The 72,089-nt window shown below is 37.9% G+C and overlaps 1 protein-coding gene across 1 annotated transcript; it reads left to right on the forward strand.

Annotated features, from left to right (window-relative positions):
* Positions 1 to 32,523: 32,523 nt before the first annotated feature.
* On the forward strand, positions 32,524 to 34,787 carry LOC111776926 (probable WRKY transcription factor 13). Its single transcript, XM_023656340.1, has 4 exons — positions 32,524 to 32,934; positions 33,017 to 33,217; positions 33,429 to 33,596; positions 34,484 to 34,787. The coding sequence occupies exons 1-4, from the start codon at positions 32,645 to 32,647 to the stop codon at positions 34,485 to 34,487; spliced, it is 663 nt and encodes a 220-aa protein (XP_023512108.1). The 5' UTR covers positions 32,524 to 32,644; the 3' UTR covers positions 34,488 to 34,787.
* The last annotated feature ends 37,302 nt before the right edge of the window (positions 34,788 to 72,089 follow it).

Here is a 72,089-nt window from a genome sequence, read left to right on the forward strand (position 1 = left end):
TAGGGTCTGACCAAGTTTTAAATGGAACTAAGTAAACTAAACAAAGGAAAAAAAAAGAGCAAAATTGTCATTTTTCCAATTTTTTACAAAATTCTTGAATTTTTAATTAATTATGGAGAATGAATCTTAAGGGTCCAAAAACGAAGAAGTTACCAAAATAAGGTAAGGAATGTTTAGAAAATGTTTGGTTTTTTTTTCAAAATAAAATATTTAAATATAAGAAAATTACCAAAATACCCCCAAAGTTCACGAAAATTACAAAAAGCTCTTACATCAAATCTTTTAGTCCAAATTCTATTCCAAAAGTTGTCGGCTGCGAAAATCTTTTGCATCGGGCTGAAATTTGGATACGATCGAAAAGACTAAATACCCTTTAGATACAAAGTGTTAAGGATATTTAGTAATAAATTATAGTTTACCATATATATTATATTTGATATTTTATTATAAGGCAAATATTAGATATTTGCCTTATTACCGTNCTCGCTGGATTTGGTTGTGCTTCAGAAAAATCTTCTATCGTTGAGCACCTGACGATCTTTTGTCATAATGCTCTCCCTGCTGACGTCTTATGCCAACTTGGTATCAGAGTCATTTTGATTTAGCAACCCGGATCCTTTCTTTTCAATGGCTTTTGAAATCTTCTATTGTTTTTCTCCACCACCAGTGCTGTCTTTGACGCCGCAGGGGCAGTCGTCATGGCTGCCACATGTAGAGCCGAATGATTACTCTTCGGCTCCACCCTTTTGACCTCCAAATCATCATTCGTCATACTTTGTACATACAACCTCACCTTTTCCAAACATAGCCTCTTTCATTTTCTTCCAAATTTTCCTTTCATCCTGCATCCTTCATCCTTCACAGAAACCCTAATCTTAGGATCTTCATTAGAGTTCTCTTCGGAAATATACAGAATCTCGATAAGTCCATCGACCTTATGCAGAGATTTACCTTTGGAATCTGGGCGCCGCACTGGCCTCTTCGCCAACCAAGTTGCCGCCGCCCTTCTCGCCAAAATTGGCTCCTTCGTCCAATGTGGCGACTCTTTCGGCTTCAACATTGTCTTTGTCTCTTGCTCTAGGTTTCCCCTTCTACTTCTTGGGGTTAGACATATTCTCACTAGAGCCAAGGTAGCATCATTGCTAAGCGACAATCTCTCTTCATGGGTTAGACATATTCTCGTCGAAGCCAAGGCAGCATCGCCGTTGAGCGGTGATCCATCCGCAATTTTCGATGGCCAAGAAAGTGTTTCTCTACGCCTCCTCTGAACCAGGTTGTTGACATCTTCATGAAAAGTATTTCTTAACCTCTGAATTTTTCAGATTCAAGCTTCACGTTCGTTAAAATCCGACGCTCAGCTTGTGGTGGGGTGTTAAGGATATTTAGTAATAAATTATAGTTTACAATATATATTATATTTGATATTTTATTATAAGGCAGATATTAGATATTTGCCTTATTACCATAGGTATCTTTCCATTTATTGTTATTTCCATTTATTACTATTTCCATATCCTTGGAATTTATTTGATTATAAATAAGATAACTTTTACACCATTTAGGTGTGGTGGATTAATCAAACATTCACACAAAGGCTGGAACTTAAAGTTGTAATAGGCAGTACCTTTTTCGGGTACATATTTTTTAAGACACTTAGAAAATTCAAGATAAAATGGAAGCTTGGATTATAAATAAGAGACTTTGGGCAACCATTTGAAACAAGAATCTAACCTTGAGTGTTCCTAAATAGTATGAATTGAGCATTTAGATTACGGGTATAGTGCTCTAAGGTTCCTCTCAAATTTGAGATCTATGGTACACCATTTGATCTCAAACGAGTTTTGAGATTACCCACAACTTTCATGAAGAAATTGAGAGTAAAAAATTACCTAAAATCAATACCCCAAATTTGAGCTCCATAGCCAAAACTAAGAGGATTGTTGAATTTTAAATTCAAACTCTCCACAATACCCATAAATTCAAATTTTAAAACACAAAATTGGTACAAAAAATGTTCATAGGAATGTTAACTACATTTGTACAAGAAATTAATTGGAATCGAGGCTAAGAAATATATCAAATCAGAGAGGTTCTTTTGTGTTGTTGGAATCTAGAAAAAAATGGTGAACCAGATAACTTCTAACGATAATAACTTTTGCTCGGTTGTCCAAAATTAATGATGTTTATCACAGCATCTTCATAGAAAACAAGATTTAAAATTTTCGTGAAGAAATCAAGTTGATTCGAGGTTTGGTTAGAGTTGCACAAGAGCAAAACTAAAGGTAGATGATAAAGAAAATCATCATTTCGAGCAACCTCAAGGAAGAAGAGGAAACCCCAAGTCAATGGTCAATCATTGACCAATAAAAGTTAAAGGTCAACCTATTTTGACATTTCTACTATTTTGACCTATTTAACTCTCTTATAGATCGACTCTCATGAATTTCCTTTTTTGTTCGTGAGAATAGACTCTTTATGGGTTCTACATGAGAAAATTTGAAGAAATTCGGATACTGAAAGCTCAAGAACCGTGAACCCAAATCAAAGGCTTAACATATCTTATTAAGCCCTTTTGGACCTAACCAAGAACTATGGGTAAAATGATCAAAATGTCCCTAGGATTTTCGTTAAGATGTTTCATAGTCCAAACAACCCCAATTAACTTAAGGTTGTAAGTAAGACCTATATATAAAGACAAGAAAATTAGGGTTAGGTTGCACTAGATGTTAGTATTGATAGTGTCAAATAGGACTTGTGCTTCACGTTCAATATCTAGAGTAATCTTTAAAAAAACGTTGCGCATCCAATTGGATTTTAACACTGTTTTTCACCAACAAACAGACGAACAGACTGAACGTCTATGTCAAATATTAGAAGAGAAATTATGTGTTTGTGAGTTAAACTTCTCAAGCAGTTGAGATCCTAAGTTGTACCTCATGGAATTCACTTATAATAATAGTTTTCAAACAATCATTGACATGACAACATTTGAGGCTCTGTATGGGAACCATGCAGGTCCCCAGTGCATTAGGATGGAGGGGTGAATGCGAGCTCTTGGGACAAAAGTTAGTTCTATCTTCCAATGAGGTCGTACGAGAGATCAGACAAAGATGCGTACAACCTAGAGTAGACAAAAAAGTTACACTCATGTAAGACGTAGGAACCTAGAGTTTGTAGTAGGTGACAAAGTAGTTTGAAGGTGGTACCGATGAAAGGTGCATTGAGGTTCAGGCGTAAAAACAGGTTAAACCCGTGTATCATCAGAACCTTCAAAATTCTAGATTGGATTGAATAAGTGGGGTATCAATTGAGTTTGTCATCCTTTTTTCTACCATGCATAACTTGTTTCACGTGTCTATGCGTCGTAAGTAAAATCCATGTGATTAACAATGAGCTTTTGCATTTATATGAGAGTTTGAGGGGAAAAAATCCATACAAATTTTACCACTAGAAGTAAAGGCCTCACTAGAAAAATAATATAACAGTATAACAAATCCCGCCAAATCTTGTTGGAGATAAAACCTCTGACGAACTTTTAAGTTATATTGGAGATGAAACAGGTAGGAAAGAAAGAGCAATATACTCGACGACATGAAAATGTGAGGACGAAATAATAGAACAGTATCACAAGTTATTTCAAGTGTAAGGTACTTTCAGGAACCAAAGTTATTTTTAGATTCGTATATTATCATAGTAAAAAAAGAAGCACAGAACTTTCGCCGAGTCACTGGAACTGTTTAGATCACGAAGCGGCTCCCAAATTTTCAAGCCACTCCGTTGTGTGATCACCTCTCTCATTTGGCTCCAAAGTTTGTATGTAGAGAGAGGGAGGACACTTTAGAGAGAGAGAACACAACAACGAGAGAGAGGAAGAATCCACCCAAGGAAGCCCAGTTGAAATACCTCCGAGAACTCATCACATAATACACTCTCGCACGGTGGAGGAAATGGGTGGCAACACCAAGTACTCAAGACGGTAATATCTTGATCTGTTCAGAGGGGAATTTCATTCTAGTTTGGTGGCTCGACGGCTGTAAAACAGTTTATCCGACTAGGTTGGACTATTTGGAATCGTTTCTTACACTTTCGACTCTTTACGAGTATTTTTTAATATTATTTAATATTATTAGCATTGGAGGTGAATATGACTCCTATTTTCTCAATTTAAATTACTTTGAGGTGAAAGTTTGAATTATTCGATACCTTTGGGTAAGTTTAGCTATTTAGTGTATTATAATCTACTATCGTAGGTCCACATAGGTTAAATCAAATGTTGAGGAGTATATTTAGGCCAACTCTAGAATAATTAGTGACTCTGGTTTAGGTCAATCAAGTACGTCGCACCACTATTGGTTTGGTTGGTTGAATTATTTAAAGTATGAACAATGCGTGTTCTTGTGGCCCTTGCACGTTCTATGCCTTGTGATTGTTTAATGTTTGATTATTATGTTGTTGCTATGATGTGAGTATGTTATGTTATGTTGTAATTATGAGATATGTCATGTTATGGAATATTTATTGAGGTTTATGCCCTAAAGCCTCTTAATTTATTATTTAACTTTTAATAATCATTTTTATTATTTTATTTACAACTATATTATCCATGGTATGAAAATCCAAGATTATTAACTAATCTTAAACATCGTGGTGTTGAAATCCAAAAGAATTATGTTCAAGTAATAACCTAAGGATAAAAGAATTATGTTCAACTAATAACCTAAAGGGTTTATAGTATATAGATAAGGTTGGTGCCTTATTCTGGTAACACTATTGATACAACATTTTGTAATTACTCCAAATGATTTGATTCAAATTTTACACAAGTGAGTCAGGGCATCCTATGCCATGAGTTTACATGAGATTAGACCCAAAAATATTTAATCTCTCCTTATAAATCCGTTAATTGAGAAGATTAATATTTCACATGTGACTTGATCTTAATCTTAAATGAGTTATAAACTCTTGGGTGTGAGGGCTTGTCCTTTGATTTTCATGGGTGAGAATGACTCTTGTAACCAATTCAATATGCATGCCATTTTGTGGACTTACCAAATAGGTAGGTGGGAACATAATATCATGAGATGAAATTCTCTCATTTCCATGTAAGGAAAGTTGGGTCTCATCCTTTCATTGGCCCCAAAGGGACTTGACTTATGATTGGATCATAAACAAATTGTTCATTAGAGAAATAACATTTTTTCACGTGAAATATGTAATTATACGGATAAACATACTTTTGACACACATATAATTATGAACAACTCATAAGATTGACTTGTTTGTAATGATTATATCAATTGATATAACTTGTTTTTCCGTGCATAAGAGTCCAACTCTAGGTCTATGGTGTACACCATAACACTGTGTGTGCTCCCTTCCCTCGGTGGTATACCAAAAACTGAGTGTACAATAGTTGAAAGCCAAGTTCAGGGGGTATGTATATGAGCTCGCCTGAGGTTTATATGCGCATACGTGGGTCATGTGTAGAGAAGTACTACACATCCAATTCTGCAAAGACTGAAAGTAGAGATCAAGACCATGTGATGATATTTTATGAAATGATAGGTCCCGGACATGATTGCATGTGATTGTATTTCCTAACCCCAGTAGTGCGTTTACTTACTGAGTATTTCTTAAAATACTCAAATAATGTGTTACTCTTATTTGTTATGTAAAAGTAAAGAACCTTTGCACGGATGATGATATCACAGTGACGACCGTGAGACTAAAGTTAGGGTAAATGAATTCATGTTGTTTGAAGACCTTAGGTTAGATCGCTTGATTGTTTTATTCTCTTTCTTATTTATTTAAAACTTCATGTCGTTTATTTTCTACTATATTGTTTTAAATATTTTATTATGAATGTTTAAGTTCATGACATCGTTTATGAAATATTTTAAATGAATGTTTCCGTACTTAAGAGTCATGTTATGCATGTAGTAGAAACTTTATTATGGCATAAAAATAGGGTTGTTAGACATCCTATCCTCTCTCGGTTCATTCATGTACCCCTTCTTTACTCGAGTGTCACATGTCCACCAACTTCCACCTTGATTTGTTCTGTTTGTATGACTATTCAAAACAATCATGTCTAGGGCTGCTAGACCTGAATCACCTCATGTAATTTGGAGGGATGTGACTAGTCATTAATTCTTTCTACCCTAAACTTGAATAATTATTTGGCGAAATTATGTCTAGGTCTGTCATACCTGAATCACCTCAAAATGTACCATAGGAGGTTGCAACTAATTACCAATTCTTCCTACTTTGAGTTATATGCTATTTGAACCGTTGTGTTGTCTTTCTTGCTTGTAGTGTTGTCTTTCTTGCTTATAGCCTATAACATTGCTTTCAAACTCTCTTTCAAAAATCTATCATCCCTCATTTTCTAAAACGTTCTTCTCAAAAAGGGGTCAGAGATTTGAGCAGACGTTGCTCAGACATATGCGATGTAAATTGGAATTGGCTTGACATACTCAACGTTGGAAGTGAGTGTCGTAGAATCGCAAAGTTCGCTGCCAAGAAAAGTGTGATTCTGACAAGTGGTATGAGAGCTTTGTTAGCTCCTTGACACATTAAGACCGAAATAATATCGATGAAAAAATCGACACCTACATCACAAGTCGACCAGCTAACCTTGATAGAAGAGAGAATGTTGTTCCTAAAAGAAGTTCTCGAACTGGTCGCTTCCTGGAAGGACGAGTGACAATATTGAATAAAAAATTCAAGGAAATCGAAGCAATCGATATCCATCTAGATGGATTATCGATCAAAGAATTGATATTTAGAGTTGACCCATTAGAATAAAGAGTTTTTCGAATGAGTAGCTTAGAATGTGTTGGTAACCTCGAAAGCTCTGTCGCACACATGGAAGGACATGTCGAAGAGCAAAACGGTTCGCAAAAGACCATGATGAATTTGTTCAACAAAATGGTTGATGAATTCATAACAACGATTGATGCCATCAGAGGAGAGATGACTGAGATGTACACTTGAGTGAGTCTAACAATGAGGACTTTAGAGAATCACACCCTAGACCAAACTCATGTTGGGCTTAACAAACTGATGATTCCCAAACGGAACTGGGATGCCAAGAAATTAGAGAACTTTATCTTTAACGTAGAACAATACTTCAAAGCTACAAGAACTTGTTCCCAAGATCTGAAAGTTACGTTAGCCACAATGCATCTAGTTGGCATGCAAAACTCTAGTGGTGCTCAGAGGGGAACGATAACGAAAATGAATGATGCACCATTGTTTCATGGAAAGACCTCACTAAAGAGTTGAGGACTCATTTTTTTCCCGAAAATGTTGAATCTATAGGAAGATGGAAACTTCAAGAACTAAGACACATTGAAGGCATAAGAGACTATGTTAAACAACTCTCAGCTTTAATGTTAAGACATTAGGGATATGTTGGAGAAGGACAAAGTATTCTGCTTTTTCGAAGGATTGAACCCTGAGCTAGAAAAAAATTATGCGAAAAAAAGGTTCAAGACCTCGTCGTTGCACTCGTTTCCGTAGAGAGACTCCTAGACTTTAGGGCGAAGCTAGATTCTAAAGAAAGAGTTCACCAATCCCAAGCTTTGGTGGAAAACCGTATAAGCCACTAGGTCAGGGAAATGAAGGTCTTAGTAGGCATAACTGAGGGAACGATTGACTAAATGGGGGAACAGATAGACCTCCTCAGAGTACAAACGCTAGGTCATCTCGAGGGCCCTACTCTCAAAGGAACTATCTAATGATGCCTTTACAATGTCTGTTGTGTAAAGGTCCCCATAGGCTGTCCTATTACCCTTACTGGGCATCCCTCGGTGCCCTCCAAATCTCCATACAAGAGAGAAATGACACAAGAGTCAATTTAAAAACAAAACAAAAAACAAAAACNAAAAAAAAAAAAAAAAAAAAAAAAAAAAAAAAAAAAAAAAAAAGTGGGAAGACTAAGATAACCTCAGGATGGGTGCACTAAAATTTCAATCAGGCATCCAAAAGAAGGTCAACCCAAAGGAAGTAACAGAGAAGGGCCGGTTAGATAAATCTCTAAGGAAGTAACAGAGAAGGGCCGGTTAGATAAATCCCTAGGTTGAAAATCGATCCTAGTTTTTAGTAACTATCTTCTAGGTAACTATTTTTCTGTTAAATCCACACAATGGAAGTGAGTGGGAAGTCCACGAGTGGGAGCGTTTTTATTAAGTTGCCCACTTCTCTCCATTTTTAGGATGTAATTTGTTATTTAAATATCACAACTAATGAGAAATAAGATATCGGGTCTTCAGCGAAATAGTGTCTTTTTTTTCTATTATTTTCTTCTTTCAAGATTTTTCCTTCGACTTTTTCCTCGTCAACGATTTCCTCCTCCGTCAAAACAACAATAGTTTCTCTGGTCAAAACAATAGGGCCTAATGTTCGTAGACAAGAAAATAAACTTGCGATCCAGCAAGAGCACCTTGATAGACTCAGGCACGACTCATAATTTCATCGCTGACTAAGAAGCTAGAAGATTGAGGCCCATAGTAAAAAAGAACCCTTGAAAAATGAAAGCTAAACCCTAATTTCGAGGCCCTACGTATCGTTGGAGTTTCTAAAAGAGTTCCATTGAAACTAGGGGCTTGGTCAAGAAAAATGGACTTGATAGTAGTTGGCAAGGATGACTTGGATATGGTATTTGGAATGGACTTTCTCTTAGAGCACAAAGTCATCCCAATACCATTAACGAAGTGTATAGTGATCCCCGCATGCATCAAGCAACCAGACAATTCTCAAAATGATTTCCACCTTACAACTGAAAAGAGGGTCCGCGCTAGAGGAGCCCACATTTATGGTTATACCTTTGGGGTCAAACCTCCAGCGAAGCTAGGAATGTTCTGGACAGTTATGCTAACATAATGCGAGAGAGCTTGCCAAAAATATTGCCACCTCATCATGGTATTGATCACGAAATTGAACTTCTCCCTAGGGTCAAACCTCCAGCGAATAATGCAAACTGGATGGCTCCCCTAGAGCTAGTCGAACTAAGGAAGCAACTGGCTGCATAATTTAACCACCTCGTAAAGGCGCCCTACGGGGCCCTCGTACTATTTCAGAAGAAGAAGGATGGGATGTACGTCTGTGCATAGACTACAAAGCTTTGAACAAGGTTACAATACGAAACAAATATCCCTTGTCGATAGTATCTGAACTGTTTGACTAGCTTTACCATCAAGGTACTACCAAATACGCATAACTGAGGGAGATGAACGCATGACAACGTGTGTAATGAGCTATAGGGCTTTTGAATTTCTAGTAATGTCTTCCAACCTGATGAATGCCTCAGCTACGTTCTGAACGCTAATGAACCAGGTTTTTCATGAGTATCTGGATCAATTTGTCATTGTATACCATGATGACCTAGTTCTATAAGTGAACACTAGAGGAACACAAGATACAAATAATAGTGTTTAACAAGCTAGATAAAATAAATTATATGTTAAGAAAGAGAAATGTGTCTTCGTACAAACATGCATCACCTTCCCTCGGCACGTCATCAGGTGTGGATAAATCAGTATGAATAGCAATAAGATAAAAGCTATCCAAAATTGGAAAATATCCACTTTAGTTTTCGATGTGTGATCCTTTCTAGGATTGGCGAACTACTATAAGCAGTTCATCGAAGGGTTTTCACGACGAGCCACAAGATCACCCTTGGTCATGGTCAAATGAATGTTAAAAGGCCTTCGAAGATCTGAAGGCAATCATGACGAGGGGCCCTATCCTCGGTTTGGTCGATGTCTCTAAGCCCTTTAAAATAGAAACGAATGCATTTGACTTTTCTCTTGGGGGTATCTTTATCCAAGAAGGTAACCCTATCGCTTATGAAAGTCAGAAGCTCAATGATGTAGATAGAAGATACATTGTCCAAAAAAAAAAAAAAAAAAAGTTTGTTGTCGTCCATGCCTTAGAGTCTTTAGACAATATCTTTTGGGATTCCACTTTGTGGTGAAGACAGATAACATTGCTATTTACCATTTTTTTTACCAACCAAAGTTGACGTCAATACAAGCCCAGTGGCAAAAATCATTAGCTGAGTTCAACTTTAGGTTCGAACATAAAAAAAGAAAAAAGTAATCAAGCACCCATCATGCTAAGTTGGCGGGGCAAACATGTGACTGTAAGCTTATAAACTTGACTTAGTATAATAAGCCACTAACTTATGGAGCAACTAAAACGCATTGATAGTAATTGTCAAATTGAGGACCAAGTTTTATGCTTTAATTAGGAAGATCCTTAGTGGTTCTTAACTTGGGGAGAAAGTTTAGGGAGCTAGTTAGTATTTTCTCTACTGTAATCATGAGATGTATGCTTTTTCAGACAACAACAAAGAGAATTGAAAAGCTAAGTGCTTGAGGTTACTTGTTCCAATGGATATCTCTCCTCAATTTGTCCTTTTTTCTCCTTTTATTTGTTTTGACATATTTCGATCGTGAGCCATTTCCAACTATGACCCTATGCATGTTAGCCCATATTTATTCAATTAAGATCTATGGTTCGATGCACGACATCATCAGGAAACATTTGTATAAAAACCCTTCGACCAAAGCTGTTGTTGATCTAGCCAAAGCCGGGAAGACTAGACAGTTTTGGGTCGAGGGAGACCTATTGGCAAAAGAAAATATATTGTATATCCCAAGAACAGGATAACTGAGGAAGAAGCCAATCCAAGAATGTCATGATACTTTATGGACCGGACAACCTGGGTGGCAATGAACTTTTGCCTTTGTTAAGAAAGAGTACTTTTGGCCAAACATACGTGATGACATAATGCAGTATACAAAGACATGTCTCATCTTCCAACAGGAAAAAGTCAAGAAGGTCAAGATCTCAAGACTCCTTGAACCCTTACCAGTGCCGAGAAGACTTTGGGAAAGTGAGTCATTGAACTTCATAACACACCTCTCGAAAAAGTAGACGAATATGAAGCCAACTTGGTTATTATAGATCGATTTCAGAATACACCATGTTCATTCTCACCCCCAAAATATGATCAGCTAAGTTAACAACCCAACTGTTATTCAAACATATTGTGTAGTTGTGGGGCATTCCATCATGCATCGTTAGTGACTGAGACAGTATATTTATTGGAACATTCTAGACCGAGCTATTCACATTCCTAGAGACAACTTTAAATATCTCCTCGAGCTACCACCTTCAAACCAACGTACAAACATAATGGTTCAAATGCTTGCTCAAAAGAATTGGGTATAACTGGTGTAGCCCGCCTCATATCATTGATCATTCATATGTAGGGAAGAACCCTCAAGTCCAAAAATTTACAAGAGAATAGAAGCAAACAACAAATATAACCCGAGCTTATTTGGAGAAAAATTCCAAACACATGAAAATGTGGGCGGACAGGAATCATCGTCTCTTGCAATTTCAAGTAGGAGATCAAGTCCTCATCAAATTGTTGCCTGAAAAAAATTAGATTCCGCAGTTAAAAGGAATAGAGACTTGTTAAAAAATACAAATGACCAGTAGAATTTTTTAAAAAGATTGGGGTTACATCTTATAGAGTCGCGTTGCCTACATAGATGAAAATTCACTTCGTAATTCATGTGAGTAACCTAAAGTCTTACCGCCCAGATCCAAGTGGCAACCCTCTAAACTCCATCACTAGTCGAATGGAAGGGCCTCCCTAGGAAGAAACAAGCTGGCAAGGCGTTGAATACCTAGACTCCGCCACAATCCACATCGTAGAGTTCAAAATAGCTGGTTGATAGGGACGTCAACTAATTAGGTGGGGGAGGATATCACGGTCATGCTCGTTCAGGGCGTATTGTCCATGGTCGCATGCCCATGCCACGTCAAACTCTTTATTTTGATTTCATGTTCCATTGTCTTACTATTGTATTTTTTGCTTGCATGACTATACAACAAAATAATGTCTAGGCCTACTAGACCTTAATCGCCTCAAAATGTACTATAGGGAGATGCGACTAGTCGTCAATTCTTCCTACCTGAAATTTGTATGTCTGTTCAGCGAGATCATGTCTAGGTCTGCAAGAACTAAATCACCTCAAAATGTACTATAGTTTGATGTGACTAATCATCAAATCTTCCTACCCAAAGTTATATGTTATCTAAGTCGTTGTGTTGCCTTTCTCACATATAACCTATAACATTGCTTTCAAAACCTTTGTTCCTTATTGCTTTCAAACTCTCTATAAAAAATCTCTCTGCCTCCATTTTCTAAAACTTTCTTCCTAAAACGAGGCTAGAGGTTTGAACATACGTTGCTCGGACGTAGACGAAGATGTACCTTGTTTGTACATATAGTTCCTTTCAATCCTTTTAAAGGGGCCAAAGGTTTGAACATACGTTGCTCAGTCATAGGCGAAGATACATCTTGTTGGTACAGATAGTACCTTTCATTCCTTTTAAGTTTTTCTTAGTCATCTTATCCTCAAGATCACTCTCATTCGGATGTGATCTCGTTTCATTCAAGTATCCCTTCTTTACTTGATTATCATATCCCCACCAGCTTTCGCTTTGGTTTGTCCTGTTGAAATAAAATTCGCTCTGTTGAAATTAACAATCCGCTCTGATACTAACTTGTAGAAAATAGACGCTCACTCAGAAACCAACTTGTTTAAATAACTCTCACGAAACTGTGGAGGAGGTGTCGAGAGGGGAGAGACAAGGGGACAAAAGAAATTCTGAAAAGCTCTTTTGTATAACACTCTACACTTTCCTTTCTGTCTCTTGATCTTGCTCTCTACCTCTTGCCTTTTACCATCAAAACTAATACATTTACAGGTTTCTAAGATCTAAAATTAGATCCCATAACCCATTATCGACTAAAGTGATTCTTCACCCTTCATTTTTTCTTTAGCCTCACCTCACTTTACCCTTCATTTTTTCTTTAGCCTCACCCATTCCAAAAGACTCACTAAATTTAACAAAATCAAAAACTATCCTTTTTTTTTTTCATTTAAGTTTATTCCCAATAAAACTCCCTCATCAACTTAAATGCTCATGCGTCGGTCATGCTAATCATCTTCTTGTATTTGTCGAAAAGTACTTTCAGTAGCGGTTTTGTAAAGATGTCCACAACTTGATCCTGACTTGCCACATGCAGCAATTCCAGGTTTCCTTCCTTCACATGGTCTTGAATAAAATGAAATCGAACTTTAATGTGTTTGCTTCTTTCATGGTTTACTGGGTTCTTGGTCAACTCAATTGTTGATTTGTTNCATTTTCTGACTCCTTCATCTTCATGCTCTCCAACTTGCCACGTAGAGTCTGGAGACGCACTTGCTTGACTCGGTTGGTTCCTTTGAACACTTTTTCTAAAGTGTCTCACACTTCTTTTGAAGTGGTTGCCCTTGCAATCTTCTCAAAGTCCGACTCGTCAACAGCCCGGAACAACATGTATAATGNCCTTTCTTATCCTTCAGGTGTAGCAGGCGGTCCTTTAGGAATATCGAGTAACCTATCTCTGTGAGTTGCCCCATACTCAATATGTTGGTCTTGAGGTCTGGTACGTAATAAACTTCTTGAATTGACCCCATTACACCATCCTTTTGCATGAAATGTATCGTACCTCGGCCTTTGACCTCCACCTTTGACGCATCTCCAAATGACACATGACCATCTTGAATCTTTTGCATTGCTTTGAATAGGTGCTCATGACCGCACATATGGTTGCTTGCCCCTGAGTCGAGGTACCACAGAGTGTCGTTGTTGATGTTCTCTTCATCTTGAGCCATCAAGAGAAGACCTTCATCTGTTACGTCTTCCACGGCTAGGTTGGTTGTTCCTTCCACCCTTTTCCCAGCTCGACAAGCTTTTGCAACGTGCTCTATTCTGCCACAATTGTAACATTTGTCGGAGTTACAATTATTTGCATAGTGGCCATATTTTTGACATTTGTAACACTGAACGTTGGAATTATATCCTTGACCGCATCCTTGATTGCATCCTCTTCCACGCCAATTTGCTTGGCTCAACAGTTTTTTCTTCTTATAGTTTCCTTCGTAACTGTTGCCTTGACCACCTCGACCATTCCCGCGACTTCCACGACCTCTACTTTGAACATTTTGTGAATAGAGTACCTTTTCATCCTTTATTGATGCTTTGGTCTGAAGCGCTTGATCGAGTGTCTCCTTCTTCTTTTTCTTATGTTGCTCATGTGCCTCGAGAGAACCAGCAAGCTCATCGATCGTGAACGTCGCTAGGTCCTTCGACTCTTCTATGGCACATACAACATTCTCGAAGTTGTCTGTTAACGACCTCAAGATATTCTCCACAACCCGCATCTCATGTAATATTCTCCGTTTCGATTTAGTTGATTTGTCACAGTCTGTACGCGCGTAATGTAGTCAGATACATTTTCTGACTCCTTCATCTTCATGCTCTCCAACTTGCCACGTAGAGTCTGGAGACGCACTTGCTTGACTCGGTTGGTTCCTTTGAACACTTTTTCTAAAGTGTCTCACACTTCTTTTGAAGTGGTTGCCCTTGCAATCTTCTCAAAGTCCGACTCGTCAACAGCCCGGAACAACATGTATAATGCTACCTTATCCTTTGATCGTAATTCTTTTAGCGCCTTGTTTTGCGCCGCCGTATAACCCGTGGTATCCTTCGGTTCTTCGAAACCTTTTTCGACCACCTCCCATGCGTCTTGAGAACCGAGAAGAGCTTTCATTTGGATGCTCCAATTCTCGTAGTTCGTCTTCGTCAATCGTGGTAGCGGCATTTGTCCTATCATGTTCGCCATCAGCTCTGATACCAATTTGTTGAAATAAAATTCGCTCTATTGAAATTAACAATCCGCTATGATACTAACTTGTAGAAAATAGACGCTCGCTTTGAAACCAACTTGTTTAAATAACTCTCACAAAGCTTGGAAGGAGGTGTTGAAAGAAGAGAGACAAGGGGACAAAAGAAATTCTGATAAGCTCTTTTCTATTACACTGTACACTTTGCTTTCTGTCTCTTGCTCTTGCTCTCTACCTCTTGCCTTTTACCATGAAAACGAATCAATCCATGGGGTTTCTAAGATCTAAAATTAGCTATCCCATAACCCATTCTCTCGTGTTATTCTCGGCCCTCTATTTTTTTTTTCTTTGGCATTTTTCCTTACTACTCACATTTCAAAACCTTCCTAAATTTAACAAAATAAAAAACTACCTTCTTTTCTATTTTATTTTTTCATTTAAGTTTATTCCCTAGNGTCGTTGTTGATGTTCTCTTCATCTTGAGCCATCAAGAGAAGACCTTCATCTGTTACGTCTTCCACGGCTAGGTTGGTTGTTCCTTCCACCCTTTTCCCAGCTCGACAAGCTTTTGCAACGTGCTCTATTCTGCCACAATTGTAACATTTGTCGGAGTTACAATTATTTGCATAGTGGCCATATTTTTGACATTTGTAACACTGAACGTTGGAATTATATCCTTGACCGCATCCTTGATTGCATCCTCTTCCACGCCAATTAGCTTGGCTCAACAGTTTTTTCTTCTTATAGTTTCCTTCGTAACTGTTGCCTTGACCACCTCGACCATTCCCGCGACTTCCACGACCTCTACTTTGAACATTTTGTGAATAGAGTACCTTTTCATCCTTTATTGATGCTTTGGTCTGAAGCGCTTGATCGAGTGTCTCCTTCTTCTTTTTCTTATGTTGCTCATGTGCCTCGAGAGAACCAGCAAGCTCATCGATCGTGAACGTCGCTAGGTCCTTCGACTCTTCTATGGCACATACAACATTCTCGAAGTTGTCTGTTAACGACCTCAAGATATTCTCCACAACCCGCATCTCATGTAATATTCTCCGTTTCGATTTAGTTGATTTGTCACAGTCTGTACGCGCGTAATGTAGTCAGATACATTTTCTGACTCCTTCATCTTCATGCTCTCCAACTTGCCACGTAGAGTCTGGAGACGCACTTGCTTGACTCGGTTGGTTCCTTTGAACACTTTTTCTAAAGTGTCTCACACTTCTTTTGAAGTGGTTGCCCTTGCAATCTTCTCAAAGTCCGACTCGTCAACAGCCCGGAACAACATGTATAATGCTACCTTATCCTTTGATCGTAATTCTTTTAGCGCCTTGTTTTGCGCCGCCGTATAACCCGTGGTATCCTTCGGTTCTTCGAAACCTTTTTCGACCACCTCCCATGCGTCTTGAGAACCGAGAAGAGCTTTCATTTGGATGCTCCAATTCTCGTAGTTCGTCTTCGTCAATCGTGGTAGCGGCATTTGTCCTATCATGTTCGCCATCAGCTCTGATACCAATTTGTTGAAATAAAATTCGCTCTATTGAAATTAACAATCCGCTATGATACTAACTTGTAGAAAATAGACGCTCGCTTTGAAACCAACTTGTTTAAATAACTCTCACAAAGCTTGGAAGGAGGTGTTGAAAGAAGAGAGACAAGGGGACAAAAGAAATTCTGATAAGCTCTTTTCTATTACACTGTACACTTTGCTTTCTGTCTCTTGCTCTTGCTCTCTACCTCTTGCCTTTTACCATGAAAACGAATCAATCCATGGGGTTTCTAAGATCTAAAATTAGCTATCCCATAACCCATTCTCTCGTGTTATTCTCGGCCCTCTATTTTTTTTTTCTTTGGCATTTTTCCTTACTACTCACATTTCAAAACCTTCCTAAATTTAACAAAATAAAAAACTACCTTCTTTTCTATTTTATTTTTTCATTTAAGTTTATTCCCTAGAGGTATCACTCTGATACCATTTGTAATGACTCAGGTGGAGGATTTGGATCAAGATTCAAAATCTATTTTTAGCACTGATGACCGACATTCCCTTGCATCACCTACGACATGGTCACATTACCACCCCTCCCTTCTAAGAGTGAACATTATTTCCACATACTAATATGATTTATTTCAACATGCTTCATCCTCACTCAATTGCTTCCCAAGAAAATTTCTAAGGGGTCACCCAACATTGAATTTCTTCAAGGAAAACACGTTNCCTTGACCACCTCGACCATTCCCGCGACTTCCACGACCTCTACTTTGAACATTTTGTGAATAGAGTACCTTTTCATCCTTTATTGATGCTTTGGTCTGAAGCGCTTGATCGAGTGTCTCCTTCTTCTTTTTCTTATGTTGCTCATGTGCCTCGAGAGAACCAGCAAGCTCATCGATCGTGAACGTCGCTAGGTCCTTCGACTCTTCTATGGCACATACAACATTCTCGAAGTTGTCTGTTAACGACCTCAAGATATTCTCCACAACCCGCATCTCATGTAATATTCTCCGTTTCGATTTAGTTGATTTGTCACAGTCTGTACGCGCGTAATGTAGTCAGATACATTTTCTGACTCCTTCATCTTCATGCTCTCCAACTTGCCACGTAGAGTCTGGAGACGCACTTGCTTGACTCGGTTGGTTCCTTTGAACACTTTTTCTAAAGTGTCTCACACTTCTTTTGAAGTGGTTGCCCTTGCAATCTTCTCAAAGTCCGACTCGTCAACAGCCCGGAACAACATGTATAATGCTACCTTATCCTTTGATCGTAATTCTTTTAGCGCCTTGTTTTGCGCCGCCGTATAACCCGTGGTATCCTTCGGTTCTTCGAAACCTTTTTCGACCACCTCCCATGCGTCTTGAGAACCGAGAAGAGCTTTCATTTGGATGCTCCAATTCTCGTAGTTCGTCTTCGTCAATCGTGGTAGCGGCATTTGTCCTATCATGTTCGCCATCAGCTCTGATACCAATTTGTTGAAATAAAATTCGCTCTATTGAAATTAACAATCCGCTATGATACTAACTTGTAGAAAATAGACGCTCGCTTTGAAACCAACTTGTTTAAATAACTCTCACAAAGCTTGGAAGGAGGTGTTGAAAGAAGAGAGACAAGGGGACAAAAGAAATTCTGATAAGCTCTTTTCTATTACACTGTACACTTTGCTTTCTGTCTCTTGCTCTTGCTCTCTACCTCTTGCCTTTTACCATGAAAACGAATCAATCCATGGGGTTTCTAAGATCTAAAATTAGCTATCCCATAACCCATTCTCTCGTGTTATTCTCGGCCCTCTATTTTTTTTTTCTTTGGCATTTTTCCTTACTACTCACATTTCAAAACCTTCCTAAATTTAACAAAATAAAAAACTACCTTCTTTTCTATTTTATTTTTTCATTTAAGTTTATTCCCTAGAGGTATCACTCTGATACCATTTGTAATGACTCAGGTGGAGGATTTGGATCAAGATTCAAAATCTATTTTTAGCACTGATGACCGACATTCCCTTGCATCACCTACGACATGGTCACATTACCACCCCTCCCTTCTAAGAGTGAACATTATTTCCACATACTAATATGATTTATTTCAACATGCTTCATCCTCACTCAATTGCTTCCCAAGAAAATTTCTAAGGGGTCACCCAACATTGAATTTCTTCAAGGAAAACACGTTTAATTTTGAATTTCCTATAATTGAGCCATCGAAAAAGAAAGTGCACCTTATTGGAATAACTTTCAATTCTTTTAAGTCTTTTTAAGTCATCCTATCTTCAAGATTGCTCTCATTCAAATTTGGTCTCGATTCATTCATGTACCCCTCCTTTACTCGAGTGTCACATGCCCACCAACTTCTGCTTTAGTTCGTATTTGAACCACATTTTACTAAGAGAGGTACCACTTTGATACCATTTGTAATGTCTCATCTCTAAAATTTGGTTAGATGGAGCAATCGAAGCGAGGGTGTGCACGAGTTGTAGGGCTTTAAGGATCGAGATAGATCAATGTCTTGTAATTCTTAAAACTTATTTTTTAGGAACTCAGTTGTCTGTATTTTTTATTTTGTCATTTTTCATCTTGTAAATTGGTTCCCCGTTGTACTCTAATTGGTTTAGCTACGGTTTATCAAAAGTTGCAAACTATTGAATATTTTTGAAGTATTCCACATTAGTTATGGTTTCTAAGTGCAAATTAGGATGAATTTAAAACCTAAATTTCAATTAAATTCATCCTCATTTGCACACGGGTCTCTCAAATGAATGATAGATGATGAATTTAACTGATTTCTAAGTGCAAATTAGGATGAATTTAATTGAAATTCATCTCGAAAGAATGATGGATGATTAAAGTATGTATATAAATTATAATCAAGGTAAAATGGAATAACGTATGTAATATTTAGATGAATTGTTTGTTGTATATGATCTTATTTTATTCTTATATGAATGCTAACCATGATATTAAAAATGAACATATGTCATCCACATGATCCGAACATCTCATGAATAGATAAGTGCTGGTTATGGTTTTTAAATGATATATTTATGTTATTAATATGAATGATGAGAATGTTTATGAAAGGAAGTTCCTGACGTTGATTCATATTAAAGCTAATGCTTTATTCTTATGGAAAATGTGCTACTTACCTATATAACATTTAGTGTAGGTCAGGGCATATGAAAGTAATATCACTTACGTACGAAAGTGACATGTACCCGACAAGACCCAATAATTACGATAGTAGCATGAGTTTAATAGGTTTTAAGTATACAAAAGTGGTGCACATAAAACTATGATAGTAGCATGAGTTTAATGGGTTTTAAGTATACGAAAGTGGTGCACATAAAACTTTAAAACTAAAAACCCAAGTAGCTTAAGGTAGGAAAGTGGTAGGAAAGTGGTGCAGTTTTATTTGTATGAAAAGTGATACACATCCTAAGTAGCCTAAGGTAATAGTTTTAGGTTCCATTACGGGCCAATTAGTAGGTAAACACTCAACCTTTCAAAAATGTTTTCTTTATAAAGAAAATAAAGACATCTTAAAGAATTGACGGTGATTGAAATCGTTAAAAATCTGAGTCGATGTTTAAAGAAGTTTGGTCATTACACCAATTCAGAGAACGACACTCACTCTCACGCGCTCAATCATTATGTTAAAACTTGACTTAGTATCAATCACTAAGAGACTAAAATGAAAATGAAATAAAATAGCAATATGGGCTCTAATGGCCAAATTGTAAATGACATAGAAACCTACCAAGTACATCAAAGTAGAGGTAAGAATAATTCAGCATCACCATCAAGATTGTGTCGTGCGTTTTGATTACTTTTTAGACAAAGGTTGGATTCTTGGAGCTCCATTCTAGTCTAAGATTCATATCATTTTTAGGAAAATTCAAAAGTAAAATAATGAGGTCTTAGACTCGCAATGAGCAATATCGTAAAATATGCTCGTTTGGACTCATATAGGATAAGAGTGTATAGATCATGCATGAATAAGTCCAAAATGAAAATTTGAATCATGTCAATATTTTTAAACCTATAACAACTCAAGTCCACCACTAGCAAATATTGTCTATTTTGGCTCGTTACATATCGTTGTCAGCCTCTCAATTTTAAAACGCGTTTGCTAAGGAGAGGTTTCTACACTCTTATAAAGAATGTTTCGTCCCTTCTTCAACTGATGTGGGATCTCACAACCCACCTCTTGGTAGTCCACTTTGTTTCGTTACGTATCACCGTTAGCTTTACAGCTTTAAAACGTTTCTGCTATGGAGAGGTTTCCATACTCTTATAAGAAATACTTTATTTCTTTCTCCAACCGATGTGAGATCTCACAATCCACCCCTTTGGGGCCCAACGTCCTCTGTGGCACACCGTGCGAGGTCTGGTTTTGATAGTATTGGTAACAGTCCAAGTCCACCACTAGTCAATATTGTCCGTTTTGGTCCGTTACGTATCGTTATCAGCTCACGGTTTTAATGCATCTGCTAGGGAGATGTTTTCACACTTTTATAAAGAATGTTTTGTTCCTATTTTCTAACCAAAATGGAATCTCACAAAATCGGAAAAGAGTTTTGATTTATATCCAATACAAATGGTTATTTCTTCCTATCTTTTAAAATCATCAAATTTTCATTAATAGATAAAAAATTCTCAATAAAACCTATTGAATTTTGTTTAAAAAAATAGAAGAATTTTTAACTTGGGTGGGTGAATATTTATGTTGTGGTGAAAAAACAGTGATGAAGTAAAAATGTGGGAGGTGGGGGAAGGCATCGGACACGACAGTAGAATTTGAGAACATGAATGGCGATGGAAGACCGACAGTTTGGTCAGAATAGGAGCACGCATGTCAGCTCCAAAAACACACCCTGTCCTTTTCACTGAACAGTCCCTTTCAAACCATCAAACTAAATATTCTCTTATCATCCTCTCTTCCTTCTATTTAGGTTAAAAAAATTTAGTCTCTACTCATAAGCTTTCAATTGAAATTTGAAATTGAAATACTTGTTCTTTTCGTATAAAGAAAACAAAAGAACATGGGAGACTTAATACAATGCGAAAAAATGCGAAAAAATACAGAAAAATTAAGATTTCGATTCGGATCTATCAGTCTTCTATAATTTTCGATGCTAAAACGTTCTTACTATCAACCTCAAATTTAATTTCCATCTGAAAAAAAAAAAAGTCGTATAAATGACTACAAAGATACTCACTTAGAATGTTTGTAGGTATCTAAATTGGCCATAACTTATAATTAAATACCGCATAACTTGATTGTTGGTTCTCTCATGTTCTGAGATTATCTGGGCTCTAATAGTCTAGCTCCTATAGTTTTTCATAGTCTCATGCAATCAGATCTCTCAATGAGTGTGATATTGGATGATCACTCGATTATTTGCAGCAGCACATCTTCTCTTCAAGATTTGTACAGGATCCTAGGGTAAGTTGATTAGTTCTTTACTATTTCTCATGTCGTATATCTACGTATAATAATATGTAACGTGCAATCTCATTCCAGTTCCAACTACTAATCTATTGGAACATTGAATGTTTGTCAATCAATTATAGGTTCGTTTCTAGAAATTAATTGGTGACTCTCTAAATAAGTCTCATGTTGTCATGCTAATTTGGGATGGAGCGAGTTTCGAGCTTGATAACTATTGTATACCCGTGTGGTCCCTCATCCTCTATAGGTAGGTTTACAACTAAGAAAATTTATGGAATTTCGTGCATGTTTCCACACATATATTTCTTTGGCACATAATCTACTCTAAAAAACATACAATCACATGTTCAATAGATGAATCCTAGCGTTTCAGTTCAATAAGAACAAACACAACGATTGGTTAAGGAAAAGCGGGTTAATTAAATCAAGAGAAAGTCGTAAGTTATGGTTCGTTGTCTTAGTCATGCATATTTTTATCCTAATAGGAATTTAGGAATATAATTTTACGAAATGAAATTCACTCATTCTCATCTAAGATAAGTACATGAATAGTTTGTTAAGTGCTAATTTTGAGACTTAACAATGAGATCCATTCTCTCACTGTCTTGAAAAAACTTAATTTGTAATTGAATTATAAATAAATTATTCACTTGAATTTTTTTGTGTTACTCAAATATTTTGAGGCTATACATAATTTAGGAATATTTTGTTAATTTAGGTTAAAATTTATATATAAAAACTTAATAGAATGTTTTTAATTTATTTAGATTTTGACTTGGACATTGGTATCCGAGATATAAAATAATGGGTATAAAATAGTATTTAAATTAAAAAGTTATTTATAGAAAATGAAATAAAATAAGTCAAATCATCAGTTTATTAAAAAATTAAAAAAAAAAAGTCAAATCACATGATTTATGACAGATTTAATAATGAGATGGGAAGGAGTGGCATGGGATGTTTCTGCAAAGCCTGGATATATCTCTCTCAACTGCTTGCAATCATTTCCTTCTATTCATTTCAATTTCACCTCAATTTCATCAAATTTCTTATTCTTTTCTTTTTTATTCTTCTTTTCCACCCTTTTTCTCCATGTCTAGATTTGGATCAACATTTAAAATTGGTTCGTCACTTGAAAGCTCTAGCATCCTCCTTTACTAATGATCGTGTTACTTACTCTTTCCTTCTAAGAGTGAAGACGGTAACAACCCTATCTTTCTAATGAAATATAATGTGTGCTACATGCATGACACGATTCTATGGTCTTCAAGCGTCGCCTCTGTCTACCGGAGTGCCTTGTCCTTACTTAAAATGTAAGAGTAGTACATGACTGAAGTATTTTAGAAAATAATTAGTAAGTGACCCTACTATTGGGTCGTGAAATGCAAACGCATACAACATGGTGAGACCTATCATTTAAAACAACATAGCATGACCTTGAGTTCTTTCCGGTCTGGGCAGGGTTGGATATGTGGTACTTCCTCTCATATAGCCTACACATGCACACATGGACCCACCAAGTGGGCTCGTGTATGTATTCCCTAGGCCTGGCTTCATCGGGCCAAACGCGCTGACGTGCCGCCAGACACCATGAAGGAAAAGACCCGCATGATATCATGGCGAACATAAATATGAAGATACACATTCGTATTAACATAACATTATGAGGAAATATCCTGATGCATGTGAACGCACAATTATGCATGAGGTCTCATGCTTTCCACCATGACATACTAAATGATGCAAGACAACCTTCATTCTTTCATAACATATTAAATCCAGTAATTATGCTTACACAATTGTTATACATCATTTCATACTATAACATAACTTCTAAGACATGACATAGGAAGGTGGTGCATCATAGATTTTCTTATTTCAAAACATATCATGACATGTCACAATATAACATAGCTTATCGTTACATAGCATGACATTTCGTTTATACCACAATATTATTTGGCATATCTTATAACATAGTATAACATAACATCACATATCAAATCATATCAAACAAATGACAAGTGCAGGAGCTACTGGGCATGTGTCATCATACATAAAATAATTCTTCCAACCAAAACGATAGGGAAGCCACTTACTTGGTCTACCTAGATCGGAGTTATTAATTATTTTTTGTACCAACCTAAATATGCTCCTCAAAGTCCAATTCAACCTCAGAACCATCTTCTGATAATATCAATTAAAACTAAATGATTGCCAAGATCAACTACCTTATAGTCCAATTAATGAGGATAAAAAAATATCAAAACATATCTACTTTGTAATAACCCAAAAATTAGAAGAAAAAAAAAGAGAAATGAGATTATCCCACATTGCTTGAGTTGAGAAGTGGGGAGTTGCCTCCACTATGAAAGGGAGGTCTCTCACTTCATTTTATCATCCCACTTGAACGGTTCAAAGCCAGTCGGAGAATACACTTTCTGACGACTCAAGATTGGCATTTTGACTCATCTGGCTTGGGTTTGATATGCTCGGGCCCTTTAAGGTTAGTATGACTACCTTTTAGCTAGTTTAAATTTTTGGAGTCTAGTTTAAATTATTTTATGCCAAATTAGGTGAGCCAATTCCCGTAGTAGAATGTCAATTTATAGTTGTGGAACTCTTTCAGTAAAATTAAATTTCAGAGAGTAGTGTTAAGTTAGCATCAAGGGGTCGAAGTAGCTTCGGCCTAGGCCAACCAAGTAAGTGATCTTACTATCAGCTCGGTCGGAAGACGTATTTTATGTATGATGACACGTGCCCAGTGACTCTTGCCCGTGTCATTTATGGTTTATATTATATGATGATATGACTATATTATATGATGATGAGATTATGATACATGATAACATGACTATGTTATATAATGATGCTATATTATGTTATATGATGTTATACAATGATGTTACATAATGACGTTATATGATGATGATGATGTATGAAGATGACGATGTAAGATGTATGATGATGAGATGACTTAATATGACATTATTCCATATTAAGATGATGTGCATGTATTACATGTCATGATGCATTATAACGATGATTTTCCTAAGACACAAGCTAGTTATTGTTAATGATGATAAACATATGAAGGCCAATGCTTATTAAGGGGATGATCACTCGGTTTATTCACTCATACATAACTTATAAATGCAAATCCAAAATAAATGCATTGAAAATTCCTAAGACACATCTATATGGTGTTTTTTGTTCGAGGGGAGGATTGTTGGGATTAGTCCTACATTGACTAATTAAGGGGATGATCATGAGCTTATAGGTAAGGAATACATCGGTTGAGATTTATGCCCTAAAAGAGTTCATTATCTTCGACATATTTGGTACGAGTCCTTTTGGGAAAACCAAAAGTAAAAACCATGAGAGTTTATGCTCAAAGTGGATAATATCATACCACTGTAGAGGGTCGAGATTTCTAACACGGCCCCTTGTGTAGGTTGGTATGGATTTGATTGATCTAAAGAGGCCATCTATCTCATAGGCAGGGCTAGTGTCTTCAGGTGTTGTGCAGGGAACGGTACACTGATGGACTAAATTCTGTGCACATCCGCTGTCTATGATTGTATTACATCATTCTCTATGCTGTCCTTCCTCTAATCAAGTGTCAAGAGCAGAAGGAGAGGTAAAGAATTGTACCAATGGGAGCTTGAAGGTCTATTTTTGCATCTCCCTGACCCCTTGCTTGTGTTTGAATGACGGGCAAAACAATAATGAATGGATATTTTGTACGTGTAGCGGTCGATGATAGTAAGCAAGCAATTTAGCTTAATCCATGCAAGTCGATTTGTGATTCGTTCCAAGTCTATCTCATTGACTTAAGAATCTAAAAGTAATTTTCAAATAAAAAACAAAATATCATGAAAAATGCTACCTATATGCAACGACCTAATCTCCCCTCGAATTCAATATTTGGAGTATTCTCCACTTTATTGTACACTAGCCCACAAGTCCGTCTCATCCATAAGTGTTAGTTATAGGAAGTCGGAATATTGATAACCCTCAAATTGAAAATAAAGAAGTGAGCTTTCACATCTTTATGAAATGAAGAAATCTCCAAATAAACGACAGATTTGAACAGGTCTCGATTCGATGAAGACTTTCCTCTCGGTAAGCTTTATAGTGGACCAGCCTTGTCGACAGGGAGGGATGTCTTGGTATAAGAGACAAAGAAAACGGTTTATGCCGAGAAACTCGAGCCACCTTTTTCTTTAGTCACGTAAGTTCATCCTAATCTCCATCGAGATTACTACCTTTGCATTGTCCTATCACGGTAAAAAAAGAAAAAGTTATTTAATAAAAAAGAAAAACTACTACAAAAGTGGCATGCTTATACGTCTCATTCTATAGTAAGTCTACATCTAGAGAGACTCCATAATTGTTCGTACTATAAGTTGAAACAAAAAGTTTGAAAAGTGTGGTAAGAAATTCTATGTTTTGGTCCCAACTTGGAGTTTTGTTCTTGGTTGTTTTGTTTTGTTGGTTTGTTCTTCGAATTTTTACCATTTTCAGCTATGTTCTTTAAGTTTTTCTCATCATTATTGTCAAGTCCTTTTCTTCAATATAATTACTTAAAGAATTCTTTAGCATTTGTCTCTATTCCTCTCATTCTTTTGGTTGCTTTCAAGTTGTTTTCAAGAATGTTAAATGACTTCTTCTTGGAACGTTGCAAAATCACATTAAAATATTTTTACAATTCAATTTTCTACGATAATTACGATGTTAAGTTTTTGAAAATAACGGTGATATCTCATATCGGTTGTAGAGAGAAACGAAACATTCCTTAGAAAGGTGTGGAAACCTTTTCCTAACAGGCACGTTTTAAAAACCGTGTGAGACTGACAACGATATGTTGGTAATATCTGCTGGCGGTGAGTTTGGGTTGTTGACAATATCTATCCATGTGGGGTCTTACAATCCACCCCTTTAAAAAATTGTAAACGCCTCTAGTAGGGAGATGTTTCCACACTATTATAAGAAATGTTTCGTTCTCCTCTCCAACCCATGTGGGATCTTACAATCCACCCCCCTTGGGAGTCGAGCATCCTTGTTAACACACCGCCCAGTGTCTGGCTCTAATATTATTTATAATAGTCCAAACCCACCGTTAACAGATATTGTCCACTTTGGCACGTTAGATATCGTCGTCAACCTCACGATTTTAAAACGCGTCTACTAGGGAGAGGTTTCCACACCCTTATAAAGAATGTTTCATTCCCCTCTCTAACCGATGTGAGATCTTACACAAATGGTATCAAAGTCAGACACTGGACGGTGTGCTAGTGATAACATTGGGTTCCGAAAGGGGAAGATTGTAGATTATGAGATCCCACATCGATTATAGAGGGGATAAAAAAAATCTCTCCCTACATACGCGTTTTAAAAGCTATAAGGCTGATGACAATACGTAACAGGCCGAAACGAACAATATCGACTATATTCTATATTTATAATCACAAAAAAACATAGAACAATAAAGTGAGAGAACATGAAATTACTTATTACATTATATAAACAAAAAGGCCATAGGGGGGAATGAATGAGTTGAAGGATTAAATTATGATTGGGTACCTAATTATGAAAATTCACTCAAAATAATAAAGAAAAAAGAAAAGTAAAAAGGGAAGGAATAGTTAGAAAAATGATAAAATAAGATAATGGGCATCTATGAGCAAAGACAAAAAGGGAAATGATTTGTGTTCTAAGGGCTTTGGTATTAGGGATTATTATTACTATGCCCCTTTATGGTACGTAAACTATGTGACATCATTGCCTCGTGAGCTTGGCGCAAGCCTCCCTCCCCCTCCTCAAAACCCTAATCACTCTTACTCTTGTCCGTTCTCGAGTCTACGTATTCGTACGAATATTTTTACCGTTTACCATGTTCGGGTTATGAGCTTGTTTCATACAATCTTGCCTCATTTTAGTTGACAAGATACTCGTTTTTTTGTTTGTGGTGTTTGTGGATTGAGTTGGATCGAGTCGGAACATTTTTAGATTCAACCTAATTGTTCGGGCCGTAAATTTTACCATCTAAATAATCCTTATTAAATACTGAACCCTAACCATTCCAATCATAAAATGTTTTGAGTTGAGTTTGTTCGCGTTGGTTATTCGATTTTTTTATAATAAAATATTAGTTCATAAAACATCTATTTACTTATTTTCAAACCATAACCCAATCTAGTTTGAGGGAAACTCATCAACAAACCTTAAATCCAATCCAGTCAAGTTTATCATTCAATCCAAATTGTTCGATTGAGTTTGGTTGATCGAGTTTCTCGGGTCATCTAAATTTTTAAACGCCCATACTTTTCATTTTTTTAAAACTGTACTTATACTTGGTTAAATTGTCATTTTAGTCTATATCATTTATATAATCTCTTGAAACATCTTTTTTTTGTTGAAATCAATAAAAAAAAAAAAAAATGAACGGCTAACGTTCAACCTAACCATGAACTAACCTAATTTACTTGAACTAAATCCAACCCAAGTAAGTTCATAATCTAACGTAAACCATACCGGTTGGGTTGACTTTATCGAGTTTTTTTTAACATCTCTACTTTTTATTTGTTTTACATGTTCTGGTCTTCGGTTAAATTGTCATTTTAGTCTATATCGTTTACATAATCTCTTGAAACGTCATTTTTCTTGAACTCGATACAAAAACGACGAGCTAACGTTGGTTCAACCTAACGTATGTCGTGATAAGAAAAATGTTAAAGGATTCATAATTAGTAATGATTTAGATAATTATGTGAGAATTATGTGGAAATTATTTAAAATGAAATGAAGCAATTATGAAAGAAAATGAAGATATGAAAAAGAGGAGATAATAATGTTATGGGTTTGGTTTGAAAATAGGGAAAGTGGTGGGTGGGTGTGGGGGGTGCAAAAAGAAAAAGGAAAAAGAAAAAGGGGAGGAAAAGAAAAGAAAGGAATTTAGAGGGGCAAAAGGTNAAAAAAAAAAAAAAAAAAAAAAAAAAAAAAAAAAGTCAAATAGGGATTGGGACAATCTTTTATAATATTATGAATCATAATGATATATAAATTCACTGGTGATGCTGTGGGATCAGATTTGCTCCCAAGATTCATCATCATTGCCCTCTATATTTTTCATATTTCCTTTCTACCCCTCAAAATAAATATTTTTTTTTATTTTTAAAATGTTTTTAAAAAAAAAAAAAATTTGAAAATACAATTTTAATTTTTTTTAAAAAAAAATAAGAAATACTTTTACGGTTACTACATGTTAAAAAAATATCCATAAACTTTCTGAACTAATATTAAAATATTTGTAGATAATCTATGAAGTGTCGATATTTTTTTTATTCATATATTGGTGTTAAGATTTTTTATTTTTATTATTTTTTTTAAGGTACTTTTAAAATTTTATGGATATTTTAATACAAAATTATAATGATAAAGATATTTTTTAAATTAAGAGTATTATCGAAAGTAGAAAGTTTTGGATATTCTTCGGACCAATTGCAAAGTTTGAGTATTTTTATTAATTTAGTATAATGATTTCCTAGAATAAAATGTATAATTATGACGGAAAAATATTCGATTACATAATAGTCTTATCATACGTGTAATAGCGACCTTGTTTTAATAGGAAATAGGGTCGTTGACAAAGTATTTTTTTTAAAAATAAATTTTGCTAATAGACTTGTCACGTGAAAATTATTTTACGGAAATGTATAGTTTTTTTTTTTTTATTAATACGTTCAACATGGAGCGAGGTATTTAGGGCTTGTGGTTGAGATACACATTTTATATTAATTAAACTATGCACACTTGAATACGAATACTTCGACGATAAAGCCATATACAAGAGCGCTCACTTGAATGCACATTTTACACTTTGTCTAAAAAATACTCATATCACCCTTGAATTTAGATGGAAACGGTTAATATCTTGTTTAAAAAATAGTCTTGAATTTTCAAAAATATTTTTAAAAATTTATTATTTTTTTTTTTTAAATATGGAAAGCAGTTTTAACTTCTTAAAAAATATTTAAAAAATATTTTTATTATTAGTACTCTGTTTTAAGATACTTTTTAATTTTCAGGTTGAGTAGAGTTGAGTTGTTAGGTTATTTATTTATTTATTTATTTTTTAATTTAAAATATCAAAAACGTTACAAGTCACAACACATCAGTGACGTCAATTAGGAACGTCAAATATTCTTAACTTCCATAATAATCTTTAGGATAGGGTTATGTAGGGTTAAATTGTCTATTTTCAAATTTATTGGGTTACAAGTTATGACACATCACTCACGTCAGTTACATACGTCAAATATTCTTGATTTTCATAATAATCTTAAAAATAGGACAGAGTTACGTAGGGTTGAATTATAACTCTATTTTCAAATTCGTCAGGTTAGACCCAATAAAAAAGAAAACGCCAATCTCGTAAATCGACCCAAATTTGTTCCGTTTTCAAAAAAATTTAGTTTCAAAATTTGTTATAACAAAAATAAAGTGATTATTAAAGAGAAGTGAAGTAGGTGTGAGTGTGTTTAGAAAAACTGTTGTATCCAACAGAACAAGGAGTAGAGAGAATGAATGTCGTGTCTGAAGGTGAGTTGTCGTGTATAGTTGACCTTCAATTCAACAGTGAAATCTCCACTAACCCCAATGAGACATAGTTTTTATGCTTTTGAGGTTTGGGGAAAAACACAGTGACGATAATAATAATAATAAGGCTCCAATTGTCGGAAGCATCAACTTCAATTTTTTAATCCTCATGTTAGAGGAACACGACTCTTCACAATAATATGATATTGTTCACTTTGAGCATAAGCTCTCATGGCTTTGCTTTGGGCTTCACCAAAAGGCCTCATACCAATGAAGTTATTATTCCTCAGTTATAAACCCATGATCATTCCCTAAATTAGCCGATGTGGGACTTCCATCATCCAACACCTCATACCTCTAATTCACTCCCCTCTCCCCACATTCCTCTTCTCCTCTCTTCTTCTTTTTGTTCCTTTCTTCTTGTTGAATAGTATATGAACCAATGTTCTTCACTATTCCCTATGCTTTTTCGAAAGCTTTTGAGACGAACACATCGAGTGTTCTTCGTTATTTACACCACAATTGTCAAGTATAGTTTCGTTCAGCTGAGCAATGTGTGGAACTGGAGATTTGAATCTTGGACCTCTTAATCGTTGGTTATTAGAGAAATGGGGTTCGATCAGTAGAGGCGACCGACTTGGTCTCTCTAGAAGAAAAGGAGCCCAAGTTGAGGGATGACGGATCCTGTTGATCGGAGGGAACGTGTTACATTAGAGACGAACGATCAAAGATGTCAAGATCTCCTTTCACTGCTAACCCCAGTCAATTTCAACATACTGATACTTTTCATTTTATAACGGTTATATTATAAATTTAGAGTTTGTAGTTTAAGTACACGTAGAATCGAATAATAAATAAATTGTGTTTTTACGATGAAATAAAATAAAAAATCATATGGACCAAGATGAAAACTTCTACAAATAAAAGGGACCAAATGAAAAATATGCTAAAATCACTAACATTACTTTAAATTTCTAAAATCACATGGACCAAATTAAGATTTTATTCAAAATTGAGGCAATTTGGTAAGTTCATAAAAAAAAAAGGAAAAGAAAAAAAAAACCAAGAGAATTAAGATTATTGTTTAATATTTAAACCCATAAGAACAACATACGAGAGATTGCACGTTAGTTGAGGAGGGGAAAGCAATTCTTATATGTGTTTATAAATGTGTGAAAATCATGAGGCTGACGAAAATATTTGTGTTTATAAATGTGTGAAAATCTCTCTCTCTACAAAATATGTTTTAAAATCTTGAGGCTGACAACAATACTTAATCGGCCAAAACAAACAATATCACTGTGGGCTAACGACAATATGTAACGGGCCAAAACGGACAATATATATTAGTGGTGCGCTGACGACAATACGTAACGGGCCAAAACGAACAATATCTGTTAGCGGTGGGCTGACGACAATACGTAACGGACCAAAACAAACCATATCTGTTAGCGGTGGGCTGACGATAATATGTAACAGGCCAAAACGAACAATATCTGTTAGCGGTGGGCTGATGATAATACGTAACGGGACAAAACGGACAATATTTGTTAGCAGTGGGCTGACGACAATACGTAACGGCGCAAAACGGACAATATCTGTTAGCAGTGGGCGGACGACAATACGTAACGAGCCAAAATGAACAATATCTATTAACGGTGGGCTAACGACAATATGTAACAGGCTAAAACGGACAATATCTATTAGTGGTGGGCGGACTACAATATGTAATGGGCCAAAACAACAATATCCGTTAGTGATGGGCTAACAACAATAAATAACGAGCCGAAACATACAATATATATTAGTGGTGGGCTGATGACAATACGTAACGAGCCAAAACAGACAATATATGTTAGCGGTAGGCTAACGACAAATACGTAGCGAGCCAAAACGAACAATATTTGTTAGTTGTGGACTCAATCTGTTATAACAGACCTCTACAATAATAAGATATTTTAAGCATAAGCTCGTGTAATTTTACTTTTAATCTTCGGAAAATGTTTCCTACTTCAAATCTTTGGTGTAATTAAGTAATATGGAACTCCAAAATGAACTTTTTACTTATACCTCGAAATTCTGACAAGTGAAGAATAGGGAAAGAAAGAAAAGAAAAAGAGTAAAAAGCATAGCAAAAAGAAAAAGGGAAAGTAGGGATACGTAAAGGAAGGATCTAGCCAATTCTCGTATATATAAAATAGCTAACCTTACATTCTCTTTGTCACCCATTTCTTCAACTTCAACCCTCTTTCTTCTCACCCTTCAAAGCCATCTCTTTTGCACAAAGGAAGAAGAAGAAGAAGAACCAAGAAGCCATAGCCATAGCCATACCCATACCCAACCAAGAATGGGTTCCAAATCCCAACTCCTATTGAACCCACAACAAGCTTTGTTTGAAGATCAAGATCATCAAACACCACCAATTTCTCAAATGGGTTTCTTCAATTTCCCTTCAAACCCCTTTGAGAATCCAAATTTCTCAACCTCCAACAATAATAATAATAATTCCGACACCAACCTTAATCTCTCCGAAACCCTACTTTTTTCTTCTATGAATTTGCCCCTCAAGCCCTCCCCTTTCTATGAATTTGCACCTCCACACCTCCTTTCCTTGCAAACTTCCACTCCAAATCTATGGTGAGTACCCTCCAACACCCTTAAATTTTTGAAAAAAATCTTGTTTTTATGAATGATTTTGAGTTTGATTTTGTGTTTGAAGGCCATGGGGAGAGATTGGGAAGAGAAGCAATGAAAATCAATTGGGAATTTCAACAATGAAGATGAAGAAGATCAAAGGAAGAAGAAGAGTTCGAGAGCCAAGATTTTCATTCAAAACCCTAAGCGATGTGGATGTTCTTGATGATGGTTACAAATGGCGGAAGTATGGCCAGAAAGTTGTCAAGAACACACAGCATCCTCGGTAAATAAAAATTTTAAAAAACCCATCTTTTGTTCATTTGATTCGTTATCTTTTTGTGAGATTCAAATTTTGATGTTTTTCATCATGATTTCTGAGAAAGATGTAATTATAAGGCTTCAAAAACATCAAAAAGGGGAATGATTATATGAAAACTAAGGAAGTAATGATGAAAAATTCAATCTTTTTTTAATTACTTTTGTTTGCAATGCAGAAGCTATTACCGTTGTACACAAGATCACTGTAGGGTAAAGAAACGAGTGGAGAGATTAGCTGAGGATCCAAGAATGGTGATTACAACTTATGAAGGAAGACATGTTCATTCTCCTTCTCATGATTCTGAAGACTCTGAAGCTCAAACCCATCTCAATAATTTCTTCTGGTACTCTCTTTTCTTTTGCTTTTTTGTTCCATTCTCTTTCTCTCTCTAGAGATTGTAATTTAGATCAAGACCCATTTAAACTAAATCTTAAGAGAAGTTAATGGAGAGTTAATTGAATGGGAAAACACATCGAATTTGATCAATGCTTTTGTTTTTTGAGCTTGATCTTGGGTTTATGAAACTATTTTGAACATGTTTTTGTAGAAAGTTGGATCTTTGATTGTGAGATCGTATGTTGGTTGGAGAAGAGAACGAAACATTTCTTGTAAGAGAGTGTTGAAACATCTCGCCTAGTAGATGTGTTTTAAAAACCTTGAATAAAAACCCGAAAGAAAAAGCCCAAAAAGAACAATATATGCTAGCGGTAGGCTTGAGCTATTATAGTTAGTATCAGAGCCAAAAATCAAATGGTGTGCTAGCGAGGATGTTAGGCCCTCAGGAGTGGATTGTGAGATCGCGCATTGGTCAGAGAGGAGAACAAAACATTCTTTACAAGGGTGTAGAAACCTATCCCTAGTAGACGGATTTCAAAAACCTTAAGGAAAAACCCGAATGAGAAAACCCAAAAAAGACAATATCTGCTAGCAATTGTCTTGGGCTATTCCAGCTAGCCCCCAAGGGGAGTGGATTGTTAGATACCACATTGGTTGGAGAAGAAAACGAAACATTTCTTATAAGGACATGGAAACCTATCTATCTCTAGTAGATGCATTTTAAAAACCTTGAGAGAGTCCGAAAGGTCTGCCAAAAGAGAGCAATATCTGCTAGCGGTGGACTTTGACGGTTAGATTGCTTTATACTAGAGAATGCAATGAATGTGGATGAAAAAATTCACTTTTTTGGGGCATTTTACATGTTTTGATGAATCAATGGTTGCTTTATTGCAGGTAATAATGAAGCTAAAGAGAAGGAGAAAAAGAAGCAAATAGGTTGATGGGGGTTTATGCATATTGTTTGTCTTGTTAGCTACTATTTTAGTTTGGCTTTGGTTCTTTTGTCCATCTCTTCTCTTCCCTTCTTGTGTTTGGTAACGTAGGGAAAAGAGATGGAAATGAACCTTAGTCAGTCATGTGTGTGCCTTTTGTTCTTCTCTTTCATTTACTTCATTATGTTTCTTTTATTATGAAATGGGAGAGAAAACAACATAAAACAAACCAAATCGAGTACTTTCGAGTTCCTACTTTTATATCATTGCTATACGTAAATAACTCGTAATTTTCTTATAAGTGAAAGATAAGATTTGTCTTTGCCGTAGCTCTCCCTCATTTATATGTTGGTAAGGGACTTTCGGTCTCTAACTTAAAGTAATATTTATATTTATTGAAGTCATACACGAGTAAAAGTTCTTGTAATGACTCGATATTTTTCTTTAAAATAAGATCGATATTACATATATGTTATGATGAAGGTTTTATGTGGAAAACTATTTAAAAAGTATTTAATCTTAAAACTTATTATGGACTTAAATGTTCATATCGAAATGACAATTGAAATAAGGATAAAACATTTCTCAATAGAAATTCAAAGATGGATATAGTTGTAGACTATCCTAATAATATAATTTTAATAGAATGGTAGAAAACTATCCCCTTATTGACTCCTTAATTGACATCAAATTATCGTACATGGGGTACTTGCCTTACTTTTACTTAAAAAAAAAAATGTAAAACAGAGGATGAATATTTTAAAAATATTGAAAATGAGTTCACATACAATATGTATCTTGATCGGTGGGACATGATTTGTCCTTGAAAATTTCAATGAGAACTTATCGGACACTATAACTTTTTAATAGTGTTTGTTTTTGGGAATGCATTTGAAATTTGAAATTGTCGCGACCCAAATTTTGAGGCTTCAACACCGGAATCAGACTAAAAAGACGAAAGTGAAAAGAAATAAAAAAAGTAGAATAAAATAAAAGATGAAAATAGGATAAAATTTAAATTCGAAATAAATAAACTAAAAACACTAACACTAAGTAGAAAATAAAATCTAATTATAAGAAATTGTTGCTCAAAGTTATTACAAACAGGAAAAATGGTTCGGGATACAATTATGAAACAAAATAGAAGGACCCATATAAAAATGGACTGATGCTCTAGACTGACCCCCTCTGTGACTCCATAGTTTTTTAACACTTCTCCACCTCAACTGGCAACCTGTGTACACCTGGAAAAGAAAGGGAAAAGAGATGAGTAAAAGAGATGGAGTATATACTAGTAAACAACCTAGTTGTAGGCTCTCATCACATCCTTGATCTAGCAGGAGATCACGGGCTTTACTCTGGGCTCTGGGAGTATTGCTTTTGTTGTGCACAATTTTGGGTAGTTAGCTTAGCCTATGGAATGGTAACCGATATCTAAAGATGAGATATTACTCAATAGACTCCATACCAGGTGAGAACATGGTAAGAGCTTGTTTGCTCGTCATCCAAGGGAGGTTAGTTGGCCCAACTTGTATTCTACTCATGCATATTCTCTTTCTAGCTTTGTATAAAACATATCACGCTACTCGGAAATCTCAACCTAGGGGCATAACCGTAATTTTACCATAACATACAACATACTCATCCAAAAATACTTTTATGAATTCTTAACATGTCTTTTCTAACCATCTAATGTACAGAATGCTCGCATGCTAGAACATCTTGTGTGGTTACTTTCTTGGATAAAGTGTGTCTTCTTAAGCTAACTTTTCCACATGTTGAAAATCTCAAATTTTCTGAAATTTCTTTGGTAGGTCCTAAATCAAGTCACAATAGAGTATGTATCAAAATTAGAACGAAAAACTTACAAACGAAAGTGGAACAGGGAACAAATAGACTTACATTCGCACTCATGTGCCCTATGTCACAACCATACTATGAAGAGGGTAGGTTGTGACCCTCACGTGCAGTCATGACAAGGTGGCGACACGAAGTGGCATCCAATCGACCACGCGAGGATTGAGACAAGAATGTGCGATGATGGGAATTGAGGAGGATTGTGTATCATCTAACACGCCAAAGAGATGTGCATTGAGGCCATACTAAGGCACAAGGGAGATGGAAGCAACGATGTCGACATGAGGGACAAAGATAGGTTTTATAAAGGGTTGGGTAGGACCATCTGTTGAGATATGATTCAAAGTATTCAAAATTGAGATATGATTTAGAGTAGTTAGATATGATTCAAAGTATTCAAACTACCAAAATTTTAGCAAATTGTGAGGAGATTTGAATTTATATTTCCATAATTTTTTCTGTGGTTAGTGTATAAGCTTATAAATATTGGGAATTAGGTAACTTTTAAGCATTGAGGTCAGAAAACAATAACAAAGCACTGCAGCTTTGATATTCTTATCTCTTTCAACATCCCTTTCTCCCAACAAATTTAGTATCAAAGCCAAGTTCCTGTCAACACGAGAGTGAGTGATTATTTTTTTTCACAAAACAAAAAATGGCGGTAGCTGGTTTTTCTTCCTCTACACCACTGTTACCAATTTTTAGTGGTGAGAAATATGAGTGGTGGAGCATCAAGATGAAGACCTTGCTCAGATCGCAGGAGCTAAGGGACTTGGTGGAGCACGGGTTTGTTGATATATTAGAACCCACAATAGAAGAGAAGGAGAGACAAACCAAGAAAGATGATGTCAAGAATCTATTCATGATTCAGCAAGCAGTTCATGAGACTGTTTTTTCACGAATTGCAGCAGCAACCACATCAAAGCAAGCATGGTCAATTCTATAGAAGGAGTTTTTAGAAGATTCAAAGGCCATAACAATGAAATTGCAATATCTAAGACGTGATTTTGAAACTCTGCTCATGACGAATGGCGAATCAATTGTTGACTTTTTGTCAAGAGCAATGACAATAGTCAGTCAGATGTGTACCTATGGAGAGAAAATTTCAGATGAAACAATTGTTGCAAAGGTGTTGAGAAGCTTAACTCCAAAGTTTGACCATGTGGTGGCTGCCATAGAAAAAGCTAATGATCTATCAATGCTCTCCGTTGATGAACTGATGGGCTCACTTCAGGCTCGATGAAACAAGAATCAATAGATCATCATAAAGGAATGAAGAAAAGGCACTACAAGTGAAGGAGACAACCAACAACGAAGGCAACGAAAAAGAAAATATTCATTTAGCATGTAGAAGTCGTGGAAGAGGAGGATTTTGCAGCTTCCATGGTGGTCGCGGTAACAGAGGTAGATGGAGAAATTATGTAAAAAGGCAATTCAATGAGCAAAGTAACATACAGAATGTCATACAATGTTACCGTTGCAGAAGGTATGGGCACACAAAAGATGATTGTTGGTATAAAGATCAACGAATGAATTTTGCAGCAGAATGAAGAAAAGAAAATTTTTTTATGGCATGTATTGATACTAATCCAAAAAAAGGGTGACTTATGGTTTGTTGATAGCGGATGCTCGAATCATGGTAAGATAAAACAATTAGATAATGTTCAATTTGTACCTGATTCAGGATACAATTTACTGAGTGTTGGACAATTGATGACCAGAGAACATTCTGTTCTATTTAATGACAACACATGTGTCATTACACATAAGAAATCAGGTCATAAAGTTCAAATTGCATGACTTCATATAAGATGTTTCCACTGGATGTTTCTAACGGGGAGGATTTTGCTCTTATTGCTAGCATAAAAGATGACTCAACATTATGGCATCTTAGATATGGGCATCCTCATATGAAGGGTCTGAAAATACTCAGGGATAAAGGTATGGTTTTCAGATTACCAAGAATTGATTCAACTAATTTATGTGAAGGATGCATTTATGGCAAGGAGACTAGGAAGTCCTTTCGTGTTGGAAAAACTAAAAGCACTTCACATTATCTAGAACTAATTCATGCAGGCCAATGCAAAAGAAGGCTTTGGGTGGGAGTATATACTTTTTATTATTCATTGATGACTATAGTCGCATGAGCTGGGTTTACTTCCTACCACATAAGTCAGAAATTTATCCGAAGTTCCAAATTTTTTAAGTTATGATGGAGAACCAAAGTGGCTGTCACATTAAAGTTATTCGCACAGACAGAGGTGATGAGTTCATATCTAAAAAGTTCAATATGTTATGTGAAGAAGAGGACATCCAAAGGGAGTTAACAGCTCCATACACTCCAGAACAAAATGGAATCGCTGAACAAAAAAATCAAACTATTCTGGAGATGACAAGAAGTATGTTACAAGCAAAGGAGACTTCCAAACCAATTTTAGGCAGAAGCTGTAGCAGATCTGTTTATCTATTAAATCTCTCACCAACAAAAGTTGTTATGAATCGAACTCCTTCTGAAGCATGCCATGGAAGGAAGCCATCGATAAGTCATTTACGAGTCTTTGGTTGTGTTGCTTATGTTTTGAAACATCCTCAAACTCGTAAAAAGCTTGATGAAAAATCTGAAAAATGCATTATCATTAGCTATTGTACTCAATCAAAGACATAAATTATAAATCCCCTTAGTGAAGGGATGTAATATTTAATGAAAACGTGAGTTGAGATTGGAGTAAAGAACAGGAGCAGCAAAAGATTACAGTTGAAGTTTCTCCAAATGAAAAGACAAGGGTCAACTCTAGTGCATCTCCTAGTGCCTCCACTGCAATACAAAATTTGTCAAATTCATCATCTTCAGCATCAGTAAACAACAACTTTTCTCTTGAAGAATTTTCAGATGAGACACTTCCAAAAAAGCATAAATCTTTAGCTGGCATATATGCATCATGTCAATTTTCTCTTACTGTTTCGTACCCTATGAGTTATGAAGAAGCAACTGAAAAAGAAGAGTGGAAGAAAGTCAGGATAGTAGATGCAGTCCATTGAGAAAAATGGAACATGGGATATGGTTGACTTACCAAACGAAAAGTTGTATGGAGATTTACAAGAAGAGGTCTATGTAACACCACCAAAGGGGTTCATAGAGGAAGACAAAGAAACAAACGTATACAAGTTCAGACAGACATTATATGGAATAAAGCAGACATACTTACGGAGGCTTTGTCAAAAGAAAAGGGGAGTGTTGAGATATGATTCAAAGTATTCAAAATTGAGATATGATTTAAAGTAGTTAGATATGATTCAAAGTATTCAAACTACCAATATTTTAGGAGATTGTTAGTAGATTTGAGTTTATTTAGATTTTCATAATTTATTATTTTGGTTAGTGTATAAGCCTATAAATATTGGGATTGTGTAACTATTAAGCATGAGTCAGAAAACAATAATAAAGCACTGCAGCTTTGATATTCCTATCTCTTTCAATGTCCCTTTCCCCAACACCCTAGGCCATAGAAATTCGGGTATGCAACTCTGGAGTAACGTCCTTACATATGAAAGATGGAAGCTCAATAAATTTGGTGTCAATAAAAAACCGGATGGATGCTCCACGACACCGTATGACCATTCACCAAATTCATGTCTACACTTGCTAGACAAAAAATGCATCATAATGTACCTTAGGAAGAGGCATGTTATCACGTCTCCACCACCCCTAGGCCTTGTGGCCTAAGCGAGCTGCCATTTCACACATACATGTGTCACAGTGTGAGTGAGCATTGTGAGATGAGTGTCTCGGGTGACGTCCTTTGAAATGAATTTTTCAAGGACAGTGTCAGACAACATGAGTGTGCTGACATTGCACTCCAGCCCATGTGTTGGAGGTTGGATCAGACACCTGCAATCCGGTACAAAGTTTGTAAATGATATGTCATGGATACGAGAGGGTCCAAAGCTTCGATAAAGCCAAAATGAATGGATGTTCAAGATGTCTCGGTATTATGAACGACACATGGGCTCGTTCTTGATGGACATGAGTGAGCGAGCTATGATGGCCGACGACACTACGTGACTTATGATGGCGTCAAGACATGTGAGCTATGTTAATTAGAAATCAAGATGAGAATATGAGATATGATGTTGAATACGAGAGACCTTGACCCCGAGTAGAGGCAATGTCGAGCTGATGACTTGGCTTAACATAGAGACAAAACGGTTAAGTTGCAGATGATTGAACATGCATGCACGGGCGACGTGTGTGGCTAAACTAGCTTGGATTATGCACAAGTTGTATTCGGTTGGCAAAGACGAACCTCACCTAAGATCTAGCGAAGTCAAAAAGACGTGTGAAAAATGTATATGGGGTTTGGATTTCTCTCAAAGCTTGTTGTGAGCGTGTAAAGATCATGATGTCATACGGTTGAAAATGTACAACTGTAATAGTTGGTATCAAAGCCACACTTTGTCTGTTTAGTCGAACAAGATTGTTAGGAAAAAAAACCTGAGGGTTGAATGAAGGCAGCATAAGTGTGTCAAGAGTGTTAGTATCGACAAGGCAGTTGTATTGTCAAGCATTAGAGATAGTAATGGGTTGAAGCCAAAACACCCCCAAGCTCAGGTGTGTCGGGTGTAACACATCAACGATTGTAGTCCTTACCCCTCAAGAAGTAAGACCAAACTCATTTACCAAGGGCTTGGAGTTTCGATGTGAGCAGCAGAAAATCAGAAGGCACATCAAGTTGGGTGTGTTACAAAAAACCATTAGTATCTGATCGCTTGTGAATGTATATAATAAAATGACGTAAAATTCACAAGAAAAAGTGCAAGTATACACTATCACAAGTAGCAAGTAACAAGTAAATTATCGATTCCACATAGAACCTATCTTTTTGGTTAATTTTATCGCTGGAAATTAAGTGAGTTTTTTTTTTGGTAATATTCGAATGGGTGTTGGTGATTTTAAACTAATTAAACGAAACTAATACAGAGTGCCACTGCTGTCGAAAAACAGAAAAGGATGAGGAAATCAACAAAACCGAGAAAGGTTCGGCTAAGAGAGATTAAATAGATAAGTTGTTAAATTTTGTGGTAGATTTTAGTTCCTTTTATTAGATTCCCAAGCCCACCTCCGAGGGTCATGCATGGTGATTATTTCTATAACCGTTTTTAATTTCTATTAACAAAGCTTTGGGAGAAAAATTATTCATAGCCCTTCTATTACCTTCCAGTCTTCTTACAATGTAACTAGAGTATTTAAGAGGATTTCATTGCTCTCTCTCTTCTCTCGAATAAGAGAACAAATATGTATATAAAGTAGCTAATTAAACACACATATAAATCATTAACAACAACTCTTTAATAAACTAAAATCATACCGTCAACATACTTAAACTATATAAAACCCTCTCACCTCGCCTTATAAAGTTTATCTCTCCATACAAACTAAATTAAACAAAGAAATTCACATCTCAATCAAGTAAAGTTGATGGAATAAGAAAAGAGAATAAGGAAATAAAGAGTTATTCCGCTTTGTTGCCGTTCTTTAATGAAAATTCTCTTCCTTTGAGCTCTCACGTCCACCTCTTTACCCTTATCAATCCTTGTTGGTTTTCTTTTCCTTATGCTGTCAATAACAATTGAATTAGGGTTTTCTTCTACTTCTCTGATCTTACAGCAGTTCACTGCATCAGAGGCTACTGGTGTCTAATCCAAAAATCTACTTTCTCAAGTGTGGCTCTCCCACCTTTTTTAGGTATCCTTTTCCTTTTCTAATTTTATAATGTTTGTTTCTTCTCACGTACGGCTAAGAAACAATAAAATCGTCCAACTAGAATGTTTCTAATTTGGTGGTCAATGACCCACGTGGACTGCTGATGTGGATTAAAATTTCCATGTCATCCCCGAAAATTTTGCATTTTGAATTGCTTCAGCATCAGAATCAACAATTTATTTCCAAATTTGCAAGTAGTGTTGTTTCCAGATTTGCTATAGCATCATGGTTCAATATAAATGTTCTGGAATTTTACCAAATAACTCAATTAAGTTCGATTTATGCAAATTGATCTTCTTTTCCTATTAAACTACAATTAACTATTTCATGTATACTAATTAGAATAAATGGAGCAATTAATGAGAAAACGGTGAGTATGAGTACAAAATTAACTATAAAAAATACTTGATATAACTCTACTCTTGGAGAGTTATCAGTAGCCATCTACCTCATAAATGGTGCACAGTTTTCCGTTTTCGTATTCCTTCTGAGGCACATTAATTTTCAGCAAGTCAGTTAGCAGCAATCTAGACTTTGCTTCTGTAAAAGTTGGTGCCATGAGAAGGAATGCCATGGTTGGCTTGCGAGCCTCACTCTGAGAGGTGTACCATTGTGTGCTGCTTTGAGAATGTACCCATTGGCCAAGAGAAATGACCAATTTACCTTTCAAACTTGACTTTGACTGATTTTCTCAAATTTTCACTATGACATCCAATGAAATCAATAGTAAATTCACTTAGTTGGTTGGTCTAAGTCGAAGTCATTAGCTTCTTTGATGTTAGCTTAAAGTTGCTCTTTGAAATCTAATTCTATCGAACGAGTCTCACAATCTTAATTTACAATTCTAGTATGAAAATTGAGCATTTAATTACATAAAATAATCTAAACTTAGCTCCAAATAATTTAAATCAGCTAAATACTAGCCATACTAACCTTATAAGCCTCCAAAGGTGTGAAATGGTCCAAACGTATAAGACCTAAGTCGGATCAGTCGATAAGTCAAATTGAAGCCGTTAGAAATTCGATTGACTCCAAACCACAAGTAAGATGATTCAGCAAGCCAAACGATCTGAATCTAACCGATGTGGGACAATCTTTTTGTTTATAATTTTTTGGTTGTTATAGACTAGCTGGTTGAGGACAAAGCGCCATAGAGAGACAAACTTAAAGGTCGAGAGCCTGCACCATTTTGTGTCCATTTTTGTGTGGATCCTTTTGAATTTAGTTATCTAATGTGCCTAAACTCCAAAACTAAATTTTGGATATTGTAAATATATGTATGTTTTTATATTTTAAATGCTTCTTTCCTTCAAATCAAATAAGTTGATGCCACAATCTATTGTTCGATGACATTTTTTTTTTTACCTTAATCTAATACAACTTTGTTCGAAATGTCGATGAGCCACACAATACTTCACCTAAATCTCCATTTGTCTTTGTTTGNAAAAAAAAAAAAAAAAAAAAAAAAAAAAAAAAAAAAAAATATATATATATATATATATATATATATAAATAAATAAATGACCACATGTATAATATCCAAGAAACACAACTAAGAAATACAAATTAAATAAACGCATACATGCATATCATTCCATGTCCTTGACAAAAGAACCTCCATGCATCTAAAATTCATGCACCTCTATCATGAATTTAGCTTAATTAATTTTTAACCGTCTTTATTGATGAGGATTGTTGTAACGCTCTAAGCACACAACTAGTAGATATTGTTCTTTTTGAACTTTCCCTCCTTTTCCGACTTCTCTTCCAAGTTTTTTAAATGTAGCTGCCACGGAGTGGTTTTCACACCCTCATAAAAAATGTTTGTTTCTCCTCCCAAACCAATGTGAGATCTCACAATCTACCCTCTTCGGGGTCTAGCGTTTTCATTGGCACTCGTTCCTTTTTCCAATCGATGTGGGGTCTCCCAATCCACCTCCTTCGGGGCCCAGCGTCCTTGCTGCACCCTCATAAAAAATGTTTGTTTCTCCTCCCAAACCAATGTGAGATCTCACAATCTACCCTCTTCGGGGTCTAGCGTTTTCATTGGCACTCGTTCCTTTTTCCAATCGATGTGGGGTCTCCCAATCCACCTCCTTCGGGGCCCAGCGTCCTTGCTGCACCCTCATAAAAAATGTTTGTTTCTCCTCCCAAACCAATGTGAGATCTCACAATCTACCCTCTTCGGGGTCTAGCGTTTTCATTGGCACTCGTTCCTTTTTCCAATCGATGTGGGGTCTCCCAATCCACCTCCTTCGGGGCCCAGCGTCCTTGCTGGCACATTGTCTCGTGTCCACCCCCCTTTGGGGCTTAGCCTCCTCACTAGCACATCACCCGATGTCTGGCTCTGATACCATTTGCAACTGTCCAAGCCCATCACTAACATACTAAGTAATCTGTTAAGACATCTTTCTCATGTTAGTAGAGAAGAGTTCGACAAAGGCAACGTGGGAGACGATGATTGGCATTTGCTCGTTAGGCGACAAGGTGGAGAAGATCTCTATTGTCAAGAAGTTCCTTCAATTCATACCCCCTTCGAGATTCATGCAGATTGTTACCTTCATCGAGCAATTCGACGTACTCAATAAGGTGTTAGTTGAAGATGTCATCGTTCATCATAAGGCCAATGAGGAGACATTTTGTGGCTATAATAACAGAGAGGAGGAGAAGCACTTCTTGCTCACACACGAAAAGTGATTTGCATTGACAAAAGAGAAAGATTCGATTGATTCTTCTTTTTCAGGTAAGAAGGAACGCGACGACGTCCATAACAAGGAAACCAAAGGTCATGGAAATGGTCGCGGACATGGCTACTGAGGAGGCCATGACAATATCTCACAAACCCATTACGATGTCAACCCCTAAAAGAACAAGAGCATGATCAAGTATTACTCTTATGGAAAATATGTGCATTATGTGACTAAGTGCTTAACAAGGAAAGGAACTTGATTAGAAGCTATTGAAAATATGAAGTTTGACGGTGGACCAATTATACTGACCCAAGACAAAAGATTCATCTTGTTTCAGGGCAAGAACAACAATCAACGTCTTTCAACCAAGATATCTTACATCTCAAGCCTAAAGACTAATATTATTAATTTTGGTCCAATGATAGAAGAAGGCAACTGAATAGGTTACTTCTCCTTTGATTGGTTATTACTTTTATGATCATTACTTCACTTCCTTAGCTTAAGTTTAACTCTTCTTATGGCTGGTTATTACTTCATTTTCAGTTTCCGTTCAATATGAATTGAATTCCTTTAGGTAAGAATTAAGGAAGGCTGAATTCAGCTGATGTAGCTGTGGTGACTACATTTATTGCTTAACCGAGCTTCTAAGTATTCTTAATGTATTATATTTTGGACTAAACTTAGCTAACCTTGTTTATTACTATTGATTTTGTTCTCCATTAACAACCCAGGTTCATAATTTGGATCAAAATTTGGACACATTTAATGGCCGCAATATTTCTCTCCATTCCTACGAACCTAAGTTTATTTAACATATTTTATCCTTACTCACATGCTTTTTAGAGGTATGAAATGAGTAACTTTCAATTCTTTTAAGTCTCTTTAGTCATCCTATACTCAAAATCGCTCTAATTCAGATGTGGTCTCGGTTTATTCACGTACTTCTCCTTCACTCGGGTATCAAAATTAATAATGGTTAAAATTCACCGTCTAGTTTAAATGAGAAATGTTAAGACCACACAACAACACACTCGATCTAGATGAACACAAAGATCAAGAGAGAGAAAAGTACAAAAAAAAAATATTGGCTAAACCGTTTATATTAATGACCGTAAGTATGTAAAATAAGATAGAATAGAGAGAATGCAAAAGTACTATAATAACACGGCCTAAAATGTGTATATATTGTTTAGTTTACAGTATATGATTTTAGTAGATATAACAATCGACTATATATACTAATATAGCCTTTATTATACCTAGTTTATTTTAGATGTGATTTACTGTATCTATGTATATCCATTGAGTAAGCCCTAACCTAAATAAGTAGTAGATATCTATGTTAGGAAATGAAGGACAATTGACCCGCTAATGCAACCCTCATTTAGTGGACTCATTTTTATGCATAAACCATTAGAATTAATACAACAATTCAGTTGGTTATGGTTCAAATCACTTTGAATTAGCTTAAGCACCGAAGAATTTAAAGCGATGGGCTTATGCTTTGAAAATCACATACACATTTCAACAAGACAATCCTCAATAAGTAGACATTATCGTTGAGATTATAGCTCTCCAACAACCCATAAAGCTAATAATTTGGTCATCTTTTTGTTGTTCGGTATTGGTGAGATCCATCATGCCAACAGTTAGATTCGAGCTGCAAAAGTGATTTAGGGAATCATTTTCGTGAATAGCTTTCAATTGCCAATAGACTGAGTCTCTAAGTGGGTAAACCAGTCAAAATTCGTTCCATTTCATTTCAGTGTTCAAAAATTGCTAAGCAATAGGCCATTTCACATTCTAATATTCTTCCGAGCTAGAAAAAGAGTAACGTGAGACCCCACATCGAAGGGAGAGGAGAACGAAGATCTTTATCGATTGGAGAGGAGAAGGGAGTATTCTTTATAAGGGTATGGATACATTTCCTTAAGCTTTAAAAACCTTGAGGGAAAGCCCAAATAGGACAATATCTATTAGCCATAGGCTTGGGTAGTTACAAATGGTATCAGAGCCAGACACCAGATGATATGCCGGTGTGGAGGTTGAGTCTCGAAGGGAGGTGGATTAGGGGGTCCCACATCGATTGGAGAAGAGAACAAGTGTGAGCGAGAACGCTAGCCTCAATGGGGGTTGTGAGATCCCACATCAATTGGAGAGCGAATAATGTGCCAGAAAGGAGGCTGGGTCTCGAAGGAGATGGATTAGGGAGTCCCATATCGATTGGAGAAGAGAACGAGTGCCAGCGTCCACTGACACTCGTTNTCGATGGGGGGGGGGGGGGAGAGAGGGCGGATTGTGAGATCCCACATCGGTTGGAGAACGGACAATGTGCCAGCGATGAGGCTGCATTCCGAAGGGGGGTGGATTAGGAGGTCCCACATCGATTGGAAAAGAGAACGAGTGCCAGTGAGGACGCTGAGCTTCGAATAGAGGTGAATTGTGAGATCACACATCGGTTGGGGAGCCTAGCATACGTGTTTTAATATGTCGAGGGAAAGCCCAGAAGGAAAACTCCAAAGAAGACATTATCTGTTAGCGGTAGGCTTGAGCCGTTACAAGTAATATCTGGTTGATTTTGGATAGATATTATCAAGTTATCAATCCTTTGGGTATATCGCGTGAAATACGAGGGTGAGCTCTAAGTAGTCCACCATATTGAGTTTGAATTGAGTTTCTTATCATATGGGGAAAAGTTAAGCAATTAGTGAGGGAATCAAATGGAGTATCATATTAGGACTGATCTTCTCGTACAAAAGTCATCCTTTATCATTGTCTTTGATGATAGTGGCTCTACTCGATTGAGTAGCATCTCAACTTTCAATCTCTCATTGTTGTTTACCTTTAGAAACATGTTGATTTTTTTTTTTTTGAATCTCATTTTTTTTTTGTAGTGCTTGTATTGGCGATCATGGGGAACATCACATCAAGATTTGGTGCTTCGGTGAATTAATTTCGAGAGGATATATTTGGTTGAGAATGGAACTCTTTTGTGGTAAATACTTGCACTCTTTATTAAGACCAATCAAGAACAAATTATAATACACTTTTTTTTTTTTGAAAACTACTGCACCGTATTTTTCTTGTATGCAAACTTCGTGGAGGTAGAGGAGTATTGGTAATACAAATAGATAACGTGAACCACTCATTTATCTTCTTCGATATTATTTCTAAAATGTCTAGATATTTAAATTTTCATAGATAATAGGTTCATATTTTAAGTAGGCTAAATTGGACTCTTACCATTAGTGGACTAGATTCAATTGGGCTACGATCTTTAATTGTGATGTTTTTATATTATTTAAATAGTCGATTGCACTTGCTTGTATGTGACTATGTAACAAAAGAAAAATAAATAAATAAAAGAAATAATAAAAAAAGTTCATTACATTGAAAAAAAAAAAAAAAATCTCTAATATAAGAAGGGAGGTCCATAGTTTATTGAGTCATAACAATTGCTTCGCTTTATCCCATTTTGACGATTTAGAACTAGTTGGAGAATCCATATTCTGATGGTTCTAACTCGACCTCTATGCTGATCTAGTTCGAATTTGATATTTTCAAACCCTTTAATGATCGATTTATCTGGCTGGAGTCTAATATGCTTAGACACTTTACTATAATCTTTTAGTCAACGGTAGTCATTTTTTGACACTTGTGGAGGCATTTAATGTAACGACCCTAACTTTTTTTAACTGAAATAGAGTTGCTACCATATGCATAACATAACATTTTTATGTGGTCATTTAAAATAATTTCATAAAGCGATGACATGCATGTACACGTTTGCATATGAATCTTAAGATAAAACAATGAAAAATATTCAATACAAAAGAAAATAAAATCAAAGAAAAGATTAAAAACAATGTCCAATGCAACTAACCTAAGGCAGGTTCTATGATCTTTAGCACAAGCAGCCATTTTACCTAAAATAGGTAAAATATAAGAGTAGCACAAGACTTGAACTAATCAAATGATACATGATATTGGAGCAAATTCATCAAAATTTTAGTATCTCATTACGTATAATATATCATCTAGGACTGATATTTGTAAGGAAGATACTTGATTGTTGCTATCATTGAAAGAGTACCTAAAAGTTTTAAGACTTGATATTTGTACACAAACATCGAAATAAACCCTAGAAATAACGAACTTTGGGTTTCTGAATCTCCAAAATTCTAATCGATTAAAGTTGGGATAAACTTTGTCTAAACATCTTCTTGAAAGGACAAATTCATTGAGCTAACATATCAAAGTTTGGACAAACATTGGACCAAACATCTAGATGAGTAGAGGAAATGATGAACTTTAGGTTTCAATCCTCCTTAGCTCCAATTAATTGAAGTTTAGACGAACTTTAGTCCAAACATTATGGTTTAACTTTGATACAAACATCAAGACAAACTCTAGTATGTTAGAACTTTACCATGTCCAAGTTTTATCGAACTTTTGTACAAACATTGTGGCAAACTCTAGAAAGGACCAATTTTGGGTTTCTAACCCTTTAAAGACTTAATGGGTCCATATTTAGACAATTTTTTGTAAAAAGAAGGTCGAGATGAAGTCTTAAAATGACGAACTTCAGATTTCTAGCCTTCTGGAGACTCTAACATCTCAATTCTCAACTAATTTTGACTATAAAAACATAAAATCTCAAATTCAAACACAAAACTAAAGATATCTTTGTTTTTCCTATGGGATTTCACATGAGTTGTTGAAATGTTTTCAAATTTAGGGACTACTAATAGTAGCCTATCGAACCAAAACAGTAGAGATGTGGAAATTGGTGTCCTTTTGTTCCACAAGAAAGCTATCTTTGGCAAATGAGAGAACTTGTGACTCAAAAGGGCACAACATCATGTTCTTATGCTTTCACTTTGTTGCTTACATGAAATGGACAATCATATGGATGAGACAGGAAGCATTTGGCTGTCATCAATAAGTTCAGTTAGTTTGTCCTTAAGGCCATGAGCAACTTCCCCTTTATCGAATGTCATCAACCTAGATTCATGGGATCATATGCGCAAACCTTGAATCTCTTAAATGGACTATCCTTGAACCATATTTCATGAACTAGGTGTTTAAACTTAGACGTTTTGTAACAGATGCTCATCACTAGTAAATATTGTTTTTTTTCAAACATTTAAAATGAGTGTGATAGAGAGAGGTTTCTACCCTTTATAAAGAATGTTTCTGATCTGGAATCACTACAAGGGGAGTAGAATTCAGATTACCTTGTTGATCGTTTGATAACCCATTACGTTTCATAGCATAAACAGTCACATAATTCATACATCATATAGTCATATCACATAATAAAACATGGTACATGCAAGGGCCACAGGGCACGCACTATCATACAACACGTAGTAAACTAACTCCAACAGTAAGGTCACTTACCTCGATGGCCTTAGCTGAAGTCACTCATAACAAGCTAATCCCAACGTTAAATAAGTTCTATAATAACCACATAAAAAACTTAGGAATCTTTCATAACATACCCTAGCTAAATCTCATGATATTCATCAAAATAAACTCCCGACCCAATCTGTCTTTAACGGTTAGGAACCATATTGTCCTCGGATGGTAAAAATAAGGGCAGAAACGGTTTCGGGAGGGCCAAAAACCTTGGAATCGATATATTATAGTGATACCGAGCCGCCAAGACGAGCTGCCGAGCTGACCAACTAAGCCGCCAAGCCGAGCCGCGGGATTTGACGGTGCGGAGCCGAGAGCACGCGCGCGGAGCCGAGACCAAGGCTGCAACGCGCGTCTGTGTTGGGCTGAAATGCACAGGGCTCGCATTCTTTCCGTGCGCTGGTTCAAAGGCCGAATGTGAAACCCGACCCGTTTCCTTCGTCCTCCTTACCCGCAACCTTGCAAAAACCTAATCGTTGTTGCGCCGCCAACAACGTCGTCACAGCCCCGATTCCGACGATGCGATGACACCCCTCACCTATCCCGACAGACACATGACGGTATTCAATACCGATAGCTCTAGTCGATTCTCCCTTCGGCCACTCAACGAAGAAAATCTAGCGAACCAGCCCACACGTTTTCCTGGCTAACACACTCAATTTTTCCCGTACTCTCAGACACCCTCGAAAACAAAAACAAGTTTAGAGAGCAAAAGTCATTTTCAAGGAAGGAGAAAGCTGAATATAGGAATATAAAAGGTCATTATAACTTTTCCATTAAGGTCGTAACTTCCTTGTCAGAAATCATGCACTTTTTCTAGCCATAATAAATATAGCATAATATTTTTTCATTTTAGCGNACGTATTTAACTGTTGGGATTAGCTTGTTGTGAGTGACTTCGGTCAAGGTCATCGATGTAAGTTACCTTACTGTTGGAGTTAGTTGACTACANCTCAACATAAAATCTAAAAGAAATAAAAATCTGAATCCTTACCCAAAGCATACTGAAAAGCCTTTTCTATTATACTGTATTTCTTTCTGTTTTTCTTTTCTCGCTCTTGCTCTCTACATCACTCGTAAAAGAACTCTGGGCCTTTTTCTTTCAATTGGCTTTTTCAAATTTAACATTCCTAATTTAACGATTCAGATTTTTCATTTTTGCCAAGATTTTATTTTTATTTCTATAAATGACAAGATATTATGCTATGCATTTATTATCGCCGGAAAATGTGTGATTTCCAACAAGAAAGTTATTACCTGAATGGAAATGTTATGAAACCTTTGATATTTCTATATTCAACTCTTCTCCATTCTTGAAAACGACTTTTGCTCTCCAAACTTGTTTGTGTCTTTGAGGGTGTCTGAGAGTATGGAAAAATCGAGAGTGTTAGTCGAGAAAACGTGTGGGTTGGTTCGCTGGANGTGCATCGGGATTCTTCCCCTTTATGATACGAAAGAATGAATTTTGATATTTATGTTCGGCATGATATCATGCGGGCCCTTTTCTATTCTGTGGTGTCCGGCGACGTGTAATACGTTGTGCTCGACCAAGTTAGGCCCAGGGGGTATGTATACGAGCCCGCCTGGTGGGTCCATGTACATGTACATGGGCCGNTTTGGAGGAAGAGTCGAGTGGAAGTTAGCGTCGACGTCGGAATCGCTACGTCGAAGAAGGCAAACTATCGGAAGCGAAGGAGGAGGACTAGCGTGACCGTCATCAGAAACATAAGGGATTGTGTCGTCGGCAACGGGCAGCACATCAGATTAGAGTTTTTTTTTAGGGTTCAGGCGGTGAAGACGTAGAGTCGGGTCGGGTTTCGGCCTCTGAACCGGCCCACGGACGAACGCGGGCCCTGTGCCTTTCGGCCCAACATAGACGCGCGCTGCAGCCTTGGTATCGGCTCCGTACGCGTGCGCTCGGCTCGACTCCGTCAAATCCCGCGGCTCGGTATCACTAATCGATTGCAAGATTTTCGGCCCTTCCAAAGCCGTTTTTGCCCTTAGTTTTACCATCTGAGGTCAGTATAGTTCCTAACCATCAAAGACAGATTGAGTCAGGAGTTTATTTTGATAAATAGCATGAAATTTAGCTAGGGTATGTTATGAAAGGTTCTAAGTTTTTATGTGGTTATTATAGGACGTATTTAACTGTTGGGATTAGCTTGTTGTGAGTGACTTCGGTCAAGGTCATCGATGTAAGTTACCTTACTGTTGGAGTTAGTTGACTACATGTTGTATGATGGTGCGTGCCTTGTGGCCCCTGCATGTACCATGTTTTATTATGTGATATGACTATATGATGTATGAATTATGTGACTGTTTATGCTATGAAACGTACTGGATTATGTTGACTGTTGACTGTTTATGTTATGTGAAGTTATGAATGATATGTTAGTAATATATGCCATGAAAATGTTGATCGATGCCATGGATACGCGTAGTATTATCGAGTCATGTCATGAGATGCTTATGCAACTGGAATGTACTTTCATGTTATGTAATTGTCATGTACTGTAAGTCATGTGAGATGCCATGTAATGTAAGAAACGTATATGCGATGTTAGCAATGCTTATGTAGTGTCATGTTAGATATGTTAAGGGACCTCATGCATATATGTATGTCATGTGCATCGGGATTCTTCCCCTTTATGATACGAAAGAATGAATTTTGATATTTATGTTCGGCATGATATCATGCGGGCCCTTTTCTATTCTGTGGTGTCCGGCGACGTGTAATACGTTGTGCTCGACCAAGTTAGGCCCAGGGGGTATGTATACGAGCCCGCCTGGTGGGTCCATGTACATGTACATGGGCCGTATGTGAAGGAGTACCACACATCCAACCCTACCCGGAATAGAAAAGCGCCCAAGGCTATGTAAAGTTTACGAAAAGTTAGGTCCCACTCATATGTTGCATGTGTTTACATTCCTAACCCCAACAGTGGGGTAACTTACTGAGTATTTCATAAAATACTCAAGCCATGTGCTACCACATTTTTCAGGGAAAGGCAAGGCGCCAATGTACGGTTGACGGCAGAGTTGAGGACACCATGGAAATTGGAGAGGGGATACTTTTACCATGTGCTACCACATTTTTCAGGGAAAGGCAAGGCACCAATGTACGGTTGACGGCAGAGTTGAGGACACCATGGAAATTGGAGAGGGGATACTTTTAGGAGTTTATGTTTATTTGACTATTTTAAGTTAATCATTCAATATTGTTTTATTTAGATTTATTTTGAATTTAGTTACTCAAGGTTTTATTTTCGGTTTGTTTTTGGATTTATGAATTTTTATGAAAGACTTTGTTGTGTTTTTCCAAGGTTATTTATGATGAGCTTCCGCTTAATGACTTATGTATGCATGAGTGACGTCACTAATTAGATTAAAGAAAATTAGGGGCGTTACACCTAACATAACAAATTTACTAAAGTTTATTTTAAACGAAAACTAACCTTCAACATTTAAGTTTATTCCAACAAAACTCCCCCATAAACTTAAATGCTATATTCAATGACTCCACCTGTGCCGTTTTCGTTTTCTCAAGCTTAGTCGTGGTTTCTTCAATTTCTTATCCTTGTCCTCGAGCAGCAGACTAAGCATATTCTTTTCTGACAAGACTTCTTTTGGAACTTATCGAGAACAGCCCATTTGAGACACCAACTCCTCATTTCTCCCATGCTCAGCCACGCTCGACTCGGATGTCATAACTTCTTTCAGTTTACTCAATTCCCTTCGCAAGTCCATAACGACATTTTCCACTTCCAGTTTTGCCTCCTCCATTTCAGCTTTATCACGAGTGATTATCTCAATCGTGTGTTCTAAATTCACTGCCTCCTGTTGAACCTGATTTAGATTCACGTCGAGTGAGTCTCTCTGTTGAGTTAGTATCTCTACATCTTTCTCCTCCCTCACTAGCTCTTCCACTAGAGCATCAATGTCCATTAACAAGCCATTTTCTTTCTCCACACCTTCAATTTTCTTCACAAGTTCAGAGATTACCTTCCCATTCTCTTCCTTCTACTATTTGAGACAGAAAGAACTCTCACTCAGCTCAGCCACTTCCTTCTCTAACCTTTCAATCTTCATTTCTAAATCTTTCTTTTCTTTCTCCATTTTCTCTTCCATTCTCATCCTCTTTCTTCTTTCTTCTATTTTCTCTTCCATTCTCATCCTCTTTCTTCTTTCTTCCTTAAATTCTCCTTCCTGCCATTGGAGCTCTCTCTCTTCGAGCTCAAGCTCTATGTTATCCGATTGTTCATCCTTCTTTGATTTTCTCGTCTCCGATATCGTGATTTAGCCAAATTTGCTATGTATCACTTCATTTCCAACAGTTTCCACCACCTCACGACTTTCACCATCGTCTTTCGCGCCGCTGTGTTCTTTTGTTTTCAAATGACCCATTCTGCCATAATTGTAACGTTTGTCGGAGTTACAATTATTCGCATAGTGACCATAATTTTGACATTTATAGCACTGGATGTTGGAATAATATCCTTGACCACATCCTTGACTGCGTCCTCTTCCACGCCAATTTTCTTGGCGCGACTGTCTCTTCTCCTTATAATTTTCTTCATAACTGCTGCCTTGACCACCTCGACCATTTTCGCATCTTCCACGACCTCTACCTTGAACATTTTGATAGTAGAGTACCTTTTCATCCTTTATTGATGCTTTAGTTTGAATTACTTGATCGAGTGTCTCCTCCTTCTTCTTGTTATGTTGCTCGTGTGTCTCGAGAGAACCGGCGAGCTCATCGACCATGAACGTCACTAGGTCCTTTGACTCTTCTATCGCACATACAACATTCTTGAAGTTGTCAGTTAATGATCTCAAGATCTTCTCCACAGCCGTGTCTCAGGTAATATTTCTCCGTTTCAATTTAGTTGATTTGCCACGGTCTGTACGAGTGTAATATAGTCAGATACATTTTCTGACTCCTTCATCTTCATGCTCTCTAGCTCGCCACAAAGAGTTTGGAGACGCACTTGCTTGACTCGGTTGGTTCTTTTGAACAGCTTTTCTAATGTGTCCCACGCTTCTTTTGAAGTAGTTGCCCTGACAATCTTCTCAAAGCCCGACTCTTCAACGGCTCGGAACAGCATATATAATGCGGCCTTATCCTTTTATCACAATTCTTTTAACGCCTTGTTTTGTGCCACCGTATAACGTGTGGTATCTTTTGGTTCTTCGACCACCTCCCATGCGTCTTGAGAACCGAGAAGAGCTTTCATTTGGATACTTCAATTCTCGTAGTTCGTCTTCGTTAACCGTGATAGTGGCATTTGACCCATCATATTTGTCATCGGCTCTGATGCCAATTTGTTAAAATAAAACAAACGAATTTGTGATGTAACTCTCACACACACTAAAAATTGAACGCTCCGATACCGCTTTGTGAAAGTACTACTGGCGTACTTGTGAAGGAGATGTCGAGAGGGGAGAGACAAGTAGACAAAGAATATTGAAAAGCCTTTTGTATTACACTGTATTTCTTTTTGTTTTTATTTTCTCATTTCTTTCTGTTTTTCTTTCTATTGCTCTCTTTCTCTTGTTCTCTTTTCTTTAAGTGATTAGGTATTTTTTTCTACTACTAATAGTAGGGTGAAAGAAACTCTCATCTACTCCTACCATCACTCCCTAAAAACTACCATCACTCCCTACAAAATTTATGGGACTTCTTTCAACTTGTCTTTTTCAAATTTAAAATTCCTAACCTAACAAATTTAATAAAGTTTATTTTAAACGAAAACTAACCTTCACCATTTAAGTTTATTCCAACATTGTCCTCTTTGGGCTTTCCCTTTCGTGTTTCCCTTCAAAGTTTTTAAAACACGTTTGTTAGGGAGAGGTTTCCACACCCTTAAAAAAGATGTTTCGTTCTCCTCCCTAACCAATGTGGGATCTCACAGATTCAACAAAATTGCATGAGTGAGAGGCAAAAGGAATAAATTCTCACAATGAACAAGATAAAAAACAAACGGCCAACAAAGAAGGAAAATACGAGAGAAAAATATAAAGGGCCAAGAATCACTAGAGTATAAAGTGGGTTATGGGAGAGCTAATTTTAGATCTTAGAAACCCTATAAATTGATTCGTTTTCATTGTAAAATGCAAGAGAGCGAGAGCGAGAGCAAGAGCGAGAGCAAGAGCAAGAGCAAGAGCAAGAGCAAGAGCAAGAGCAAGAGCAAGAGACAGAAAGCAAAGTGTACAGTGTAATAGAAAAGAGTTTTTCCAAAATTTCTTTTGTCCCCTTGTCTCTCCCCTCTCGTCACCTCCTTCACAGCTTCGTGAGAGTTATTTAAACAAGTTGGTTTCAGAGCGAGCGTCTATTTTCTACAAGTTGGTACCGGAGCGGATTGTTATTTTCATCAGAGCGTATTTTATTTCAACAAATTGGTATCATAGCAAATTTTATTTCAACATATTGGTATCAGAGCCGATGGCGAACATGATGGGACAAATGCCGCTACGACGATTGACGAAGACGAACTACGAGAATTTGAGCATCCAAATGAAAGCTCTTCTCGGTTCTCAAGACGCATGGGAGGTGGTCGAAAAAGGTTTCGAAGAACCAAAAGATACCATGGGTTATATGGCGGTGCAAAACAAGGCGCTAAAAGAATTACGATCAAAGGATAAGGCAGCATTATACATGCTATTCCGGGCTGTTGACGAGACGGGTTTTGAGAAGATTGCAAGGGAAACTACTTCAAAAGAAGCGTGGGACACTTTAGAAAAAATGTTCAAAGGAACCAGCCGAGTCAAGCAAGTGCATCTCCAGACTCTACGTGGCGAGTTGGACAGCATGAAGATGAAGGAGTTAGAAAATGTATCTGACTACATCACGCACGTACAGACCGTGGCAAATCAACTAAATCGAAACGAAGAAATGTTACTCGAGACGCGGGTTGTGGAGAAGATCTTGAGGTCGTTAACAGACAACTTCGAGAATGTTGTATGTGCCATAGAAGAGTCGAAGGACCTAGCGACGTTCATAGTCGATAAGCTCGCCAGTTCTCTCGAGGCACACGAGCAACGTAAGAAAAAGAAGGAGGAGACACTCGATCAAGCGCTTCAGACGAAGGAATCAATAAAAGATGAAAAGGTACTCTACACTCAAAATGTTCAAGGTAGAGATCGTGGAAGCTGTGGGAATGGTCGAGGTGGTCGAGGTAACAGTTACGAAGAAAACTATAAGGAGAAGAAACTGTCGAGCCAAACAAATTGGCGTGGAAGAGGACGCAATCATGGACGCGGTCAAGGATATAATTCCAACGTCTAGTGTTACAAATGTCAAAAATATGGCTACTATGCGAATGATTGTAACTCCAAAAAATGTTACAATTGTGGCAGAATGGGGCACGTTGCAAAAGCTTGTCGAGCCGAAAAAAGGGTGGAAGGAACAACCAACCTAGCTATGGAAGACGTAACAGATGAAGGTCTTCTCTTGATGGCTCAAGATGAAGAGAACATCAACAACGACACTCTGTGGTACCTCGACTCAGGGGCAAGCAACCATATGTGCGGTCACGAGCACCTATTCAAAGAAATGCAAAAGACTAAAGATGGTCATGTGTCATTTGGAGATGCGTCAAAGGTGGAGGTCAAACGCCGAGGTATGATACATTTCTTTCAAAATGATGGAGTAATGGGGTCAATCCAAGATGTTTATTACGTACCAGACCTCAAGACCAACATATTAAGTATGGGGCAACTCACAGAAAAAGGTTACTCGATATTCCTAAAGGACTTCCTGCTACACTTGAAGGATAAGAAAGGGCGTCTGGTTGCTCGAGTCGAGATAGGAAGAAATCAGATGTACAAATTGAAGTTAAGAAGCATACGAGAAAAGTGTTTGCGTGTCGATGTAGAAGACAAGGCATCACTGTGGCATCTCCGCTTTGGTCACCTACATCATCGCGGCCTAAAGAAGTTAGCGAACAAGAATATGGTACATGGGCTACTAAACAAGGATTTTGAAGGAAAATTTTGTGAAGAATGCATGCTCAGTGTCACAATCATGCTCGTCCAAGGCGTATTTCCCATGGCCGCATGCCCATGACAAGCCAAACCCTTTATGTCTTTTCATATTCTAGTGTTTACTTTTGTATTTCTAGGAAGTATGACGTTTCAGAAATATCATGTCTAGGCCTACCAGACATGAAATGCCTCAGAATGTACTATAGGGGGATACGACTAGTTGTCAACTTCTCCCTACCCAAGGTTATATACTGTGAGTCGTTGTTATTTCTCTCTTGCTTGCTTATATAACGTCTCTTTCAAAAATCTCTCTCTGCCCTCGTTTTCTAAAACCTTCTCTTAAAATCAAGGCCAAAGGCTCGACCATACGTCGCTTGGTCGTAGGCGACGCAAGAACGAAATGGCTTAACTCACTTGTCGTTGGAAAGTGAGTGCCGCACAATTGCAAGTCCGCTGCCATCAAGAGTGCGATTGTGACACTCAACAAGCATGCGAGAACCTCAATTCAAAAGAAAGTTGAATTTTGGGCTAAACAACCTCTCGAGTTGATCCATACAGATATATGTGGACCAATTAACCCCAAGTCCTTCAGCGGAAAGAGGTATTTCATTTCCTTTATCGATGATTACTCACGGAAAACATGTTAGATAAAAGCCTATTGGTTTCCTTATTTAGGTTTCCACGTTTCATTAGTTTATTAAATACTTTCATTTGACCATTTGACAAACACGTCGAATGGATTACTAATTTTGTAGGCGGCCATTTCAAAAGAAATGGCACGGATTTAGTTGGTCACTCTCCATCATCTTTAGGATAGTTAATTGTTTAAATAGGTGAATTTGTTGACAGGAAAAAACCACCTGATTTTAAGCACAGTCAAAATTTCAGCAATTATCTCTCTTTGTTATTTTACGTGTTTTATTTTCTTCCAACAACTTCCCGTCAACGATTTCCTCTCACCTAAAAGAAAAAGATTTCCGTGGCCGATTATCGAAAAACAACAAAACATGGGCTTACTTTCTAAAAGGAAAATCCGAGTCATTCGAGGTGTTCAAAAAGTTCAAAGTAATGGTGAAGAAGGAAACTGGTGGACACATCAAAGCTGTACGATCCGATAGAGGTGCCGAGTATACTTCGAGGCTTTCATGGAGTACTGCGAGGAGCAAGGCATTAGGCGATTTCTAACCGCGTCGTACACCCCTCAACAAAATGGTGTGGCCGAGAGAAAGAACTGGACCATTTTTGACATGGTTCGCTCAAGGCTCAAGAGCAAGCAAAAGGATGCCGAATGAATTTTGTGCAGAAGTCGTGCAATGCGCCATCTACGTACATAATCGATGTCCACATGTGAAGTTAGATGATCAAACACCACAAGAGGCTTGGAGCGGACAAAAGCCTACAATCTCTCATCTCAAAGTGTTTGGTAGTGTGGCTTATGCTCATGTACTGGACCAACGAAGAACGCAAAAGGTATATCTTTATTGGATATGATGAAAAGACAAAAAAGATACAAACTACTTGACTAGATTAGCAAGATGATGATAGTGATTCGCGATGTGTGAGTAAATGAAACAAGCGAATGTGACTGGAACAATTCGACGAAAGTCAGTATCGAAGTAGGAGAATAATTAGTCAATGCACCAACAAGTGCACCAACAGACCCAGAAACTTCCAATGATTAAAATGAACCATGACAATCCAAAATGCAGAGTTTGCGAGATTTGTATGACTCAATAGATGAGGTACACCTTGTATGTCTTCTGGTAGATGCTGAAAATATCAGCTTTGAAGAGGCGGTGCGAGACACGAAGTGGCAAACTGCCATGGACGAGGAGATTAAAGCGATTCATCGCAATAACACATGGGAAGTGATAGAATTACCGAAAGGAAGTCAGCCCATAGGTGTGAAGTGGGTATTCAAGAAAAAGATGAATGCTCATGGCGAGATTGAACGGTACAAGACGTGACTTGTTGCGAAGGGATACAAGCAAAAGGAGGGAACCGACTATGACGAAGTGTTTGCTCCCGTCGCTAGAATAGAGACAATTCGATTGATCATTTTCCAAGCAGCCCAATTCAAATGGCCGATTTTTCAAATGGATGTCAAGTGAGCATTCTTGAATGGTGTGCTTTGTTGACTCTGGCAATTCGGAAGACAGTGTCGACGAAAAATTGGCCGAAGGTTTCTTCAAAAGAAAAATTTGCGGAAGTAAAAGGAGAGAGAGTGAGAGATTTGCTGAAATTGCTGAAGACTCGATGATTTTATTTTACTTCAGTTGAACGGTTTAAATAACAAATCTAATTACAAAAATAGAAAAATCAATTATACAAAAATAGAATAAGTGGACGAAGACTTCGCCCAAATTGCCAAAACAATGGCTCCTATAATCACGCTCCTCCATTCGCGTGAATTTAGATGTTTTACAAACCTAACTAAATTAAGGCATGGCTTTTATTTAACAATCTCCTCCTAAAAGCTGTACCTTATTATTTGAACTCCGATCTTTGAGCGTAGTTCTTCGAATTTCACCCGCGCCAGGGACTTGGTGAAAATGTCTCCAAGTTGTTCCTCTGTTCGGATGAAATCAATCTTGATGAGCCCTCGATCTGCACATTCTCGAATATAGTGGAATCTGATTTCTATGTGCTTGCTCCGGTCGTGCAAAACTGGATTTTTGATCAGGGAGATCGTAGCTTTGTTGTCTACGTATAGCATTGGTGGATCGCTTTCTCTCCCGATGAGTTCTTCCATTAGTCGTGCAAGCCAGATCCCTTGTGTTGCTGCCATCGAAGCGGCGATGTATTCTGCTTCGCAGGAAGACAAAGCAACCACCTTCTGTTTTGTTGATTGCCAGCAGATCGCGCCGCCTGAGAGAAAGTAGATCATTCCGCTGGTGCTCTTACGATCATCAACGTCACCGGCCATGTCACTATCACTGTAGCCGACCAGCTTGAGTTTCTCCTTTCCGCTCCCTGCACAATATCTCACACCCCAGCCTCTGGTTCCGGCTACATAGCGCAGGATGCGCTTGACAGCCACTAGATGCTCCTCCCTAGGTGCTTCCATAAACCTGCTCACATAGCCAACAGAGTAAGCAAGATCAGGACGAGAGTTTACCAGATAGCGCAGACTCCCGACAATGCTGCGGTAATTGGTGGAGTCGACTGTCGTCGTAGTGCCGGCCTTCCTTAGTTGAAGTCGGGCCTCCATTGGCGTCCTGGTAGGATTACTGTCCACAAGCCCAGTTGTGTCCAGCAGCTTCCTCGCGTATGCACTTTGGCAGATGGAGATGCCGGAAGAGTTCTGTTGCACTTCGATGCCGAGGTAGTAGCTGAGCACACCGAGATCGCTCATCTCGAAGTTTTTCGACATCTCCTTTTTGAACCTTCCGAGGACTCCCACGTCGCCTCCAGTGATTATGAGGTCGTCGACGTACACTCCCACGATCAGTCGCTTTTTGCCGTGGCCGTATGTGTACATGCCATGCTCAGAGGCACAACGTTTGAAGTTCAGTGACAGTAGGGTACTGTCGAGCTTCGCGTTCCAGGCTCGTGGGGCTTGTCGAAGCCCGTAGAGTGCTTTGTGCAGGCGCAGTACCTTATTAGGGTTGTCGTTATCCAGGAAGCCAGGTGGTTGACGAACATAGACGGTCTCCTTCAATTCTCCGTTAAGGAAAGCAGACTTTACGTCCATATGGTGAACCTCCCAAGAGTAATGTGCCGCAATTGCCAGCAAGAAACGAACAGATTCTAACCTTGCTACTGGCGCAAATACCTCTTCGAAGTCCACTCCTTGCTTCTGGACGTAGCCCTTCGCCACCAGACGAGCCTTGTGCTTCACAACTTCTCCTTTTTCGTTGCGCTTCAGTTTGAAGACCCATTTGAGCCCTATGGCTCGGTGTCCCGGTGGCATATCCTCCAGACTCCACGTCTGGTTCTCATTGATGGATGTCATCTCCTCCTGCATTGCCTTCAGCCAGCACGGGTTCTTTTCTGCTTCGGCGAAGGTGTTTGGTTCATCTGCACTGACGGCATGTAGTTCGGCCACTTCTTCGAGCTCGCGCGCTGCTAGTCCAGGTGGTTCACCTCCTCCCACTAGGTCATCCATCCTCCGGTACCTAGCCTCCAGATCAGTATCGTGATCGGCATCCAGCGTCGAATCCGCAGTCCGTGGTGTTGCGAATTCCACTGGTTCAGGTGGTGCACCTGCTGGCGGCGGTGACGTCTCCTGATGCTGGGCTCCTCCTTCTTCAGGCTCGGTGACGAGGTACTCCACCGTGAATTGATTTGGATTACGGTCTGCCTCGATCACGTCATTCCACTGCCAGAAGGTGCTTTCGTCAAAGACGACGTCGCGAGACACGTGAGCTCGCCCCCCTACAGGATCATAGAGTCTGTACGCCTTGCTCCCGGGTTCGTAGCCGATGAAGACGACCTTCAGCCCCCTGGGATCGAGCTTGGCGAGATGGGGACGTGTTACCTTCATGTATGCGACGCAGCCGAACACGCGAAAATGATGTACTGTTGGTTTTTTGTTGTACCAGACCTCATATGGCGTCTTCCCGTCGAGGCTCCGGGTTGGTGACCGATTGAGGAGATAGACAGCCGTCATTACTGCCTCTCCCCAGAATCTCCCAGGCATCCCGGCCGTCACCAACAATGACCTTGCTGTCCCGACAATGGTCTGATTTCGGCGCTCTACCACTCCGTTCTGTTGGGGGGAGTAGGGCGCCGTTAGGTGCCGTTGTATGCCGATCTCGTCGCAGTACTTACTGAAACTTGCCGAGGTGAATTCTCCGCCTCGGTCTGTGCGCAGCACTCGCATCTTCTTCTCACATTCGGCCTCCGCTCGCGCTTTAATGCGCTTAACCGCCTCTGCCGCCTCACTTTTCGCTTGCAGCAGAGTCAGCCACATGAAGCGGCTTTTGTCATCGACTAACAGGAGGAAGAGACTCTTACCGCCTGGGGTCGCCGGCTTGATGGGCCCGCAGATATCGCCGTGTACAAGCTCCAACGGCTCATCGGCTCGGTATGCTGTTCGAGACGGAAAGGGTGTGCGCCTCTGTTTGCCGATGAGGCACCCGTCGCACAGCTTGTTCACGCCTTTGATTTCTGGCAAGCCGTGCACCAACTCCTTCTTCTGTAGCTTTTCTAGGGCAGGAAAGTTTAAGTGTCCGTACCTTGCGTGCCACCTCCAAGATACCTCTTCGGTCTTGGCCGAGAGGCTAACGGGTTGGTCTATCTCTAACTCCAGGATGTAAAGGCGGTTTGTCGTGCGCCTTGCCTGCGTGAGCAGCCGTCGTTGATTATCGCATATTTTGAGTAGTCCGCGCTCGATAGAAATGAAGCAACCTGTCTCATCGAGTTGACCCAGGCTCACAAGGTTAGCCTTGAGCCTCGGGATGAAGTAGACGTCGGTCAGCTTGCGATGCTCGCCTCCCTTACTGACGAACAGAATGGTGCCGCGCCCTTCGATCTCGACGACGGAGCCGTCGCCGAATTTCACCGTCCCACGGATCCCCGAGTCGAGCTCGGAGAACGCAGATCTAGCCCCGGTCATATGGTTTGTTGCCCCTGTGTCAAGGATCCATTGCCGGTGCTCGTGTTGCTCGTCCCTTTCGCCGATCTGAGCGAACACTCGCTCCTCCTCCAGTTGAATTGGCTCCCCAGCTGGTGCCATCTTTGCTACGCCCAACTGGAGCTCTTTCTTGGGTTCAACATCGTCGTCGGATTTGGAATCGAAATTGGGGACGCATGCAGTTACCATGAAGAGAGCTGGCTCGTCCTCCTCGGATTGAGCCACATGGGCCTTTTCGGCCTTCTCTTTATTCCTCAGCTTGCTCCAGCAATTTCTGCTCAGGTGTCCTCTCTTCCCACAGTTCGAGCATTGGATCGGCCTGCCATTGGTCGACTCCTTCTTTTGATTCCCATCTTTCCCACGCGTGCGCCCGTGGGACATCCATGGCTTCTTGCCGCCTTTGCGGCTGGAGGAGGACCCATTGCTCTCGCCGGTGTTGTCGCGGAGCTTTAGGCGTGCAAGCCATTCCTCCTCCGTGAGGAGTAGACGGCCCTCCTTGTCAACAGCTGAAGTGGTATTCTTCTTCCGCTGCTCAACGTTACGTAGTCTTCCGGTCACCTCTTCCACTGTTAGGTCGTTCACGTCAAGCAATGTCTCGATTGAAATCGCGACTTGCTCGAGGTGATCGGGGACGACCTGCAACATCTTCTTCACGATTTCTGTTTCGCTGATGCCACCACCGAGGGTGGTGATGCTGTTGGCGAGCCCCGTGATCCGCATTGAAAAATCATCGACGGATTCGCCGTCCTTAAAGCGGATCTCCGAGAGCTCCTTTCGCAGTTGCTCAATGTTGGATTCCCGCACACGCTGTACACCGACCCGACGGGATTTGATTCCCTCCCAGGCCGATTGTGCGGTGCGCTTGGTGGAAAGAGAAGCCAGCATCTCTGGGGGCACAGATCGTAATATGGCGGCGAACGCCAGCCGATCCTCCCGGTACTCGATCGTTTCTTCTTCCTCTGGCTCGACAGCGTGCCATAACCCTTGCGCCTGTAGGTTGACGCGCATCAACAAGGCCCACTCGTTGTAGTTGGACCTTGTCAACATCGGGTACTGAACGACGGCGGTCGTTGTCTCCCTGATCACTCGCTCAACGACAACTCGACGCCCGTCATCACGGCGTCGGCCTCTTCGTGGTGGTGATGGAGATGCCTGCACTTGACGGCGGCGTGGAGGAGTGAGCGAGCCTGCTCGGGATGGACCCCACGATGTGCTTATTTTCGCCCTTTGCATTTTCTTCTACTCGAACCTGAGACCTGTGTGTTGTTAGGTCGACACTCTAACCACTTGAGCTATTCAACTTGATTGTTGATAGGTTGGCTCTTCTGTGATGGTATACTACCGATCGCTTCAACGAGGCTCTGATACCACTTGTTGACTCTGGCAATTCGGAAGACAGTGTCGACGAAAAATTGGCCGAAGGTTTCTTCGAAAGAAAAATTTGCGGAAGTAAAAGGAGAGAGAGTGAGAGATTTGCTGAAATTGCTGAAGACTCGATGATTTTATTTTACTTCAGTTGAACGGTTTAAATAACAAATCTAATTACAAAAATAGAAAAATCAATTATACAAAAATAGAATAAGTGGACGAAGACTTCGCCCAAATTGCCAAAACAATGGCTCCTATAATCACGCTCCTCCATTCGCGTGAATTTAGATGTTTTACAAACCTAACTAAATTAAGGCATGGCTTTTATTTAACATGCTTGAAGAAGAAGTATACCTCGAACAACCTCACGGGTATGTGAAAAGTGGAGAAGAGAAGATGGTACTCAAATTGAAGAAGGCACTTTACGGGTTGAAACAAGCACCGCGAGCATGGAATACTCGTATCGACACATACTTCAAAGAGAACGGGTACAAGCAATGTCCCCATGAACATTCACTTTATACAAAGAAGAGTGGAGATAATATGATACTTGTCGCTCTCTATGTCAATGACCTCATCTTCTTAGGCAACAATGATGAAATGATAGAAGAGTTCAAAAGCACAATGACGCGAGAATTTGAGATGACAAACATTGGCTTGTTGAAATTTTTCCTCGGTTTGGAGGTTAAACAAGGAGAAATAGGTATTTTTATATCATAGGAGAAATATGCAAAGGAAATTTTGAAGTACAAGATGAAAAATTGCGACTCGGTATCAACACCAATGGAACCAGGTGCAAATCTCTCAAAGTACGATGAAGGAGAACGAGTAGATGCAAATAGGTACTGAAGCCTGGTGGGAAGCCTTCGCTATCTTACATGCACAAGGCCAGATCTTTCATTAAGTGTCGGCATAATAAGCCGGTTAATGGAGGAGCCAATTTATTCACATTGGAATGTGTTGAAGCGAGTCCTACGATACGTCCAAGGAACGTTGTCACTTGGGTTATTCTACTCAAAAACAGAAGATTACAAGTTAGTCGATTACTCTGACAGTGACTGGTGCGAAGACATAGACGATTGGAAAAGTACATCGGGTTATGTATTCTTCATGGGCAACATAGCATTTACTTGGCTTTCAAATAAACAATCGATCGTGACACTCTCGATGTGTGAAACCGAGTATGTAGCAGTATCTTGGTGTGTGTGTCACGCAATATGGCTTAGAAATTTGTTGAGTAAGATGGAGCTAAAGCAACGAGGTGCAACCGTAATACAAGTTGACAACAAGTCAGCAATTGAGTTGGCCAAGAACCCAATAAACCATGAAAGAAGCAAACACATTGACGTTAGATTTCATTTTATTCGAGATCATGTGAAGGAAGGAAACGTGGAAGTGCTGCATGTGGCAAGTCAGAATCAAGTTGAGGACATCTTTAGAAAATCGCTACCGAAAGTACTTTTCGACAAATATAAGAAGATGATTGGCATGACAGATGTCAGAAACATTTAAGTTCATGAGTGAGTTTTGTTGGGAATAAACTTAAATGAAAAAATAGAGAAAAGGGTAGTTTTGATTTTGTTAATTTTAGTAAGGTTTTTGCAAATTTGAGTAGTAAAAAGGAAAAGGCTAGAAAAAAAAGAAAGGGCGAACAATCACTCTGGTAGTGAGTGAGTTATGAGACAGAAAGCAAAGTGTAAGTGTAATTGAAAAGAGTTTTTTCAAAATTTCTTTTGTCTCTTTGTCTCTCCGCTCTCGACACCTCCTTCACAGCTGCATGAGAGTTATTTAAATAAATTAATTTTATAGCGAGCGACTATTTTCTACTAGTTGGTATCTAGACAGATTGTTATTTTGAATGAAGGGAATTTTATTTCAACCAATTGATATCGGAGCAAATTTTATTTCAACAATCCTCTCTTTCTCTCTTGGTTAAGCAGTTGTAACTCTCAAAACTTTTCAAAAACAATTTCTCCACTCACCGATGATAGTAGTTGCGCTCTCACACCCACACCACAAGATTTCAGTGAGTTCCCATCTCAATCCCAATCGTGCCGTCATCGTCGATAGTGGTACACCATTCGACTACATAAGTCCATTCTATACATTTTAGAGTTGGGATTTTTAGATCATATATGTATTGGATTATTAATGAATCATGTTGCAAAAGGCTTATATAAAGACACTAGGTAGAGATTTCAAAACAACTCAATTTAAGAAGTGAAAACATCTCTTCGTCGATTAGAAGGTAGATTTAAATGTTGAGAGAATTCGCCCTCCTCTAACATAAAATTTTACGTTGCTCCAACAAAATGGTATAAGAGCCAAAAATGTCAAGGGAAGATGTCGTTGGGTGGTGTACCACTGCCACGTCTACTAAAGTCGAACTACAACAATTGCAGTATTCAGATGCAAGCCTTGCTCTGAGCACAAGATGTGTGGGATGTGGTTGTGGACATTTACAGCAAACTGGAGCAAATCGAAGACACAAAAGTAAATGATATTTGGTCACAAAAGCAAGCACGAATGAAGTGCAAAACTACGTTGTACCTATTATTTCAAGCAGTTGATGAGTCAAAGTTTTAGAAGACAGCAACTGCAACAATGTACAAAGAAGCATGGGACACGTTTGAAAAAGTTTTCAGGGGGGCTGATGAAGTAAAACATGTACGACTCTAAACATTATGCGATGAAGATGAAGGAATCAGAAGGCATATTTGACTACATCACGAAGGAAGGTTTTATTATTTTGATGCTATACTACCCTATAATATATTGTGCTATGTCATGTTATGCTATGTTGTAGTACGTTATGTTTATAAGTTATGCTATAGTGTTATTATGTCATGTTGCAGTGGAATCATGTTTATGCTATTGATAATCTATAATGTGTGAACATTCATGCACTATGACATGTAACAATGTTAATACGAAAGATTTGACAGAAATTATGTATGGATGATTTATAGGCTTGTTGTGTTGTTACTAAAGGGAGGTTTGGCTTGCATCATAAAATTATGTCATGATATTAAGCTATGGTGATCTCATACATTTTTGTGTATCATATGCATCGGCTGCTTCTCCATTATGATTAGTATGGATGCATACCTTGTAACATTTATGTTCACCATGATGTTATGCGGGTCCTTTCCCTCTGTGGTGTCCAGTAGCATCAACGTGTGCTAGGTCGACGAGCTAGACTTAGGGGGTACGCCACTTGGTGGGTCCATATGGACGCGTGTGGACCATGTGTAACGAAGTATTACATATCAACCCTGCCTGAACTTGAAGGATAGGTCTAAGGTCATGCCATGATGTATTTATGGGCGTGCGTGGACCGTGTCTAAGGCCATGCCATGATGTATTTATAAAAGGATAGGTCTCTCCATATCGCGTGTGTTTGCATTTTCCAACTCCAATATGAATGTTACTTATTGAATATATCTTAAAATACTCAAGTCACGTGCTACTCTTATTTTTTCAGGTAAAAGTAAGGCACCTCTGTATGGATGACGATATTCTGATGAAGGCCATAGAACCAGAGTTAGGCTAGTCGCATTCATATCTATTTGGTAGTCCTCAAGTTAGATTAGGACTAGTCTTTCTTTTATTTAAATTCATGTCATTTATATTTCGCCTTCTTGTTTCATAAAAAGTTAATTTTAAAGAATTTATTATGAATGTTATGTTTATGGCACCTTTTATGAAATATTTTAAATGAATGTTTCCCGCACGTATTAGTCATGTCATGCATGTAGTGACGACCTTCTGTATAATAGAAAATAGGGTCGCAATAGTTGGTATTAAAACTCTAAGAATTATGTATTCTAGCCTACAATCAAGACTCATATGTTTCCATAGCCTTACAAAAGGCGCTTTGTCACCATTCGGTATGCCTTGAGAAAAATAATAAATGATATTACTATGTTATATCATGACTTACTATGCATGGGATGTGAATGCTACGTGATGTAGTGATGAATATGTTTAGATTTAGCAAGATTCATACTGTGATTATGAAGTTAATAGTCTCACGAAAAGAGGTTAGTAGGCTACTTACCACTAGTCTACTCATGTAGCACTCACATCCCATGCACAAAAAGAAATGCCTTGACTCAAGATAGTTTATTGTATCAACAATGGTATGATATTGTCCATTTTGACCGTAAGCTCTCATAGCTTTGGGACTCACTCCCAATAATCCTCAACAATCCTCCCCTTGAACAATTCTCCCAATGATATTGTCCATTATTGTGATTGTGTATACTTATCTATAAAACTAAGCAATATTTTAACCTTTTTGGGGCAGTTATTGGGGAATTTAATTGAATTTTCTTTTTCTCAAGGGAGTAGTAGTTTAGAAGTGCATGAATGATAGTACTGGTTTGGAATTACTACTTGATCTTGAAATTTAAAGAACATTAAGGTAGAGACTGAAGAACAACGAACGCAAGCTACAAACGCTCAACAGAAATGCATGGTTGAACACACAATTGATTCCTGGTATAGTTTGGCAAAATAGAAAAGAAGTAATTGATTTTAAGCCGTTTGAGAAACTTTGTTAAGTGAGGCTTGTGAGAGATTCAAGGTAGAAAGTGTTGTCATCATGAAATACTGCATTGTATCCAAATGAAATTTTTTTTATGGACTAAAAATTACAACAAAACAAATGTCCGATGATATTGTCAAAGACTAGTATCTAACAACTATCAATGGTCAGATATGAGAGTAATCTAGGAAAGAAGACCATATGAGTAATAGAAATCAATGTTTTAATATCTATCAATGTTCAGTTAACTTCGGTGACTAATGTTCTACAGACTTTAGACTTTAACATTCAGACAAGGATCAATAAATAAAGCATCAGTACAAGTAGTAGCTATGGTATTTGAGTCGTATGTACAAGTAGTTGCTATGGAGAATAGCACACTATTAACTATTGAAAGCAATCGGAGGAATAACCCATCTTCAAATACTTGCAACCTAAAGTGGAGGATGTTCGGATCTGGTAGAGATATACAATAAAGATCTGTTAGATATATATATAATTTGAAAAGATTTAGTAGACATATATTTGATAGATTATATTTGGTAGAAATCTGTTAAAACTATATTTAGTGAACGGAAACTATAAATATACTAAATATACTTTCTTTGTATTCTTTATGGGTGTACATACTTGAAATCATCAATAAAACCTTTAGTCAATATTCCTCCTTGAATTTTCTCTCTTATTCTTTGTGTTCATCTTGATCGAGTGTGTGCATTGTTGAGCGACTCTGACAACTGGTATCAGAACGAGGTGAAATTCACCAAGATCTGTGAAGATGGAAAGTTCAATGATTAGAATTGAAAAGGTTGATGGATCAGATTTCAGTTTCTGGAAGATGCATACTGAAGATTATCTGTACCAGAAAGATCTTCACGAACCACAGTTGAGGGTGAAGCCGGATACCATGACCATCTCCAATTGGGGTGAAGCCTGTTAAAATAAAACTCGCTCTGATACCAATTTGTTAAAAATAACACTCACGAATATGTGAAGTAATCTCACACCCACTAACAATTGAACGCTCTGATACCGCTTTGCGAAAGTACTACTCGCGTACTTGTGAAAGAGATGTCGAGAGGGGAGAGACAAGGAGACAAAGAATACCGAAAAAAACCTTTTCTGTTGCTTTGTACTTCTTTAACACACTATTTTTCTTTTCTCGTGCTCTCTTTGCTCTTGCTCTTCTTGCTCTGCTTTTACAATGAAAAACAAACTAATTTATACGCTTTCTATGAGCAAAGTATGGCCATCACAATGCCACCATTTTCTAACCCATAAACCCACTATTCCTGAATTAAATCTCGGCCTTTTATTTTTTTTTCTCTTAGTTACTACTAAATTTTAAAACCCACTAAAATTAACTCACTCAAGTTAACTAAATACTCTCTTAAGTTTATTTTAAACAAAAACTAATGTTCATAATTTAAGTTTATTCCACTAAAATTAACTCACTCAAGTTAACTAAATACTCTCTTAAGTTTATTTTAAGCAAAAACTAATATTCATAATTTAAGTTTATTCCAACAAAGTCAATTTCGGTCTATGAAGTTAGTTTCACAAAGACTGTCAAAGAATTCAAGAAAGTGCGCTTGTAAATAGTCCATACAGACGTTTGGGAACCATCTCCAATTTCAACACTTGGCGGATCAAAGCTCTAAGTCTCCTTCATTGATGATTTCAGCAAGAAGGTGTGGATTATTTCCTGAAACACAAGTTAGATGTGTTTGCCACGTTCAAGAAGTGGAACGCTGAAGTTGAAAATCAAACCGGGTTGAAGATCAAATGCCTGAGAACTGACAATGGAGGAGAGTACGACAAGTCAAAATTCAAAGCATTTTGTGCAGCTGAGGGAATTTGATTAATGAGACCAGTTCCTAGTAAAGCAAGACAAAATGATGTTGCTGAAAAGATGAACAGAACATTGAATGAGCAAGCAAAGAGTACGAGGATTCATTATGGATTGTCAAAGACATTTTGAGTCGATGCTGTAAATACAACAGTCTACTTGATCAATAGAGAGTCATCAATACCCTTGGGGTTCAAGTTGCAAGAGGAAGTATGGATAGGAAAAAAAAACTCAAGTACTCTCACTTGAGAACTTTTGGTTGTACTGCGTATGTTCATGTTGATCCAAAGAAGAGTGACAAGCTTGACGTTGAGCCTATAAAGTGTTATCTCATAAGCTATGATTCTAACATGTTCAGGTACAAGTTTTGGGATGACAAGAACATAAAAGTCCTGAGACATTGTGACGTGACTTTTGATGAAAATGTCTTGTACAAGGACAAATAGAAGAAAGGTTCAGGATAATGAAACAAGTGGGAGTTGAGATTGAGTTGCTGAAGAATTCACAGAGTG

The sequence above is a fragment of the Cucurbita pepo genome, chromosome LG16 (genome assembly GCF_002806865.2).
Source record: "Cucurbita pepo subsp. pepo cultivar mu-cu-16 chromosome LG16, ASM280686v2, whole genome shotgun sequence".
Taxonomy (NCBI): domain Eukaryota; kingdom Viridiplantae; phylum Streptophyta; class Magnoliopsida; order Cucurbitales; family Cucurbitaceae; genus Cucurbita; species Cucurbita pepo.

Bases quoted from the DNA above. Each gene is read 5' to 3' on its own strand.
- LOC111776926 (XM_023656340.1), top strand. From the start codon at position 32,645: ATGGGTTCCAAATCCCAACTCCTATTGAACCCACAACAAGCTTTGTTT. The intron at 32,935-33,016 runs GTGAGTACCCTC...TTGTGTTTGAAG, and splicing joins ACTTCCACTCCAAATCTATG to GCCATGGGGAGAGATTGGGA. The intron at 33,218-33,428 runs GTAAATAAAAAT...TTTGCAATGCAG, and splicing joins AAGAACACACAGCATCCTCG to AAGCTATTACCGTTGTACAC.